Source organism: Medicago sativa, chromosome 6 (assembly GCF_051527215.1).
Source record: "Medicago sativa cultivar Bolivia chromosome 6, Bolivia_mono, whole genome shotgun sequence".
In the NCBI taxonomy this organism is placed as follows: domain Eukaryota; kingdom Viridiplantae; phylum Streptophyta; class Magnoliopsida; order Fabales; family Fabaceae; genus Medicago; species Medicago sativa.
In genome coordinates this window covers 14,026,593-14,097,060 of record NC_140754.1, presented here as the reverse complement: position 1 = coordinate 14,097,060, position 70,468 = coordinate 14,026,593, and the positions used below count along the sequence as shown (strand labels likewise).

Here is a 70,468-nt window from a genome sequence, read left to right as displayed (position 1 = left end):
ACACAATAATTTATCAAAATTGAATTAAAAGAATATAATTCTTAAAAGTATCTTTTGTTTTTACTAAAAAAAAAAATATCTTTTGTTTGTAATTTTATAGACTTATTAGCACAAAAAAAAAAGTAATAAGAAAAAATCTATAGTTTTATAGACTTTTAACTAATAAAAAAACATATTCAAGAATTAGATTGACTATCTAAAAACATATTTGAGGATCAAAATAACTAATAAAATAGCTATTTATAAATGTGATTGCAATTTCAATTTCAATACATTTCGACCATATAGTAACAATGGTTCACACTTTCAAAATCAAAATTGTTTGTTTACATCAAAAAATGTGATTGCCAAACTTTACTTTTTGTTAGCTATTTGCTTTTTCCATTTGTGTGCAAACATGGTAAACACATTTATTTTTTGGGTGCAACCCAAATTAGTCTATTCATGCTCAACAAGAGAATTGGATCGTATCCCTCTATTTTTTTTTTCTCTATCTCTCTTTCTCTTAGTCTCACTCTCCATATCATAAATTCATTTTATAGTGAAGAAAAAGAGTGAGATTAAGAGAGAGGGAGAGAAGTAGAAGATAGATGGAGAGGAAAATGGAAGGAGATGATCCAATTTATTCATCAATCATGCATTTTATAATATTAGTTATTTCATTTTCTGTATCTCTCATATTGCATTAATGCATGCATTTTAGTCTTCTCATATTCGATTCACATATTGTTAGAATTAGAATACATAAGAAAGAGCACATATGTTTTCATATTTAGTATTTAAATAATATTTCATTATAAAAGGCTACCAATAAAATTTTAATCATAATAACCTCAGATCTTATAAAAATGATTTCCATTTCATGTTGTAGAAATTGTACCTTGTTGAAGGTTTTATCCAAAACCTATATGTTCCTGCAAACTTTGTCCTCTCAGTTTTTTTCAACTTAAAAGATTAGATGCTTTGAGAGAGAACATAAAACAATGCAATCTATATGCACCAAAATCAAAGAGTGGCAATGTATTAAACTTCTAAATTAAACATAAAAAAGTCTTTTAATAGTTTGAATCTAATGTGATTGCAAATATAATACATATAATTCTTGCCTTTTTATAAGCGAATTTAATTTTGGGTTACACTCCATGATGAGATATCAGCTTATCACTTGTAATAACTTTGTTTTATCCACTTGACACAATTGCACCTCGATGACTCAAAACCCTTCTTTTTTATTTTCAAGTCCAATAATAACTAATGGGTGGATACAACTTTAGGTCATGGAACACATTTAATGTTATTAAAAATATCGATAAAAATACTGAAATTGGTAAGTCGAGAGTCGTGATTTAAATTTGAATTTGTGAAATTTCATCGATTGTTATTTCATCCATCTACAATAAACAAAATATATACCTCTATGAATCTTTTTACCAATCTAGATAAAAAAATATATCTTTTCTTTTTGCGTTCCGATGGATCAATTGAAAACCTCAAAATTGATAATCATGTGGTTGTCAATCATTTTTAAAATTGAATAGCAATGACAACTAAATTTAAATCGTGTTGATTCAGTATAATCCTTCCGTTTTAAGGTTTTTATATACTACAAAATAAGAAATGTAATGATATGATAGTGTCAAAAATTCATGAACAATTGGTTTTGTAGCATTCTATTAGTTTGTGTGTTGTAATCCATAATCATGATTAACAAACACTTAATAGTTTAGTTTGTTACTTTTGGATAAGCTTGATTTTAGTTACAAGAGACTTACTCTCTTAGTCATTGTATATATATAATTGCTTGTAACTCAATCATAATAATGTGAATACAACTTTTCAATGCTCTCTCTCTCTCTCTCTCTCTCTCTCTCTCTCTCTCTCTCTCTCTCTCTCTCTCTCTCTCTCTCTCTCTCTCTCTCTCTCTCTCTCTCTCTCTCTCTCAAATCATAACAAACTCATCACCACCATAACCAACTTCATCTTCTCCATTGAAACCCTAATTTCAGTTTGCTTGCACATCAAGAAACCAATTGTTGCGCTAATACATGCTTGAGATTTTGATGTCAACAAAAATATCACTTGTACACTCCTACATTGTTGGACTTTTTTGTGCATATGTTTGACCTTTGGTCTATTATTTTTGTGCAATTTTGTACCGTTAAATGAAAGTCGTGATGAAGTATAATTACAAACATGGGGAGAAACCAAAGCTAGAATGATAATCATATTTTATGAATCTTACAAAATTTGTATCAAATGCTTACAGAGAATTATGTATAATATTCAAACAATTCAACAATTGTTATTAGTAGCACTAAAACATTTTTAAGTTATTGGAGTTGCCCAAGGTTAAAAGATCGAGATTCAAATCATGAAGCAAAAGACCTATTATTCAAATTGTAAAATGGTTCTTATTATGAAACTTTTTTTAAGAAGCTAAATTAACATATCTAAATTAGTATCGGAGAGAATCGAATATGAGATATCGAAACTTAATCTAAATGAACGATAAAAAAATATTTATTTTTAAGTAAAAACAATTGATACAAGAAGAACACGCATCATATAAAAACCTCAAAATAATTCAAAATTTAAGTCATAAATCAAAATGACAAAAGAAAAGTGAGTTGCCACACAAAGGTGACAAAAATTAATAGTGATTGGCTACACAAAGTTCTTGGCAAGTTGATATTCATCTTAATTAGCCAGGATTATGATGAGATATGTGTCTAAAATAGATACACATAATGAGTCAAATTAATATACTTTGGTTTTGTTTAAAGTAGAGAAGACTCTCATGTATCGTAAATTATAGGTAACCATAATGCTATCTCACATCACATGCATGCTCTTTGATTCTATCAAATTACAACATTAATAAATGATTCCACAATATATGTATCAAGATTCATATTTATCCAGTTCAACCTTTATCAAATAAAGACACAACTCAAATGTATCACAAAATACCGATAACCATGGAGCTATCACATGCATATTCTTTGATTATATCAAATTACATTGTTAAGAAATGAATCAACAACTATATCACATGAATGCCAACTCTAATTAACACTTAAAAATGTATGGTAATTAAGCCAAACAAGTATATGTAGCATAGAAACTCTTAATAGATAGATGTTTGTTTGACATAATGACACTACCACATGTGATTTAATTCAATTGCTCTTTTTTTATTCTTCTTCAAATTATTATCGGTACCGACATGTTAGTATCATGCCGAATATCATATGACTACTCCTACTTAATAATATTCTTGTGATACACAAGAGGATAACTAAGTAAAAAAATGATTAAACACATATTTTCCAACTTCTAGACGGTTTTCAGCTTTATCCAATCTTTCGTTATACAAGCATTTACAAAGCATAACATATAACACTCATCACAACATTATGAAATAAGATTAAGACCATAATAAACACAAGATTTATAAAAACTTAGGTTCATACATAAACATAAATCACGGTGGTATTTCATTTAATGGATTCTTTGAATTTGTATATAAATGGATACAGATCCAACTATAAGAAGGATTTGTACTAATTCAAAGAATCGATTAAATGAAAAGCTTCTTTGAATTTGTGTCGTATTTTGATTGATTAACTATGAATCATTTAATGAATCTTGTTCAAAGTATCAACTGACAATGGCTAGAGTAAATCCAAATAGCATCAAACGCTGTCAAAAAACAATTTATATAAAAAAAATAATACTTTGTTCAAAGACAGCAAAGTTGCAGATGAAACAGAGGGTTGAAGATGCGGAGAGGCTGAAAATGAATGCGATGAGGGAGCGAGTTTAAGCGACAGTCGTGTTTCCTAATGATTAAATCAATGAGACTTTGATTTCTTAAATTGTCCAAAACTTCTAAGCTATATTTTATACAACAAATTACCGATGAGGCTTTCATAGATTATTTTCCTGCTTATATATATTGAGGGGTGACAATTTGGAAAAATTGAATTCGTGATTGGATATTCTATATTTCTAAAGAGATTTCATTGTTGCCTTCGTGATTGAATGATTTGATTAATAAAATTAAATAGAGATGATTTAAAACCCGCAATCAATCAATAGAAGATGATGAATCACTTCCATGGTCACCGGTACGAACTTGGAAGTATTGGAGAGAAGTGAATGGTCACCGGTACGAACTTGGAAGTATTGGAGAGAAGTGAAGAAATACAATGAAAACTGTTTAGAGGGACTTTATGCCATGAGAAAAAAATGAGAGAACTATTATGGCACAAAGCCCAACTAAAAATTCTCAGCTTTATCTCTTCGCTTTTTATCCAATTATTATTCCTGATCATAACGGTAAACACTGGAGGTCATTGTTTCCTATTAGATGTTGGATTCAGATATTATCTTTTAATTGTTTAGTTTATCGTTCGAAATCATCCTATCATAAAGGTTGTGATAAACCTAAGTCTAGTCATGAATTCAACTCGTCTAAATCTGTGGTCATCCACATAAAGCGTGAAATCATCTACAAACACATGCTCACTCTTCCCATTAAGAATATAAACCTCCATTTAATAAAGTAATTAACAAAAGAAATTGAAGATAGTAAATATATAGAGATTGGAAAAAAGAATTATAGTTTGACGAAGCGAATTAATTGATCAAAGTATTTGAATTTGTGTCGTATTTTGATTGATTAACTATGAATCATTTAATTGAATCTTTGTTCAAAGTATCAAACTGACAATGGCTAGAGTAAACCCAAATAGCATCAAACGTTGTCAAGAAACAATTTATTTGAAAAAGAATACCTTGTTGAAAGACATAGAAGTTGTAGATGAAACAAAGGGTTGGAGACACAGAGAGGTTGAAGATGAATGTGATGAGAGAGCAAATTTAAGCGACAGTCGTGTTTTCTAACGAGTGTGTAAGAGATTAGTTACGCGATAGGTAGGTTTTTTAATCCTATCACATTGCTAACCTATCATATTAGTGCATGAAAAAACATATTTAAGTAAAATAGAATAACTTTATCATATCATGTCTCTTTATTCTACAAAACAAATTGATATCTTAAATTGTCCAAAACTTATAAGCTATATTTTTTATAACAAAGTAACGATGAGGCATTCATAGATGATTTTCCGGATTATGTGGAGGGTTGACAATTTGGAAAAATTGAATTCATGATTGGACATTCTATACTTTTGAAGAGGTTTTATTGTTGCCTTCGTGATTGAATGTTTTGAATAATGAAATTAAATAGAAGATTCAAAACTTAGAGTCAATAGAAGATGATGAGTTACTTCAACGGTTACCATTACGAACTTGGAAGTATTGGAGGAAAGTAGAGAAATAACTCAAACAGACTAGAGGGACTTTATTCCACGAGAGGAATATCATGGCACAAATCCCCACTAGAAAGTCCGCGTTATCTCGTTGCTTTTTAGCCAATTCTTCCACTGATCCTAGCGGTAAGCATTGGATGTCTTTATTTACTATTAGATGCTAGATTTATATATTATTTTTTCGGCTTTTAGTTTATTGTCCCAAATCATTCTATCATAAAGGTTGGGATAAACCTAGTCTAATCATGAATTCAATTCATCCAAATTTGTGGTCATCCACAAAGATGTGAAATCATCTACAAACACCTATTCACTCTTCCTGTTAAGAATATAAACCCCCATTTAATAAAATAATTAAAAAGAAATTGAAGATAGTAAATATATAGAGATTGAAGAAAAGAATTATAGTTTGACAGAAAGAATTAATTGAATCGAAATAAACATTATATACATCCTAATTAATGAACCAATCGAGAAGCGATATCAAGAGAGAATCAGGATTTGGTTTGTTTAGGCGAAGTATGCAGCAATAGAACTTGTTGTTTTAGAACTATTTTGTCTGTTTTACTTAATGACATGTACTATTTGATGCTACAGTAGAAACTCTTTAATTTAATACTCGGTAAATTAATAAACTCTCTAAAATAATAAATTTGTCCGGTCCCGACTTGGGCCAATGTAAAAAATTGAAAAACTCGATAAAATAATAAGATAATAATTTTTCGGGAGATCCCTTTATAATTTTCGGTCCCAAGAAAATCATAAATTAATAATTCATAGAAACTGAAAAAAAATATATTAAGAATACATTGAACACATTTGTTCCTCTTGTTTACATTTACTGTACTTCAAAAGTCATTATTGATTTCCAATGCATATGAACACAGTAGTTACTAATTTACGTTGAGTCACAAGGTTCGCTGCAACGTAATTCTAAGAGGCATAGACTAATTTGCTTTTTTGTTTGGTATATACAGTATAATTACTTAAAAACTCTTTAAATTAATAATTATTAATTTATGGATAAATTAATAACTCTCTAAATTAATAAATTTCTCCGGTCCTGACATTATTAATTTATAGAGTTTTAACTGTATTTTTGTTTGCATTGATAATGAAGTGCAAAAGAAATAGAAAATCTGCTTGGAACCCGGTCTACAATGCAAGAAAACAGTTTTGAAGAATGTAAAATATAAAATAAGAGAAGGTAAGGGGGAACCAGAGAGAGCGTGAGGAGGTCATGGAGGACGACAGTTGGTTCCCTTGATCCGGCTTTGACTGTCGGACGGATCTATGAAGAAGGAGAAAATGAGTTCTCGACAATGGTTAGTTTACACATGTTCATGTGTTATGATAAATTGGTGAATGAAGTTGATGAAAGATATTGATGACACAAAAATAATGGTGTAACTTAATTAAGGAAGATGAGGGATTTTTTTCTCATGAAAATATTGTTTTTAGAGAAGTGAGTTCTCTCCCTGATTATTTTTTCTACATCTTAGTTCTCTTTTTCTTACTATTTTTTCGTTTCAGTCTTTTCTCTGTTCTTCTCTACATTTTTTATTTGCCCTTGTTGTTCCTATTTATACTCAAATTATGTTAAACTATGAGCAACATGATAAATTGTACTGTGTTGGTGGTTAGGAGATCGAAATTGTAGTAGGTGAAAGGATTGTTTTCAAACTTGCCAATGTACAATAGTTGTTGAATCAAAAATGGAAAAGGAAAAAAGTCGATGGTAAAGAGAAATTAGAATGATATCGAAGATGGAAGTGATCTTTAGTTGGGAGATTCCATATTTTTTTTTTATAAAACTAAATTAATGATGGTGCTCCAATTTAAAGCAGGGAAGACCTTCAAACTCAAAGAACATTTACAAAAGTATTACACTCATAAATGTACAAAGAGTGTTCAAACCTTAAACTTTTAGGTGTATGATCTTACTTTTTATCACTGGACCAAACTCCAACTAAAATTACTTAGTGATTAACAACACACTTATATTTTAAAGCTTGTGCCTTCATTTCATGTAATATATATTTTTTAATACAAACAAAGTTTATAATTCCTTGAACAACTCGAGTGTATTTCCTAGCCCTATATTTGTTTTCTACCTCCCACAAGAGAAACAAGTCGTTTTCATAAGTACACACAAATAAAATCATGCGCAATTTTTTGATGAATAAAATCATGCGCAAATTACCATTTAGGTATCTATATGCACCCAAAATCAAAGAGTGGCAATGTATTAAACTTCTAAATTAAACACAGAAAAGTCTTTAATAGTTTTGAACCCAATGTGATTGAAATATAATACACAGAATTCTTGCCTTTTATAAGCATACGTAGAAATCAAATTTACCAAGAGTGAATTTAATTTTGGGTTACACTTCATGAGATATCGGCCCATCACTGGTAATTATTGTCCACTCGACATGGGGGCAAAATATTAGGATACCCTTGCACAATTGCACAAAGGATAGCTCATTGAGGAGACTATTCATGAAAGTTTCATAACAAGATAGTCAAGACCTATAAAACACAGACATCTCTAGGATTAAACGTTTCCTGGTGTCCGACACGCGTCGGTGTTAGGCAAGTGTCTTAAATTGTTTTCTTCTTTACTTCAACACCTCTTGGACCGATGTCTGACATCTATATAACACAGTAGATTTTATCTCTGCTCCACATAGTAGATTCAAGAGTTATAGTTGTAGACAATTTATAGGTAGCAGTGTCGGTGTCCTATTTTTTTTCATTAGCAGTGTCAACGTGTCCATGTCAGATATCCGTATCGGAGTCCCTGCTTTATAGCACAAGACCCCCATATGGCCAATTTGATGATCTTTATGACCTAGTTTTAGTCAAAACTCATTTCTATATCGTCCAATCAAATGCCTAGAAGTGCTTTTGGGTAATTTTAAAGCAACTCCTCTTGTAAACACCAGTAGGTTAGTAATTTTTAGCTTGATACTCATTGATGACACAGACCATACTATTGTTCTTACTTTAGTCGGATCAAAAAAAAAAATTATGAAAAAAGATTCTGACATGAAAGTAACTTGAATATATATAAATAATATGATACAAAACTAACATAATGCTAACATAAATTGTGAACAAGATGGATCATGTGCAAACTTCATAACAGAAATATGATCAGCACACAATTCAGGACCAGCTTCCTTCATCCCCATTCTCCCTTCTCCTTGCGAAGACTAACAACTCATGAGTACCATAAAGAAACCTAAGAACACCAACCTACTGTTGTTTCTTGAGAGACTGGGAAGATTGTTGAGCATCGCTCGTAGACTGCTTTATACTAGCTTTGGCCTCAGCAAGAAATTTAGGATCAGGCTCGTGTTTATCAGCTGGTTCTCTCATTGCCAAATATATGTAAAATGCAATGACCATGTTGACAGATATGACAGCTAGAAACCCGCTTACTAGTGTCATAGAGTAAGGAGACAAATTTGATGTTCCTGTTACAGAAAAGGAAACACGTTAAGGTAGTTTCAAAACTTTCATTGGTTTTTATTAAAAACCTCTGAAGCATGGGTACTCCAAACACGGAGAAGTACCGGTACCGGGTACGCACCCGTACCGGGTACGCGTATGGTACTCGTAACTTAGTGCCGAACCATACCTATTTTTACTTAGTTATTTTGTCGTAATTGGTGCAGCAAAAATGTACGGGCGTTGACAAAATAACCAAAATTATCTTTCTTTTGATGAAAATAGTAGAGGGGATGCATTAAAAAAAAAATAAAACTCAAGCAATATGATGATAGAAGTGTAGTAATTAACATGAAATTTTTTTTTTTTATGTTTTATGCCAACGTACCCGTACCTTCATTTTTTAAAATTTGCCGTATGACGTACCGGTACCAGTACCCGTACCGGGTACCGTACCCGTACCTATGCATCATAGGTTTTTATGATCCGGCATAATCTGAGAATGATGAGATTCGTTATGTCCAGGCAGATAGGGTGAAGCACTCAATAAAGAAAATGAATAGAAACTCAAAATTTGAATATCATTTAGAGGCCAGTCCAGATAGAAAAGAGAATATAGATTATGCAGTGATTTAGCAAAAGACTTATGCAGCATTTTGAAGTACTGACTTAAAGCAGTGATTGCAGAAGCATAGACAAAGTGACAAACTACTATTTTGAACTGTGTGCAATGATTGCCATAAATTTCTTTGGCACCTTAATATTTGAGATTAAACATTTATGCGATATCCGGGTTCATAATCATTTTCATCTGTCATGTGAAAATAACAGCAAACACGTTTATTGAAAGAAAAATCATTTAATCTTTATTGGCATATGACAAAAACAACAACATATTCTTGGTTACAATTGGGTGTGAATGACATGCTTAGTCCAATCAATACCACATGTAAGGATGCATGAAAACAGATCCATCGTTTGATTGATTCTATGCCAATAAATCAAAAAGAAAAAATACGCAAAAGAGAGAGCAACACCATTTAGACACACAACAACCATCTCAAAATAAATAAATAAATAAATAACTGAATGCAAAAAATTAACTCCAATGTGCAAAATTAACTACATATTAGAAATTATTCTTGAGACCACAAGTAGGAGATTTCTGGTTGGTGTAATGTCAGTGTATATTGCAATGATCTTATGATATAAAGTATAAACTTTAGCATGTTTAACTACATCGGAAGCAGTAAATTACATTTACATTCCTTTATAATGGTATATACCATATATCCAGGCCAAATATCCATTTCCTCGAAGGCATGATACATGTATTATGTGTATTCAGACTTAATTTTCAAGATGGTTCGAGAAAACACATTCTAAGTTAGTCAGTGTTGAAACAATAACTTTTATCACCAGTTGTTAAAAGTTCTCATTATCAGTTTTAGACAATTGAAAATAGAAAGATACCATCTCTTCAACAACGAAACAAAACAAAACGAGGAACAAAGTTTGCTTTGATAACAATACAAGACAATGTTACACATATCTTTCCACTTAAAGGTGTTTCACTAGGTCTGCCAATCAAGTTAACAGCGAGAAAATATCAAGTATGCAAATTAGAGTACAAGTCAATACCCATTGCAGAACACACACAAACTCACAAAAAGCATAAGTATTCCAGAATCTTACCAGGAAGCAGATCATGGTTGAAAGCATATAATATTGCAATAGGGATTGCCCACATGAACAGTGATGCAATGAAAAACTTCTGAACAACACTCATCTTTACTTACAAACCCTGAAAATAAATATATAGAAACCAGATTAATAACACAGAAACAGTAAAAAGTAGTTTAGATTTAAAAGTAAAACCAGATTAAATATGAGTATCATTCTTAGTCTACAGCAGTCATATTAAGTATTTGTGCAGATGTTATGTTTGTTACTGTTGTAACAGAATATGCTAGGTCAGCATATTCTGTTGAGTTATTTAGATTACAGTTAGTTTAGCTAGCTTGAGCCTCTTAGGGCTCAACCCCTATATAGCATAAAGTGAGCTTTATTATGTTAATTCAATTGAACATTTTCAAACTTTTCATAGATCAAAGCGCTCTCTCTTTCTGGACTGTTTTCTTTTATTGATTCAATTCTAACATGGTATCTAGAGCCTTTTATTAGGCCCGAAATCCACAGTGATGGTTGAGTACTCCAATGACAAAAAAACATTCTCTAAAAATCCAATTATTCTCAGTGCCACCGCACCATCTTCTCTGGCACCGGTGAACTTCACTCACACAATCTCTGTCAAGCTAGACAACAAAAATTATGATATGGAAACAGCAGGTTGAGGCAGTTATCAAGGCACACAGACAATGTATGGTCTGGAACTCAGACCCTTTTTTGTGTTCTAAAGTTCTGGTATGGTATGGTATGGTCTCCTCTTTGGACTAGGATTCAACTCGGTAGAGTTAGGTTCAGCTCATCAAAGTTGGATTCGTTCATGTTTTTTGGTTAGTGACTTTGTTTATGTCACTAGCTATGAGGTATGTGATTCTGCCCGAGTTGAATTCTAGTTCAAGGAGGCGACCCTCCGAGGATTGTTCATGTTTTTTGGTTAGTGACATTATTTTTGTTACGAGCTACTTCCATTGGCTTATCTAATTTTTCCATCAACCACCAAAACCAACTGCCTACTCACTCTAAAATTTTCTAATAGTTCCATTTATCACTAAAATTCTAGTTAGTTACTAACTCAATTTTCGTGTGGTAATGAAGTTTATTTTGAGTTTCTCCCTACTTCCTGTCTTGTCAAATCTCAGGCATCTAATAAGACCCTTCTCAAAGGTTCCATCGATTCAAATGGTCACCATCATTTCTAGTTTCTCAAGGAGCCTCTATCCAGTTTGCCCTTTGCTAAAATCCCGTCAAGGTGTTAATGTTTCCTATTGTAAATATTTAATCACCTATCCTCGCCTCTCCCTAATAAATCCCTTGACCATCTACTCTGTTAATCCACCTATCTCCATCACCGGTTCTACCTTCATCACAGTCATGCTTCTCCTGACCCTGCCGATTCTACCTCATCAGCTGATTCTATCCTTGTCCTCTATTTCCAAACAATAGCCCTATGTTTACTAAATCCAAAATCGGAAGCCTTAAAACTAAAGCTTTGCTAACTCAAATTGAGTCATTTAATGTAAAACATGACTTGGCTCACCCTTGATGGCTCACTGCAATGCAAGAAGAATACACGGCATTTCTTAAAAAAAACACCTAGGAACCTCGGTCAACCTACCAAGAGTGTCATAGAAAAATAAAGAATCCCTACTCAAACTCCACACACACACTTAACCAATAAAAGTAACAGACTTAAACAAATCAACAAGAAACTCAGGCCCTCCATTTACTTTGTGAACACATTTTCTATTTTCATTATCTAAAATTTGTGTTAATTATACACGCTAACAAGAAGATAATAAACTCTTGAAATGAACAATTAGGTGCATCTCTAACTAGCCTTTCATCTCATCACCATTACAAATCACAACAGTTCACTTCAAGAGTCTCAAATCTTCTTAAGGTCTGTTTGGATTGGCTTATTTGAGCTTATCTACTCACATAAGTTTTCTGAGACTGTTTGGAAGAACTTATGAAAACAGCTTACAGCATTGTTCATAAGCTATTTTCATCTTATTTTTTTAAATCCAAGATAGCTAATATCGTATACAAAAAAAAAAAAAAAAATTAACTTTATCTTTTGTGATAGAAATAACTTATAGATAAGCGTGTCTGCTATAAGCTACAAATAATCTAATATGGCCTTATTAGCAAATTAAAATGAAAATAGAAAATGTTTTTACAAATAAACTGAACCTTAGAATAAACTCACAAATTCAGCAAAAATCAGATCCTAACTTTTGCTATAATTGAAGATAGCCGAAGAAACAGATCCTATTAACAAAATTGTATGTATTTCTACAAATTAAAAGCTACCCTTAACAAAAATAACTACCCTAATAGCTAATTGCGCTAATTTAACAGATGCTAACGATGAATCAATTCAAATACATAATCATAAATAAAAAATTGATAACTAATGTTACTAACACTGTGACACTAGCATGAATTGGAGAAGATTAAGAAGCTTACTAGATCGGTTGGTGTGTGCGTCGTTGCCGGTGGTGGTTTGGGAAACAGCAGTTGAGAGGTTGTTGTTGGCCGGATTTGTGCGGCGGCGTCGGCGGTGCGATTACGGCGATGGTGGTTTGGAAGAAAGTGAGTGAGAGTCGAGAGGGTAGAGAAGAAGGGGACGATATGGCTCCGATTTTGAAAATAAGTTATTTTTCCCAAAAATATTTTCGAATTTGTTTGTGGTGGAACTCGTTAATTAGTTGGACTCAATCTTCTTGATTTAATTGGCATTTAAAAAAATAATTGGTACAAATTAAGATTATTGTCATGACGTGTAACTATCTATCAAAAACAATTTTTTCTATCATTGGTCATATAAATGTTTGTGAAAATAATAAAAATTAATCCGGAAGAGATATATTATAGATGTGTTTGTTTCAAGTTTACCAAATTTATTTCTAAAAATAACATTCTTTGGAATATAAAAATAAGAATTTTATTCCAAGTATTTAAAAAAAAATATGTTTGGTTAACTTTATAATATTTAAAAGGAACCATAAAAATAGAGATAATAATATGTAACTACATATGAATTTATTCTCATCTTCATAGAAACTTTATTCACACCCTTGTATTTGGGAAAAAAATTATATTCCATCATTTTAGTAAACTTGTAACAAACGTAAACATATATATTTATATCATTTGATTCTCCGGAATCAACAAGATTAGCTTGAAACAAACACACCCTATATTATAACGATATAAAGCTATTTTACACATGCATTAACTCAAGTCACACTAAACCACCACTTTTTTTAACTTAATTCATATGTACATAAAGGATGATAGATCACGTTTGTCTTTGAGAGTGAGAATTTGATGAACTTTGACATTTTTCACTTATGTGGTTTTTTTCATAACACAATTAGCAGGGTCATTTCATTACATGTGGAGGTCAGCGTTGAAATATAAATTTATCACTTATTCATCTTAAGAGATGAAACTACTTACCTACAAAATATAGCGTGCTTCCTTTTTACAATAGGAAAATAAGACTGTTTGTTATGATTTTTTCTATTTCTTACAATATTTTAATAAAATTATAATTTAAAAAATATCAGAAATAACTTTAAATATAATATTTTAGATCTTATCTCTTTTCAGACTTCACATACCAATTTATGAGATAATCCATTTTAAAAGCTCTAGAATTAGAATATGTAACTTCATGTTTAACAATTTTTTAGAATAATCGATGAGATGTGGATAATGAAAAGAAAAGAAAAATAATATTGATGGGCCAAATTGACTTGAGGTAGGACGAAAGTTTAGACTCAATCGCTGAAGTTGGCTCGTCCTGATTTTGACAGGTTAATCGCAAGACAGGCCAAAATAGGCGAAGGGGGTGGGGGGAATTTCACCACTCCTAAATGAACCATAAAACAAATTTAAAATTTATAATCTTTGCAATATTTTATAAAAAATAAATAAATAAATTACTACATAAATGAATTTTAGTACAGTAACATTTTAAAAATTGTTAACCATCAAATGTTATTTAAAGGTCTAAATATAATAGTGACATAATAACCAAATAAGATAACAAAAGAGTCGGCCAAAAACTTGATGAGAAAAACACAAAGATAGTTTCATCTATTCATAAAAGATACATGAATCCCCCGATTACTTCCCCAAAAACCACTTTCTTTATGGAAGAGAATTTAATATGACAACAAATTGCTAGACATGTATATAATATGGTTCCTAAAAAAAATGTATATAATATGGTGGTTGGTGAAACATGTATATTTTCAATTCGAAGTATTAATTAAGTAATTAGGAAGCATTATGTTACTAGTTTCAATATGTAACTATATAAATTGTTGCATGCAAGAATGAAGTAATACAAAATGACTTATGTTAGGCTTGCTTCTTTGGTTGTCTTCTTGGTTGCCACATTATGTATGTATTTCAACTATACTTCTCATTAACACATACCATATTTATATTTATTTATGTATAGTTTAGAACTCATGAGAAATTTAATCACAAACTTCTCCCAATTACTACTTACATATAAAATCATTCACCAATTTTCTCACAAAATTTTGCCACAATCAATCAAATTAGTTAGAATTTTTCACTCTCACAAACTTATCACTAATTTTATTATTTCAAGTGATGGTATGTGCATTGTTCCAACCCTAATTGTCTTCACCTTTTACAGTGATGCTTCTGATGAAGATGGTAGGAGCAGATGATTGTTGGGGTCCATGTTCGGTACTTCAGACGCCACCATGTCCCTTTTCAAATTGCTACTGTATCCCTCTTTTTTTAGTTGCAGGTTACTGCTCGCATGCATCGTCCCCAACTACGACGAAGATGGTTGAGGAACATCCTAACTTATGCCAGTCTCATGTTGATTGTGCGAAGAAGGGAAGTGGGAGGTTTTGCGCTCGTTATCCTAATCCGGATATTGAATTTGGATGGTGTTTTGCCTCTAACTATGAAGCACAAGAAGTTTTCTTCAAAATTTTCTCTAACTATGAATTCATAAAAGGATTCACAAAGATGTCAGCCATTGCTTAATATTGATATATATGTGCAAAAAAAGTCACACATATTGCATACTTCATCCGTCCTAAATCATAAATCGCTTTGAAATTTGTTTTGTCATAAATTATAAATCATTTCACAATACCAATAATATATTCTATATATCCAACACGACTACGATAAATGTTCCATGTGATTGTATGTGCTTGTATAATATACGTAGTTACTTTGCAAGCAATGTGATGCTGCATCAAGATCTACTTAATATGATAAAGTTTCTCATATATTCAATATATTTTTGTTGATTTTTATCTTTAGCTAATAAATTAGACGCAGGCTCTAATGGCATAGGTGCAACTAATCGTTCAGGCAATAGAGTCTAATTGATTATAACTTTATAAGGTTATTAATGAACTAATGAATGTTTAGGTTGATTAGATCATCAACAAAATTGTTGAATCGTTAACCAAGTTGTTTGGGGACTAGTGGCAAGGAGCTCCTTCCAAGCACGTATCTGGGGAATACCGGGTTCGATTTCCAGGGGGAACAACGCTTGGTCAGTGCGCATGCATCTACGCATGAGCCGGATTAGTCGTCCACCATTGATGAGTCGGAAACCGGTGCGAAAAAAAAAAAAACAATTGTTAGAATCGTTTCTAAGTAACTTGTGATAGATGAATAGGATGGTTGGTATTATACACTATTATATAGTCAATGTTATAATGTTATTCACACTTGACATGCCAAAAATTTACTCTCATCTATTGTGAGTACATCCATTTATTTGAGATGCTCCCACCCAAACAATTTATTTTCTATCTATATAAACTTATATCGCTATTCAACGAGATACATTGTTTGACCATTGTTAAGGAGACTGTATACACATGATGAAATACTTTGAAACCTCTTAATACATCGACCTTATTCAATTTTACTTCCACCACCCATGTTTTCAGCCTAATAGAAATCTATTGGACATATCTGATTCGCGTTAGATTCGTGATAGTAGTATTCGCTAGAAATAGCATCACTCATATTAGTTAACTACATGTTGACCTTTAACCAACAAAATTTGCACCAAAATTAGATCACATTTTTATGGTTAGGTAATCCAACTTATATAGTAAGCCACCAAGATATTTGGTTAATTATTTGTTACATCCTCCGGTCATTATTATAAGCAAAAATATACATTTTACATTTATTCAATTAATAATGTATATGGTCTTTCTTATAGACCACATACATCATTTAATAAATGAATATAAAATGTTGATATTTGTTTATAATGGTGACCGGAGAGTGTATACTGCATGATAAAGTTGTTGATCATGTCATTACTTGCCAATTTGGTTGATTCATTAGATTTTTGGTGGTATATGGTCAAGGTGGGGTGGGGTGGCCCGGTAGGGCACCATGTAATTAATTTAACTCCTTATGTCTAGGCCAATCATGTTATGTCTCATATGGTTGGCTTCAAGCTTGGCCATAATTGATTATGTCTGGTTTTTAAACCAGTGGACTTGGATTTTATAAAATCAAATTAATTAAAATTTAATTTTTGTTTAAGGATAAGACGGTTTTTAAAGGTATGTTTTTTGAACAACTATTTTACGATAACTTATGAAACAACAAAAAATATATAAAAAAGGTATATGTACTAACGCGAAAACAAAAGCAATAAAGAGAAAGTAAAAACATAATGAAGTTATAAGAGAAATATATTTCAAAATCTGTTAAAATGGTTTTAAAATATCATTTTTTTCATCTTTTTAATTCCTAAGAAAAAGATAGTTTGTTTAATTAGAATTAAAAAACTGCACACCAACAAACGTACCATTATAATATAGACACATTTTACATATTAACATATTGTATTCTATATAATATATTATCAATCAGTCCATGTAAGCTGAACTTAACTGTTAAGGATATTGCATGATATATGTATGAGTCGGGGTTCGAACCCTGAACACCCTACTTATTCACCACAATTAATATGTGTATCATCAATCATGTGTGGCCCATGGCAAGATTCCACATCACATAGACAACAACTACATATTGACATGGTGACTACCCTTAGATATCCATGTTTGAGTATGCTTTTTTTTTTTTTTTAGTTTGGAAGGGAAGAGAGTGAATAAGTTTGTTTTGAAAAAAAAAAGGAATAAGTGGAAGAAATATGTGACATCGAGAGAGGAAGACTTTAGGGTTTTATTTTTCTTCATAATACAAAATCCTCCTAATTTGAAAGAACTCAAAAATTGTATTAGAGGAGTGGTTTGGAGGGTTTACATGAATTTCTCAAATTTAATCTATATAGTTATAATATTCTTAAATTTGAAAATATATTGATCATAAATATTAATTTATCATTCTCTAAAAAAATTCTCTTTCAAAAAATGTGAAAGATTTGACTATTTTCTTCTATATTTCTAACCCTCCAAAGTCTTCCATTCCCCTCCTCTTCAAACTCCCAAACAAAGCCTTAGAGTTTGTTAGTTATAATATTCTTAAATTTGAAAATATATTGATCATAAATATTAATTTATCATTCTCTAAAAAAATTCTCTTTCAAAAAATGTGAAAGATTTGACTATTTTCTTCTATATTTCTAACCCTCCAAAGTCTTCCATTCCCCTCCTCTTCAAACTCCCAAACAAAGCCTTAGAGTTTGTTTGAGTATATATCCATTATGAGTAATGCTAGCAACACTCTCTTTTATCCTCTCTAATACTCACTATCTTGTTGGTTTAAATCATTGTGAAATTATACTTTGGAAATAGAACCCACTCAAAGTGGTGGGACATGCATGAATTCCATCCGATAAAAGAGTGAGTGCTAGAGAGAGTGTTCAAAAGTGAGTATTGCTAGCATTCCTCATCCATTATTTAATCAATCAATTTCATGTCATATTCTTATATTAATTTATTTTAAAAATAAATTTAAATTTTAAATGATTTTTTTATAAGGTATCATACACAATTAAATTTTAAGATATTTAAGAATTTATGACAATTTATATTGACATGACATTGACATTATGTGAGTCTAGATAAAGGCCAACACGCCAAAGGCAAGAATCACAACAAGATCTTGCATAAAACGAAATTATTATTTGATTCAATAAACTAAACAACACCTTCACAATAATGCCTCGTGACTCATGCAATATTTAACAACAAATATTTTATCTAGACCCATAGATTATTTAAGTGAAAGTACCATATTATGGTCAAATTGTACACTTTTTAGTCTTAAGCATCCAGTTCTCCCGAAATTATTAGGGACCTTAGAACCCAAAATTTAACCGAAGATATATAAGATTTGGTTAAAACTGTTTTAGATATCAATATAAATCAGTTTCTTTCAAATTATTCGTGTTTATGCTATTTTTTACAAAATTAGTAAGAATTGGTTAAAACTCTCTCTATACTCTACTTTCAAATACTTACCTATTACTCTATCTATATTCAACGAGGATGAGAAATCGAATCTCATCTCGTTTCTGATGGGTTCGGGTATCTCCGTCACATTCCCATCTCCTCAATGGATAATTTTTTTAATAAAAAAAAGTATTTTTCAACCCAAGGCACAATGTTTTTTTTTTACAACATAGACAATTTTGTAATGCATTATCCAACAAAGGGATAATGACGATCGATGATAATGATGATGGAGAAGAGAGATATCGAGAGTGTGAGGTATGGAAGGAGAAGAGAAAGAACTATGAAAAGTGAGTGTCGTATAAAAGAGGTATGATTGTGAATGAAATGATTTAGGGTTTGGATTTCTATTTATATAAAAGAGGTCATAAATTAATTTTCTATATTCGGGACAGTGGGTATGGGCTTGGGGTGGGTATCTATATCCCTGTTACCCGTCTAGTGCCTGTGTTTTGAAATCGGAAAAAACTCAAACTCATACCCAAACCCAGTCAAAATGGAGAAAACCTGTCAAATTGGGTTTGGTTCTAACAGATACCCACCGATACGGTTTTCGTTGCTATACTAGGCTCAACCAACAAACATTTTGTTACATTTATAAACAACCACATTTACTTTTCGTCTCATAAACTTTATTGAATATTAAGATGTCTTCTCACACCCGTTACCAAACAAAAAAAAACTACAAATTATTTAGACAACATAAACTTAATAACACTTTTGAATTTTACATCCAAACTTAATTATCACCATTTCTTAATTAATTGGTCAAACCAGCAATAACAGCATGAGGCTCACAATCTTTAGCATCTAAACTTGGCTCAACAGGCTTAACAAGAAACTCATGTGGCAAATCCTTAATACCCTTAAGATAAAATGTGTAAAATAGCTTAAATGGAAACACAATTTGATGAAGCTTAACTTGACCATAAACACCTTCAAATATTCCAGTTCCACCAGTCACAACCAAGTAAGTATCCTCATAAGTTAAATAAGAACCTTGCACTGAAATATGACCATAGTCTCCAAAATAAAAACTATATATTGCTTCATATATGTCCCCTTTTTTCTCTGCTTTGTTTTGAATTAAAACACATATTCCACCTGTTATTCCTACCCTCTTTTGTAAACATCCTGAGTACAACTGCAAATTCCACAACCCCAAAATTAAATAAATTCCTTTATCCTAATTTCTATATTTTTTTGGTACAATCCTAATTTCTAATTTTTAGTTGTTTTTTTTTTTAATTTGCATAAATTAGGCCTAGATGTTGTAAATTTTCTAATTTCTAATGGACAATATTACCTTTAAAAAATAAGTGTCATTTTAACCGAATAACCGGTCCACAGGGAAACTGGTTAAGAAAGTAAAAAAAAAAAAATATTTACTTCATATTTTTTTGTTAAGATTAGGTTGGACACCTTATAAAACAAACAATATTTACTTCATATTTTTTAGAGGACTAACAATATTTAACTTTAAAAAATGCTAATATGTACTTTAAAAACACATGTTAAGAAACTCAATGCGAAAATTTTGTTTTGTAAACTATTCCAATTTATTTTTAAAAAAGTTAAAAATTAATTTTTACCAATAAATACTTTCTATTTGTAAAAAACTTAAAAAACAATATTTACTTTTTAGCTTTAAAAATGAAATTTTAGAGCACGCGGTAGCATGATTCTCTACGTTTTAACCCCTAAAAAACAATATTTACTTTTCTTAGACCATCCACAATGGTGGGTGTTTCACCTATTTAACATCATATTAAATAGGCACTCTCGTTGTGGAGTACTCCCTCCGTCCCATAATATAAGCAAAAAAAACTCATTTTCTTTGTCCCAAAATATAAGCAAAATATACAAACTTTTATCCTATTTAATCTTGTTTTTCTAAAAAATCTCTTTTCCAAGAAAAAGTTTTGTTCATTCTCATAAAATTAAATGCAAATTATATTCAATTTTCTCTCTCTTTCATTTTTTCCATAACCAATAGCCAATGAAAATTGTTTTTACATCTTCATATAAAACTTTTTCCAAAGAAAACACAAAAAACTATACTCCAAATTCTTATGTTTTAGTTTTTTTATTAAGTGTGATTTTTTTTTCTTATAATTTGGGACGGAGAGAGTATAATATTTAGGTGCCAATGAAGAATGGTGGTTATGGAAGCACCCTATCTCTCTTCACTTTTTGTGGACCCCAATTAATAAATTATAATGAAATAAATAATTTTTGTTAAAATGTAATGATATAGAATTATTTGTGGGACCTATTTAGTAATTTTTTTGTGGTGCTGAGTTGGAGAAAATTGGTGCTTAGTAAGTACTACTCCCTCCGTCTCACAATTATTGTCACTTTAGCATTTTTTCTTTTTTTCAAAATAATTGTCACTTTACAATACCAATGCATCATTTATTATTTTTTTCCACTATTATACCCTTATTTATTGTATTTCATCCAACTTAACAACTCCACTAACTACAATTAATAAGGGTGTTTTAGTAAATGCTACTAATTTTACCATTGAAATCAACACAATTAATCATTTTTTTAATAATCGTGCCCAAAGCTTAAACGACTAATATTGTGAGACGGAGGGAGTATTATAAAATGAGTGATGTGAACAAAGGGAATCATTTAAGCACTTAAATCGAAGTGCTCTGCTATGGATGATCTTATATCCCTAAAAAAACAATAAATACTTTTTTTATATGGAGTACTTTTTTTAAGGATTATATGGAGTACAATTGACATGTTTTTTCCTTTTTAATTTTTTTCCGTCAAATAAAAACTTTTAAAATTAAACTTTTGGGGTCTAGTTCGTGTCACAATTGTGCAGCAGATTATGTATGAATGAGCCACGAGGACTTCTCAAAAAAATGTATGAGCCACGAGGTATAGTTTATTTTGGATCACCATGAGTCACCATAAGTGCATCTTTGAATTAAGATAGATTTTTTCAAAATCACAAACGTGCAACCATAATTTTTGACAAAAATTACTTTCCGCAATTAACAAAATCATGGTTCCCGCAATTAACAGCATTGTGTCAATGCGATTTATCAGACTCTTTATTTTAGAATATGTACTAGTGCTTTAAAACTTAAAATCAAAGGGTAGATAAGTTTTACCCAAAATTGAAAAAAGAAACTTTAAAGTTTAAACCCAAAATTGCAACTTGTAATAAAAGGTCTGAAAATTATTTATTGCACAATGTGATTATTTAGACCAAAAAAGAAAGACTAAAATAGTGACTCACCTTGTTGCTAAAGGGAACTAGATCACCAAGTGTGTTGACATTTTTTTGAGTCAACCTAAGATAAGCCGGGCTTCCACGATCTTTTTCATTGATCTCATAAACAATAAGTTCTTGTACTTTGACTACAAATCAAGCAACAAAAAAATTAAAATCAAAGGGTCAACATAGATATTATTAACAAGCAAGTTCCATAGTTCCTTAACAAACAAACAAGAAAGATATGAGTGAACCTGAGTTAGATGATTGATAAGCTTGGCTTTTACAAATGAAAGACTTGTTTGATTGGTAAGAGTGTAGTGAGATATTAATGTTTAGGTTGAGTGTTGTTGTAGTTAGTGAAGGGAAGGCTAAGATGGTTGATTTGGATGAGATGCTAAGTTGTGATGATTTTGTTTTGGAAGTTTTGGCATAGAAAGAAGAAGTTGTTCTCAAAGCAAAAGATGAGGAAGACATAATTTTTTGATGATTTTAGTTTGGAATATTGATGAGAAAGTGGAAAAGGGTGGTACTAGCTATAATTAAAAGGGGGATGTCACTAGTAATGGTATGTTATATATAACCGTATAATGGGAGCTAGTATTGCATGTCACAAAACTAAATGCATAAACTAAACATAAATAATAAATATCAATAAAAAAGAAAAATAACTTATTATTATTAGAGAAAGTGTATCTTTTGTGTGGTTGTGTGTGCGCCTAATCCGTATGTTTGACTAGTCCTCTTGAGCTTAACTCAGTTGGTAGGGACAATGCATAATATATATAAAGTGTGAAGTTCAAATCCCGGCCACCACAAAAAATTATGCATATCTTTTTCTTATTCAAGAAAACTAAACATAACTTTTTCAATAACACCAACAATGTAACAACTATAATATCATAAAATATAAATTCTTATCTTTTTGATTGACACCAAAAATACGGTATTCTTATTATGAAATTTGTTCTAGAGTATAATAGGAAAAGAAAAATCCAACTATTTTGCTATTATTATTTGAGCGTTCTTAAACTATTTCTCTTATTCAAATATTTAACAAGTCATTTATATGATGATACAAAATTGTATTCATGTTACACAAAATAAACATCATTGAGTATTTGTAAAAATATTTTAAACATTTATTTATTTATTATTTTAATTCATAGTAAATTCAAAGTTTTGTCATCGTAAGCTTAGTTCAGTTGATAGAGAGAATGCATAAATATATGCAAGGTGCGGGGTTCAAACCCTGGACACTCCACTTATTCACCTTGAAAAAGACTAGCCACTAGGCTACTTGACAACAAAAAAAATAACACGAACACCATCATTTTAATTCAACGACAAGACTACTATCCGTGCCCATTATCATCCATAGGTGGAGCAATAAATCTCAAATTCACACTAAGGCTTATCCCTTATGTCAGGACATATAAATTTTCAATTTTTCAATTTATGTACTCTTGTTTCATTTTTCTTTTTCTGGTTGTGCTGAATTCTAATTAATGTGAATTGAATCGGTGGATTTTTTTAAAGGAAAAAAACGTTTACTTACTCATTGGGAAATTTTAAAGAGTATTCTCTTATAACATTTTTTTTTAAGAAGCCAATACAAAATTATATTAAGAAACCAACCCAATTAAGCACAAGATGTGCCTAAAGGGAAGAAAAACAACGAGTCTAAAATACAACAAATAGCGCCGAATCATAAACCACTATTACAAAGTGGTATATCCTATACAGAGAGACGGTGAAGAGTACTAACAATGAAAATTAAAATAAAAACTTGGTTTATGCGCTTTCAACCATCACCATGAATGCAGTTTAATTAATACTATCAAGAAGGTGATCGTGAGACGAAGCTTTGTTATTAAAAATTCTCGAATTACGTTCTTTCCAAATGATCCAAAGACAAGCCATCCACACAACTTGAAAGCAAGAGCGAACTTCCTTTTTAAAAGCATGTGCACCAAAATATTGTTGCGCATGACAACCCATATCTGATGGAATAACCATAGATATACCCAACCATCGATGAAGAAGACGCCAAATGCTGCCAAAAAATTCACACTCCAAGAATAGATGAACAATGGTTAAAGAATCAAAGATAGAAATACTATATTAAAAAGTGGGGAGCAGTGATGAATTCATCTTTTCAAAATTTAAAAGTTGCAAACTCTAATACAAACCTATTACTTTTTGTTTCTTTTTAGCATGAACTTTATTTATTTTAGCCAGAAGTTAGGTTTAGTTGTTATGTTTTTCCATGTTTTTTTCGGAGGTAAGTTTTTTCATGTTTTTTTTAATATGTTTTTTTTCGTGTTGTTCTTAACTTTAAATATTTTTTTGTGATTGTAAAAAATATGATTTTTATCTTTTTTGACAAAAAGAATAATATGATTTTTATTAGAAAATGCTTATTGTTACAATTCACTAACAAACGAAAGAAAAGAATAGAATCTCAACCGTATATATATATTATTTTCAACCGTCATTTGCATGTATGATTTGTTTGTGTTCCTTGTACAAAGCTAATTCTTGCATTTCTGGTTGATTGTTGATTATTTAACGTCAATCTATATTCAAAGATGATAACCCACCAACGCTTTATCACTTGAGCATTTTATTGAAAATGTTAGTTCTAAATGTAATAGGGACACAATAGCCAAAGGAGATAAGAGAACAATCCTGCAAAAAGCCAGAGAAAAGCACATAGCTGATTTCATCCATGAGGTTTTTCCCACAAAACCATTTCTAGAAGAGAGTTTGATGTGATATACTAATTGCTTAAGACACACTTTGTTTGGTGCAACATGTATACAATGTGGTGTTTGGTGAAAAATGTATATCTTCAATTCAAAGTATATTAAGCAATTCAGGAGCATTATTTTCATGAAGTCTCTATAAATTGTTACATGCAAGAATGAACTAATGCAACACAAAACTAAGCATATAACACAAAGTCATAGTTGGTTCTTTTTATCGATAAAAAATGGCTTATGTTAGGCTCACGCTCACTCCTTTGGTTGTCTTCTTGCTTGCCATATTATGTATGTATTTTAAATATATTTCTCATCAATATATACATATTGGTCATATCTATTTATAATTGCATGTATTCTTCCAACTCTAATTGCCTTTTCTATTTACAGCTATGAAGAAGCCGGTAGAAGCGGCAGACTGTTCAGGTATTTGTTCGCCATTTGAGATGCCACCATGTCGCTCTAGCGATTGTCGTTGCATCCCTATTGCGCTAATTGGAGGTTTCTGCATATATCCAACATCATCTATTATGAAGATGGTTGAGAAACATCCTAATTTATGTCAGTCTCATGTTGATTGTACAAAGAAGAAAAGTGGGAGTTTTTGTGCTCGTTATCCTAATCCTGATATCGAATATGGATGGTGTTTTGCCTCTAACTCCGAAGCACGAGACGTATTTTTCAACATTTCCTCTAACTCTGAACTCACAAAAGACTTCTTGAAGATGCATTCCACAACTTACTATTGATATATGCAAAAATAAAAATCATCCATGCGTGACATGATGAATCAAATACTTAAATAAACATTTGGATTTCTTAGATATCCAACATGATTAAAATAAATGCTCCATGTGCATGGTTTCACGTAGTTATATACTTTGTAATCAATGCAATGATTAAAATAAAAAATGATCTATGATTTGTGTACTAGTACTATCTTATAATGCATACAACTCATAATGCTCACAAATTTACAGTATACGTAGCCAATCTTTTCAAACCTCTTGATGCATTAAGTATATTAGTTAGAGATAACTTATGCTCAAGTTAGAGATACTTGATGCCCATGAATAATTCTTTTATGACAAGTAAAATAGTGTATATTAGTCGGAGATAATTGAGGCTCAAGTTAGAGATACTTATTTATGTCCAAGATATTTGATGTCAATACATAATTTTTTCATGACAAGTAAAATAGTGTATATGTTGAAATGTTGTTTTTTGCGACTGTATATAAATGTTGTTACATATGATTTTATTGAAATATATGTATGAGAAGCATGTTAGTATATGTTACATATTTGTATAACTTAAATTGAATTATCGTTTTGACTATTTTTTATGATAATTTACAAAAGGGAGACCAACAAAGGCCTAAAAACAAAATCACCACTAATCGTTAAAGGAGTTTTTTTTTTTGTTTTTGTTGAAAGGATACTCCAAATCCCTTATTTAATCGTTAAGGGAGACCAACAAAGGCCTAAAAACAAAAGGGAGAGAAAAAACTAAAACTAAAACCATAAAAAGGCATGAAACAAGGAGTTTTTTTTTTGTTGACAAGGGCATGAAACAAGGAGTTGATGCTAATGATAATTTATGCTAAAAATGGCGATGTTGTTGCTGAAAATGAAAATGTTGACAATTTTAATGAAATTCACATGTAGATATATTTGATCCAAGAAATTAAGATTCTCTTGAGTTGTAAAACGATTGAGGTAGTAGCTACAATTTTAGGTTTTTATTTCATTGGAGATCCATTTTTAATAGTAGAGTCGGGTCTCCAATTTGATTGGATCAACCTTGCTATGGTTGCATATATAGGGATTATTTTCTGGTATGAAAGAGCTACAATGGGAAAACCCTTCTTGATGTGGCTGTCATTCTTAGCTTACCAATTACATTTACAATGGGATTATTTTCTACGATATTTTTCATTGATCTCATAAACACTAATAAGTTCTTGCACGTTGACTGCAAATTCAAGCACAAAAGAAAAATCAAAGGGTCAACAATATAAAGAACAGAAAGAAAGGAATTATATAATGTAATTGATAATTACATATAGTGAATAGTAGAGGTAACACTAGCTATAGCAAAACCCACTAACTATTGGTGCGAGTTTATACTAACACACAAGGCTTTTATTTATATGGTCTAGCCTTTGCATATTTCTTCATATTATCCGATGTGGGACATTTTCTCGTAAAATTATTATTGATATCCTCCCGCAAGTTGTATGGGTTTTTGGTTAGAATATCAGCAAGTTGATCATCGGTAGAAACAAAGGATACTCGAAACTTGCCATGTTGAACATTTTCTCGGACAAAATGATAGACTAAGGCTATATGTTTCATCCGAGAGTGAAATACAGGATTGACACTAAGGTGGGTAGCACCGAGGTTGTCACAATAGATGACTGGATTGGCTGTTGGAGTGTGGCCAAGTTCACTAAATAGGGAAAGGACCCATATCAGCTCACTCGCCGTGTCAGACAAGGCTTAATATTCTGCTTCCGTGGAAGATCGAGCAACAGAACGTTGTTTTCGAGAGCTTCAAGAGATGGGCGTGCTGCCAAGATATAACAGATAACCAGTGGTGGAGATATAATCATCCTTGTCGCCTGCCTAGTCCACATCTGAGTAGGCGTGGAGATTTAGTAGGTCAGTTGTCGAGATGAAGACGCCTTTGTCACAGGAACCCGCCAAGTATTTGAGCACTCTTTTGAGTGCATTCCAATGCGCCGTTCTGGGGTTCTACATGAATTGGGTGAGTTTGTTTGTGATGAAGGCAATGCCTAGGTGAGTAAGGCTCAAGTATTGGAGGCTTCCAACGAGCGCTCGATACTCGGTTGGGGACGGTAGGAGATCGCCAGAATCCTTGAGTAACTTATCCATGGCAAACAATGAAGTGGATGATGGTTTCGTATCTGCCATGCCTGATTTATGTAGTAGATCAGTGATATATTTCCTTTGGGAAAGGAATATACCCGTAGTAGAGGGAATCACTTCGACCCCTAAGAAATAATTAAGACATCCAAGGTCTTTCAAAGAAAAGCAAGTGGCGAGTGTGGTGATGAGTGTGTGGAGACCTTTGCAGGAGAACTCCCGGTGACAATGATATCATCAACATATACCAATAAGTATAGTTTAACACCTGGTTTGTGGTGGATGAATAAAGAGGCATCATCAGTTGAGTTGACGAAGCCAAGGGATAATAGGAATATCCGAAGCTCCGTATATCAGGCACGAGGTGCTTGTTTAACCCCTAAAGTACCTTTTTAAGGCGAAAAATATGACCAGGGAAGTTTTGTTGACAAATTCAGGTGGCTGTAACATGAATACTTCCTCCTTGAGTGTACCTTGGAGGAACACATTGTTGACATCAAGCTGCCGAAGGGACCATCCTTGACGAATTGCAAGTGTAAGGACAATTTGAATAGTCATCGGTTTAACAACTGAACTGAATGTTTCTGTGTAGTCACAACCAGGGCGTTGATGAAATCATTTGGCGACTAGTCGTGCCTTGTAACGATCAATGGAGCCATCCGAATTTCGTTTGATACGAAAAACCTATTTACACCCAACCAAATTTTGAGTATAGGACCGACTAACAAGATCCCAGGTGTTAATGTTGTGTAAGACATCACATTCAGCTTGCATAGCCGAGCGCCAATCAGGTCACGGAGGCCTTGAGTGATATTGCTGGGTTCGATGGGAAATAAGAGGCGAACATGAAGGTTAAGATTTTTGATGGGTTTAACAAAGTTGTTTTAAGAACAGGTGATTATCCCACCGACGTTGGATGACTGGATTTTGTGTGGGCGAGCAGTGGGTGGTGGTGGTGGTGGAGGCGTTAGCGATGTAGTGATGTGGGCCAATTCATTGGATGTTGAGGACGTGGGCGAGGACATTTGAATGTTTTGGGCGACCTCATTGGAGTTTAGTGAAGAGGGTGAAGATGGTTGAGTGGGTTGATCGAGCTCACTGGAAGTTTGTGAGGAGGGCGACTGTTGTTGAGTGTTGTGGGCAAGCTCATTGGGCATTGGTGATGAGGGCGCGGACGAGTGAGTGATCTGGGCGAGCTCATTTGGGATTGGAGTTGTTTGAATTTTAAATGATTTTTTTACAATGTATGGATACCCAATCAAATTTTATGATATCGAAGAATTTATAACATACATTGACATTATGGAGTCATAAATAAAATCCAACACCTTGTCAAAAAAAAAAAAAAACTAACACGCTAAAGACAAGAATGACAACAAGATCTTGCATAAAACGAAATTATTATTTGGTGGGTTATGTTAACTTGTGCCCTAAGGGCACATGTTAAAGAATTAAAAAAAAGAAATAATAAAAAAAGTTTATAATGAAAATATAAATTCTTAAACTTTTACATCATTAAATACTCAAGTGCCAAGAAAAAACTTCTATCTTTAGCTTACTAACTTATGTCTTAAGGACACAAGTTAGCATTTCCCTTATTTGATTCAATAAACTAAACAACACCTTCACAGTAATTTAATGCCTCGTGGACCATGCAATATTTAACAACAATTATTTTATGGGAAATGCTAACCGGTGCTCCCGGGACACTGCATAAAGATACCAAAAATGGAATTATATAGTAGTTATTGCATTGAAAATAGTGGGTAGCACTTCGGTGACTTTGGTGACTTTAGTGTATTTTAGATGAGAGAGAATTATAGATGAGTGATTAAAATAAATTATTTTGATGAGATAGAATTATTGGTTAGGAGAGAGATAGAGACAAAGTCACCGAAATGCTATCCGAAAATTGTGCAATTAATTCATAAAAAGTCAAAACAGTTTTGTTTTTGTTTTTTTTTTTTTGTTTTTAAGTAATAACATTCATTTTAGTATCTTTAACCGGTGCTCCGGAGGCATCAGTTAGCATAACCTTTAAGAGGAAGTAACAAAATTTAACGGAAGATATATAAGATTTGGTTAAAACTGTTTTAGATATCAATAGAAAGTAGTTTCTCTCAAGTGATTCGTATTTATGCTATTTTTTACAAAACTAATAAAGTCACATTATGTGATTGTTAAGCTAAATTAGATTTAAAAAAAAAACAATTGATAATAAATGATAAATTAATGCAATAGGATATTTCAAGTTTACCAAATTTATTCCCCGGATTAACATTCCTTGGAATATAAAGATGAGAATTTTATTCCAAGGTATTTAGGAAAAATATGTTTGATTAACTTTATAATATTCCTAGGAACCATAAAAATAGGGATTATAATAGGTAACTATTTATGAATTTATTTCCATCTCCATGAGAACTTTATTCCCACCCTTTTTCTTGGGAAATTTTTTCTATTCCCAAGAACATTTAATTATACCTGGAAATAAAATTTAGTAAATTTCTAACAAACATAGGCATGTATATTTATATCATTTTATTCCAAGGAATCAAATAATATAACTTGAAACAAACACACTCTAAGTATAATGACCATGAGTGGTCGGGGTTTAGCTCAGTTAGCAGAGATATTGCCTATTATATGTAGGGGTCGGGGTTTGAACCTCGGACACCCCATTATACTACTTGAAAAAAAAATACAAATTGTTTCAAAGTATACTTTTACACAACATAAAGTTAATAACATTTTTAAGTTTTAAATCCAAACTTAATTACCACCATTTCTTAATTAGTTGGTGAAACCAGCAATAACAGCCTGAGGCTCACAATCTTTAGCATCTAAACTTGGCTCAACAGCTAGGTTAGGCTCAATAGGCTTAACAAGAAACTCATGGGGCAAATCCTTAATACCCTTAAGATAAAATGTGTAAAATAGCTTAAATGGAGACACAATTTGATGAAGCTTAACTTGACCATAAACACCTTCAAATATTCCAGTTCCACCAGTCACAGCCAAGTAAGTATCTTCATAAGTTAAATAAGAACCTTGCACAGAAATATGACCATAGTCTCCAAAATAAAAACTATATATTGCTTCATATATGTCCCCTTTTTTCTCTGCTTTGTTTTGAATCAAAACACATATTCCAGCTGTTATTCCTACCCTCTTTTGTAAGCATCCTGAGTACAACTGCAAATTCCATAACCACAAAATCAAATAAATTCCTTTACCTTTATCCTAATTCTATATTTTGTTGGTACAATCCTAATTTCTAATTTTTAGTTTTTTTTTAAAAAATTTGCATAAATTAGGCCTACATGATGCAAAGTTTGTAGTTTCTAATGGACAATATTAACTTTAAAAAATAAGGGTCATGCTAATCGGTCCTCAAGAACCGGTTGTGTAAATATTGTGCAGAGATTATGTATGTGCCACGAGACATACTCTCTTTTCGATCTCCATGAGTCACCTTTACATTTTATATAAAAAAATTATTTATATTTTAAAATATTTATATTAAAGTAAATTGAAATAAACAAAAAATCAATTATAAGTACATTAACTCTCTGCAATTAAGAAAATATATACTAGTACTAACTTAAAACTTAAAATCAAAGGGTAGATAAGTTTTACCCAAAATTTCCCTAAAAAAAAGTTTTAACAAAAATTGAAAAAAGAAACTTTAAAGTTTAAACCCAAAATTGCAACTTGTAATAAAAGCTCTTAAAAATATTTATTGCACAATGTGAATATTTAGACAAAAAAGAAAAAATAATGATAACCAATTCACCTTGTTGCTAAATGGAATTAGATCACCAAGTGTGTTGACGTTTTTTTGACTCAACCTAAGATAAGCAGGACTTCCACGATCTTTTTCATTGATCTCATAAACACTAAGTTCTTGTACTTTGACTATTAATCAAGCAACAAAAAAAAAATTAAAATCAATGGGTCAACATAGATATTATTAACAAGCAAGTAATTCCATCATAGTTCCTTAACAAAAAAAAAAACAAGAAAGATATAAGGAGTGAACCTGAGTTAGATGATTGATATTGGCTTTTGCAAATGAAAGACTTGTTTGATTGGTAAGAGTGTAGTGATGAGGTATTAATGTTTAGGTTGAGTGTTGTTGTAGTGAGTGAAGGGAAGGGTAAGATAGTTGATTTGGATGAGATGTTTGGTTGTGATGATTTTATGCTGGAAGGTTTGGCATAGAAAGAAGAAATTGTTCTCAAAGCAAAGGATGAGGAAGACATAATTTTTTATGATGAGAAAGTGGAAGATATAATCAAGCGATGGGAACGTTAATAGTAATGGTGTGATATATATAACCATAAGCAGGAAGCTGGTACTGCATGTCGCAAAACAAAATGCAAAAACTAAATACAAAATAATAAACATCAATAAAAAAGAAAAACAAATTATTGTTGTTGTTGTTGTCTATAATCAAGCGAGGGAGATGTTACTAGTAATGGTGTGATATATATAACCATAATAAGGGGGCTGATATTGCATGTCACAAAACAAAATGCATAAACAAAACACAAAATAATAAACATCAATAAAAAAGAAAAACAAATTATTGTTGTTATTGTTGTTGTTGTTGTCTATAATCAAACGAAAGAGATGTTACTAGTAATGGTGTGATATATATAACCATAAGAAGGGAGTTGGTATTGCATGTCACAAAACAAAATGCATAAACTAACCACAAAATAATAAACATCAATAAAAAAGAAAAACAAGTTGTTGTTGTTGTTGTCTATAATCAAGCGAGGGGATGTTACTAGTAATAGTGTGATAAATATAACCATAAGAAGGGAGGTATTGCATGTCACAAAACAAACTGTATAAACTAAACACAAAATAATAATTATCAATAAAAAATAAAAACAAATTATTGTTGTTGTTGTTGTTGTTAGAGAAAGTGTATTATTTTTGTGTGGGACATTGCTATATGGTGCGAAACTATTTGTGCGAAAAGCGACGAATGTGTGTAATGGATGCACTATACTTGCACTTTTTTTTTTGGTCAAGTAGCCTAGTGGCTAGAGCTCACACAGTTAAATGTGGAGAAGTGGGGTGTCTGGGGTTCGAACCCCAGCCCCTGCATATAACATGCAATATCCCTACCAACTGAGCTATGCTCACGAGGATCTTGCACTTTTTAATTGTAAGCTAATAATAACATAACATTCACTTCACGGAATACACCGATGGTTATAGTCAGAATTAGTTTTTAATTAAAAATAGTACTCCCTCCGTTTCAAAATGAGTGTCGTTTTAGGTGTTTACACACATATTAAGAAATGCAATGATTAAGAGAAAGAGAATGGTTATTTTACCAAATTATCCTTATTAACTATTGGTTAGTTTTAAAAGTAATACTTTGGAAGTAGTGTGCAGAGTATTAATTGGAGGGTACAATTGAAAAGAAAAAGTTATTATTGCATTGGAAACTGAAAGCGACATTCATTTTGAAACAAATTTTTTTGGCTAAAGCGACACTCATTTTGAAACGGAGGGAGTATTATAATAGTTCCATATAAGGAATACATGGGGTGGATGGAAACAAAAATAGTGAATTATCCTTTTGTGTGTGCCTAATCAATATGTTTCCATCCAAGACCAATAACCCTCTTCACTATTGTGTGTGCCTAATCAATATGTTTGACCAAACAAACTAACTCCTCGAAAGGTCTTTCATGGTCCCAAAACTATAAACATAAATTATAAATTTTGGTGTAAGGATCCTTTCTATTTACTTAAAATAAATGGGAAAAACATTTAGATAATGAGTCCTAGTTGATATGTTGGGTGTGATATGATGGAAGGTTGATCGTTGTTAGAGGGAGAGGATTATTGGTCTTGGAAGCTGACGCTGAAGAGGGTTTCTTGGCATGTGGTTACCTCTTAGGTTTGTCTCTCGAGGAAGGGATAGGGTGGGAGAGATTTATTTTATCATATCGTTGGTCCGAAAAGGTTGGACACCATCTAAGGTTCATGTTAGCTCATGGAAGCTCTTCCTAGATAAGTTTCCTACCTGGTGGATCTTTTAAGACACAAGGTTATAGTGAAATTAGATGGAACTTCGGTTTTTTTTTTTTTTTTTTTTTTTTGTGTTTGGTGGGGGTGGGGTTCATATAGAATTGTTAAGTAGCTTGTGGGGAAGTCTGTCTTATCCTATTTTTAGGGTCCTTAATTAGTCATTTTACAATCATTAAAATATAAACATTGTCCAACCTTTATTAGTCATTTTACAATCCTTTATTAGTCACTTGAGTCATTATAAGTTTGTTTTAGTACGGTTTAGCAAGAATCGATGAAATTAGCATTGTCCTTAAAATATAAACATGGATTATGCTAACAAGTGTCTTAAGTTTCGGCCAATACTCTTAAGCTTTGTTTGGGAGCTTGGAGGGGAAGGGAAGAGAAGACTTTGGAGGGTTGGAAATATAGAGGAAAATAGTAAAATCTTTCACATTTTTTTTAAAGAGTAATTTTTTAGAGAATGATAAGTTAAGTTAATGCTTATGATTAATATATTTTTAATTTTAAGAATATTATAACTGGTTAGATTAAGTTTGAGAAATTCATGTAAACCCTGCAAAACCCTCCTCAATATAATATTTTAGTTCCCTCAAATTATGAGGACTTTGTATTATGAAGAAAAATGAAACCACAATGTCTTCCCCTCTCAATGTCATATATTTCTTCCATTTATTCCTTCCTTTTTTTCCAAACCCCTTCATTCCTTTCAAAACTCGCAAGCAAATCCTAAGGGCACTCTTTATCATTTTCCTATAAATATAAGGTAAATAATGTTGGCCAGAGAAAGCTGGGTGTGGCAGAGGACTTCATTTTAGAAATCATAAACTCTTAACTCAAATTGCAAATCTTGAGATACCATCGATTGGAAAATCATCAAATGCAATTCAGAAATTCAATTCATTGCAAGACCATCATCAGGTTTCAAAACAAAAGACCTCTTGAAGATGCATTGTTCCACAACTTACTATTGATATATGCAAAAACAAAAGCCAAGCATGCATGCATGACATGATGAATCTAATACATAAATAAACAATTGGATTTCGTAGATATCCAACATGATTAAAATAAATGTTGCATGTGCATGGGTTCCCGTACGTAGTTACTTTGTAATCAATGCAATAATCTATGCTTCTAGATTGACTCAATATAATAAAGGTTTCTCATATATAATATGCTCTATTTTTGTCGACTTTTTTATTTAGCTGATCGATAAGTCGTAGATACTTGATGCCCATAAATAATTCTTTCATGACAAGTAAAATAGAGTATATATGTTGAACAGTACGTTGTTTTGTGCGACCGTATATAAATGTTGTTACATGTGATTTTATTGAAATATATGTATGAGAAGAATGTTGGTATGTTGCATATTTGTCGAACTTAAATTGAATTATCGTTCTGACTTCTTTTTTTTATGTTCATTAGGAAAAGAAATTTTACAAAAGGAGACCCCCTCAAAAAAAAAAAGGGAGACCAACAAAGGTCTTGAAAACAAAATCACCACTAATCGTTAAAGGATCTAGGAGAGAAAAAACTAAAACCAAAACCATAAAAAGGCATGAAACAAGGAGTTGATGCTACTTAAAATGATAATTTAGATGCTAAAAATGGTGATGTTGTTGCCGAAATTCACATCGGTGTAGATATATTCAATCCAAGAAATTAAGATTCTGTTGAGCCTGTAAAATGATTGAGGTAGTAGCTACAATTTTAGGTTTTTATTTCATTAGAGATCAATTTTTAGTAAAGTCGGGTCTCCAATTTGATTGGATCGACCTGGCTAATGTTGCGTATATATATAGGGATTATTTTCTAGTATGGAAGACCTACAATGGGAAAATCCATTGAATCTGAGTCTGTTCGGGTTTGTTCCAAGTTCTTGACGTGGTTGCTAACTCAATTACATTTCCAATGGAGACGATTATTTTCCACAATCTTTCTCATTGATCTCATAAACACTAAGTTCTTGTACTTCGACTACAAATTCAAGAAAGAAAAAAAAATCAAAGGGTCAACATAGGTATTATTAACAAGCAAGTTCCATAGATATCTTTAACAAACAAGAAAGATATAAGGAGTGAACCTGAGTTAGATGATTGACAAGCTTGACTTTTACAAATGAAAGACTTGTTTGATTGGTAAGAGTTTAGTGATGAGGTATTAATGTTTAGGTTGAGTGTTGTTGTAGTGAGTGAAGGGAATGGTAAGATAGTTAATTTTACAAGGGGAAGAAAATCTATAGAAAAAGTAAAATATAATTTTGCGAATTTTATCTTGACAATTTTTGTTGTTGATAAAGCTCTTTAATTTGTGTAGTTATTGTAGAGACTCAAAATGCCAAAACAAGAAAAATAATTTTATCTATTAAGTGATAATTTTATCTTTTACATTTTTACTAATGGTTTTCACAAGTAAACTTATTTGGGATAATTATATCTACGTAGCTAAACATAAAAATACACTAACTCATTCAAAAAGTAAATAATTTAAAAAAGGGAAAGTCAAGGTCACCCAAAGCAACCATAGCCTTCGCTCATGCATAGAAGAAAAGCTCACAACACAAACGCTTAGATCATTCCCAATGGGGAGAACGAGGGGAGTTTAACTTCTTAAATAGTCTCTCCGTCCCAAATTGTATGTCGCTTTAGGAAAAAATATTTGTCCCAAATTATATGTCGCTTTACAATACTAATGCAACATTAATGTTACTTTTCCTATTACTCCCTCCGTCCCAAATTGTATGTCGCTTTAAAAAAAAAATTTGTCCTAAATTATATGTCGTTTTACAATACCAATGAAACATTAATGTTACTTTTTCTATTATATCCTTATCTATTTATTACTCTCTCTTATTTCAATTCTTTCTTTTATATTTCTCATATCATTTATTAAGGACAATTTTGTAAAACAACTCATAATATCTCTTTTCCACACAATATTAATTATATTTCTTAATATGTGTGAAATGACAATGTGAAATGGCCAAAACGTCATACAATTTGGGACGGAGGGAGTAATTTATTACTTTTTCTTCTTTCAATTCTTTCATTTATCTTTCTCATATTATTTATTAAGGACGATTTTCTAAAACAACTCATAATATCTCTTTTCCACACAATATTAATTGCATTTCTTAATATGTGTGAAATGTCCGAAACGTCATACAATTTGGGACAGAGGGAGTATGATACCTCATAAATACCCCTTTAAAGTAGAAAAAGGGTAATGCTAACCGATGCCCCCAGGGGCATCGGTTAAGCACACCATAAAAGGAAATCATTGCTAAGAAAGGAAATTCTTTAAATTTTAAAGGATTAATTACACAATTTTTACTACATTAATTATCATAAAATGTCCTTTTCTAGTACCCTTAACCAGTGCTCCGAAGGCATCGTTAACATTTCCCTTAAATCAAATACCCTAATAATCTAGACTTCCTAATTTATTTCATGTTAGTTTTTATTTTGCTTTAATAAAGATTTGCTAAGTTAAAAGATTATTCAGTTACATACATCCATCGCTTTGTAACCAAAACAAAAAAAATACATACATCGCTTGTTGGGGTTTTTTTTTATTTTTTTTTTAAGGATCGCTTGTTGGGTTTTTAGAAACATTCATCGCTTGTTTGGTACCGCTTATTGTTCAGGTTAGTGTTTCTTTATTTCTTGATCATATTGATTTAAAAGGAAAAATAAGATTTCATATTATAAATTGGTTAGGTTTAGTTGGTTAGTCAATGCAAAATATTTATTGTAATATTTTAATATGATTTAACTAATTTTTAATTAAAAATTTAAAACCCTATAATATTAGTTTTATTTTTATTTTAATAGGATTTAACTTTTTTTAATTAATAAATGAAATGTATTATTAAAAACAGTAAAATAATAAGTAAACTATGTTTTTTGAAAGTGTTAAATAAAATAGTATAAAAGAAGGGTAAATTTGAAATTAAAGGTATTTCCCTCAAAACTCAAGCCGTAAATTCTTCAAAGCCGTAAATTCTCTCACTTTCTTTCTACCTAAAACCCTAATCGCTATTTCCCTTCAAACTCGAGCCGTAATTTCTTCAAAACCGTAATTTTTAATTAAAGGTAAATTGCGATCGATTAAAATTTGTGCTACTACTAGTAATCGATTATGATATTATGACTAAATTTTTGTGAAATAATTAAATGATTTCTTATTTGTGAAAGAATTAAATCGATTATGATATTATGGCTAGAATAGTTATTTTGGTTGTTTGAATTTAGCATGTGAATGTATCAAAATATATGAAGCACGGATACGTACACGACACAAACAACACTGACACGAACAACACTGATACGCCGAAACCGTTAATAATTTGAGAAAATCACATAATTCAGAGGAATTATATGCGTCAGTGTCGTGTCGGTGTCGGATACGACGACTCGTGTCCGACACAGGGACACGCCTAATCCGAGGCTTCATATATCAAAATTGAAAATACATCAAACATCTCTTTTGCATGTAATTTGATCTGATGGACTAAATTGAGAATAATAAGAAGACACATTTAAGGACCAAAATGATTATATTGATAGCTCATCACACATTCATGTGTCAATATGGCCGTTTATGCTTAAATTTATAAGGTCCTGCTTACTTGTGCCCTAAAGACATACACGTTAAGAAACTAAAAAAGGAAATAAGAAATAAACAGGAAATATGTTTGTCTGGATTTTCTCTAATGTTTCTTGATTATGTTTTTGGTTTCACAGTTAGAAGATGCAAATACCAACAGATTTTCAACCACATTTCTCGTATATCCAACGGAAGAGAGCATTTGATGAATTAAGCAATCGATATCTAATAAAACAAAGAGGGTTCTCCACAAACTGGCGTGATCGTCTTCAAGTGATACACAGCCGCAATTGGATGAGAAATGAAATGCAAGTGATTTTAGTTTCACATTAAAAGTGGTTGCATTTAATTTGAACGTTTACTCTGATTTAGTTGAGACTTTACTAACAAATAGTTTTATTTCCTTTCAGTTCAAAATTGATCCAGTTTGCAGTTAATGCAATTAATAATGAGAAAATTGCAACTGTTCTGGAATGGAAGCTATTTGTGTCTGCTGATTCAAAGGTTTGTTAATAACATTTCAGACATTAATATATTTGGCAGGAAGCTATTGTATGTTGTTAATTAAGCTCAATTGTTTTTCTGCATATTTGGCAGGAAGCATATATGAACCTGGAGACATTGAATAAACGTGTGGCAGCTCGACTGGATGATGCAATCTCTTTTGCCAATGCTTATTATGGCATGCCGGAAGCGGGACTATCTCATGAGCTGCCTCCTTTGCCCGAATCAATCCCCACATTTTCTGATACGGATGTGCTTTATAACGTAACTGTTTCTGGTGGTGGAAGCTATGTTCCTCAACAACATGCACATAATTGTACGTTAAAATTAGATTCTGATTTCTTTTCAAGTTTCAATCATTATTTGTGGAATATTGATTTCGTCTTTGCCACTATATTATGACTTTGTGTTTCCTGTTTTAATTTTGCAGTGGAGATTGATATGACAATGCCAAAACCTGAAGAATTTTCCAACGATTTTCCTGATATCTGGTCTTGTATAGACTTCAATGATTTCTTCAATGAATGTCAATCACAGAAGTTAGATATTCAGGATAATCTTGCTCATGATATCAACAACAAAAGACGGAAAATAGAGTCTGCTTGTGATGTCTCTATTCAACATAAGGATGTTATTATTATTGATGATGATGATGATGATGATGACAAAGGGGCAGATGATCTTGAAAGACATGGCATGACAGACAAAACCAATCATAATCCAATGGAAATTGACATTGGAGCGAATGACTATATTCATGCCGTCATAAGCCAAGTTCCAATTCCTATTGATGTAGAGAAAAAAGAAGACAGAATTGGATTCAACAAGGAGGGGACAGATGCCGATCAAGTAAATGAACTGATAATCAAGAAGATTGATACCGATCAAGTAAATGATGCCGTCATAAGCCAGGTTCCAATTCCTACTGATGTAGAGCAAAAAGAAGACAGAATTGGATTCAACCAGGAGAGGACAGATGCCGATCAAGTGAATGATGCTGTTTCCTTGATTGATATGTTCATACATGATCAAATAACCGAACATATTACAAGTCTGAAAAAGCAATCTGTTCAGGTTAGTACACCACCTTCCTGTGTTTTCAATTACATTGTATAAGCCTAATGAGGATAGACTAGTATGGACACCCGTGCCAAGCACGGGCTAGAATTTCGTCATAATTAAAACATTGGATGAAGATGTATTATTCTCATTTATGTGGTTGCTCTATGTCTAATGAGTAGATTAACACCAGTGCTGGCTCTTTCCATAAAGTCCAATGATGATATTATAGCTTTAACCTGAAGTTGACACTTTTTTTAACACAGAGTACAATTGCGGGCGACAACGACACATGCCAACTATGTGCAAAGAATGAACTTCCCTTTTCACCCGTACCAATCTGTTGTTCACATTGTGGCAAATGCATCAATCGAAATGCTAACTATTTCGGTAAAAAAGGAGAAGAATTTGATCCAGAGTGTTGCTTTTGCTCTGATTGCCATAAGATGTCTAAAGACAAGTGCATCACATTCAACGGGACATCTGTTTCAAAGACACTTCTTGAAAAAATGAAAAATGATGAAATAATTAATGAACCTGTAAGTTTTATTACCCTTTAATATATAATTCAGTTTGATATAGAGAAATTCAAACTAACTCTTTATAACTGTTGTTTCTTCTAGTGGGTTCAATGCAATACTTGCAAAGGATGGCAGCATCAAATATGTGCACTCTATAACAAAGATTTGGACTGCAATTCTGAGTATACATGTCCTTTATGCCGCATAAACGAGATTAAAAATGGAATGCAAATCCCCTTAAAAGATATTTGGACTGCTTTTGGCGCTAAGGACCTGCCGAAAACCGTTCTTAGTGACCATATAGAGAAAAGACTTTTTGAGCGCCTAATGCAAGAGAGAGAAGAAAGGCAGAAAATTCAAGGGAACGAAAATCTTGACGAGGTAAGATTAAGCAAACTATACATTTAAAATGGTTGAATACTGTACGGAAATATATTATTATTTCAGCTTTAGCATCTCAGTAAATCTTTATTTCTTAATACTATTGTCTGATTTGTCACGCATGACTCCAAAACTGTAGGTTAAAGTTGCGGAAAGTCTCACTGTTAGAGAAGTGATATCTGTTGACAAACAACTGACAGTGAAGAAGCAGTTTCGGGACATCATTCCAGAGGAGAATTACCCTGCTGAATTCTCTTATAGATCAAGAGTAAGTCTAAAGTGATTAACGGATTAGCTTTCTCTGTGTCTATTCTATTTCAGATTAAATAACAGAATTTCCTGTGGTTTCAGGTCATTCTTCTATTTCAGAAGATTGAAGGAGCAGATGTATGCATATTTGCAATGTATGTCCAGGAGTATGGCTCGGAATGTAGTGATCCCAATCAACGATGTGTATATATTTCATACCTCGATTCTGTCAATCATTTTACACCTCGAAGACAGACTACAAGCGGAGAAGCTCTTCGCACAGTTGTTTACCATGAGATATTGGTAATTTGATTTTAAGAATTGTTGCTAATTGTTTTCCATGAGATATCGGTCTATGTATTTACGCTTTATTTTTTCTATCATCAGATCGGGTACCTTGACTTCTGTAAGAAACGAGGTTTTGCAACTTGCTACATTCATGCATGTGCTCCTAAGAAAAAAGGGGATGATTACATTCTAAATTGCCATCCGAAAACTCAGAAGACGCCGAAGGATGATAAGCTACGGAAGTGGTCAGTCCCCCTCCTTTTTTCCCTCGCTATGTATCCATTGAATTTTCATGAGCATGTGTATCCATTGAGTATTTATATTATTTGTTTATGCAGGTATCTTTCAATGCTAACAAAGGCCACTAAAGAAAATGTAGTTGTTGGTTTAACCAACATGTATGATCATTTCTTTGTTTCTACTGAAACACGGCACTCCAAGGTAACAACAGCTCGTCTTCCGTACTTTGATGGAGACTGCTGGTCTGCTGCTGCTATGGATCAAGCCGTGATCATTGAAAAAGAGTGTGGAGGCGACTATGGAAATGCATTGAAGAAAGCACTGAAAAGTAGATCTTTAAAGGCCATGGGATACGTCAGTCCTCCCAAAGGAAAAGCAAAAGACATTCTGGTGATGGAAAAGGTATGTCAATCTTCTATATTATAAGTTTGAATTGGTTATTAGTAAATTGGATTCCCTACTGTATTAACGCATTCAGGACATCAGCGACTCTCGATTTTACGGTCCAAAAAAAATTTAACTCTAAAATTTTAAAAACAAAACATAAATCAATTCCCCGAATGAGTGATTTTAAAAAATGCATACTTGACTTGATTGGACCAATGCAGTAGAGCCAAATCTTGCTATTAGAAGCAAAGATTGTTAAACAGTAGAAGCAAAGGTTAAATCAAGTTCATGATTTAAGATGTTAACAATTTTGCATTCATAAGGCTGTGAAGTGTTTAGTTTTTAATTCCAAACTGATATGCTATTTATCCAATGAGATATATATGCTTTTATATTCAAGTGAATATGTTACATTATATGTCCGTGTAATTTGACCTTTCTTCCTTTTCTTTTTCAATCAGCTCGGCCAAAGACTATTGCCTATGAAGAAAAACTACATTGTAGCACACTTGCAGGTCTCTGTCGATGATATCCCCTTCAACACTAAAGAGAATGATATCATCCTTGAGAATGCATTATTTGAAAATAGAAGTAACTTTCTGAGCTTCTGCCAGAAGAATCATTTTCAGTTTGACACACTCCGCCACGCCAAGTATTCCTCAATGATGATCCTCTACCATCTAAAGAATACTATTCTGCCGACAGTTTGAAAAGGATGTGATAATTGTTGTCCAGAATATAAGGAGAGAAATGCTGATTGCCGTCAACACAAGTTGAATCAAGACGAGTTAAATCAGAAATTGGTTAGTTCTCGGGATTTATTGTTTTCATTACTTGTTTGTTACGGATTGTTCAAAATTTCGCTTTAATAAATTTTATATTCCGTCTTTCCTTGTCACAGCATGCTTACTTGCTGACTTATATTCGATTGCAGTAAACACGCAGACGCGGCTAATATTTTTGGGGTTACTGGAATCCCAGAATTGCTGGAGGTTTTGCAGCATGTGTCTCAACGTCGCTTGCCTAAACCTCAAAGATGCTGTTATCCAAACTGTCTTCAAATTAAAAAGACGTTCACTCATGCCAGCCGGTGCACTACTCGAGCTTCTTGGAGCTGTCTTGTACCACGTTGGATGTATGTACTTTTTTAATTCGTGACATAAAGTCAATTTTTGGGCTATACCAAGCATAAATTTTAAGGGTCATGTTAACTTGTGCCCTAAGGGCACAAGTTAATAATCTAAAAAAAGAATTAAAACATGTGTGTTATATTGAAAAAATAAGTTTTTAACTTTCCAAGACATTGAATGCATAATTTTCAAAAATAAGTTTCTACATTTGACTTCTAAACTTGTGCCTTAAGGGCACAAGTTAACATTTCCCAAATTTTAATCATTTCTGTTTATGTCAAATTTTACAGGTATCTGAAGAATCAAGCTGAATTGATAGCAATATATATATCAAGCAAAATTATATCTCAACGTAGAGTTGCAGTAGTGGGAAGCAACATAATTCAATGAATCTTTGTACACATTATTTATATATAGTGGAATTTTTCGCTGGACTAGGTCCCGTGGTTTTTATTCTCTCACATTGAGAGAAGTTTTCCACGTTAAAAATTTTACGTGTCCTGTTTATAGCTTCTTTTATCTTTTATTATTAAGATGAACACAACCACCAATAACTATAAAAATGGTTCTTCTTTTAAATAAATATGGCTCTTAGGAATGTTAAGAATTTACGAAAGCTAGCATTTGTGAGGTTAATATTTTGAATCCATGTCCTAGGTTATATTTTCCTTGATTTAGAGGTAAGCAATCATAGAAAATTGTACATTTAACTGGCTAAGCTTATTAAAACTTGTAAATTTACTTGTAATTTAATCATGTATACAAGACAAAGTAGTATATTTATTAACTTTGATGAAGTATATAAAATTTGTTAAAGTTTATTTAATCACACTAGTACATACTCTTTAATAAAAGTTTCTAAAAATATTTTTCCAAGTCACAAATATTATTTAAAAATATGTTTGATATCTTTCAAAAATGCATTCGTAATATTTTTTTATTGGAAATTCTGAAAATACATCGTTTACCAGACCACTAAGCCTAGTCAACCTCTAAAAATTTGCAGAGAATTTTATTTAAAATTACTCAGTGCAATTGTGCACTCAAAACCATCAGTAAAAAAATTTCGTTTGTCACATTCAAGTCCTATTCTACCATCATTTTTGATAGTAGAAATTTTGATATACTGAACCATAGGTCTATTCGAAGGTTTCCTACGATACGGCTCCATTAGTGAGCATAGACCAATATGAAAATTTACAATTTTACCCTTTTATTTTCGGACCTCGCTGAAAACAAGATTTTTTTGAAAACTAAAGCGATTAAATTAAAAGGGAACTTCTACGGTACACCTCACAAATTGAGGTGTACCGGTACGCTTACTTCATAAATTTATGAATTAACTATCATCTTTATGAAATAAATAGCTATTTGTCAATATTTATATTTTAGAAAATAACATTTCAATGTTTATAAGAATCATATTAAATTATTAACATTTTCTCATAAAAAATAATGAATTATTCTTTGTAATGAGTAGTAAAAATTCAAAAAAAATAAATTTTATTTCGTGGACACTTTTGGTAAATAAGATTTAATTATTATGATTGTCAATAATAAAAATAATTCTTTTTCTTCAAAAAAAACAACTCATGTAATTATTAATTTAACAATTTGGTGTACCGGTACACTCAAATTTTTAGGTGTACCATAAAATTTGCCAAATTAAAATAGATATAACTGTTTATTTTTTTTTTTAACAAAACAGATTAAAAAACTACATTTAAAGCACAAGGTGTGCCTAAAAAGAAGCGAAAGAGTATATAATTACAATCCGGCTAAAAACAAAGCCAGAAAAGAAAAGAAAAGAAAACATTATATGGGAGTATAACCCATACAAACCAGAGGATTAGACCACTATGAATTGAGGTCGTAACAAAAGTTAGGAATGTGCGACTTCAACCACCACCAAGAATAAATCTTAATATGATCTAGTAATTTGTCTAATGATAATTCTTTATTGCTAAAAATACGAGCATTACGCTCCATCCAAATACAGCATATACCCGCCAACCAAATCACTTTAATACAAAACTTGATCTCCTTCCTGAACTCATGAAAATCGTCGAATTGCAAGCCGTGCTCTCCTATATCAAAGGGCTGAAACGTTTGAGATTCCCAACCATCTAAAAACACAATGCCAATACTACCAAAAAAATCACAGCCAAGAAAAAGGTGATTAATAGATTCCTCCTTACCACAACCTCCAGAACATACCAACGATCCTGCAGGCAACACTCCACGACAAACTAAATTATTCTTTGCTGAAATCCTTTTATTAAAAATTCTCCAAGCAAATAATGAAACTTTCAGAGGCACATCTTTGTTCCAGATTATGTCTACATGAATATCATGATGAGGTTGTTGGGTATGTGTAATGATATGATAAGCACCTTTTACAGTATACCCCTCATATGTATTATGATACCAAACCCATGTATCCACTGCATTATCCTGCAAAACAATGTTATCTAGAAGACAAATACAGTACTAGTGCAACTTCTCTTCCTTCCCAAGCAAACAAACAAACTCTTTCTCCACCATGGCCACCCTTGCCCATCAACCCCCCCACCTTGCCATTGCATCTCAGATATAGTAACACTACTATTAACACTTAAATCAAACTACCGCCTAAATCTAGCCCACAAGCACCTATCATCAAACCAAGGATCACACCAAAAGGATGTGATCTCCCCATTGTCAACTAAGCGCTCCACCCTTTCCTTAAACCAACTCTCCTCACCACCTTCCACTTCCTCATTGATAACACACAAATCCTTCCACGAAACTAACATATGTATCCCTCGTCTCCTAACAACACCCTCCTCAACCCCATATTTAGACACGACTTTAAACCACAACCCACCTTGATGAACATACAACCTCCAACACCACATTAAACTCCCTAAGCTTTCTAACCCCCAAGCCACCAAGTTCCTTAGTAGAACAAACTTTATCCAATCAATCTAAGCTATAAGTGTTTAATATATATATATATATCCCCTCATCCCTAAAAAAAATGTAGTGGACATTTTTTTCTCGACAAAAAAATGCATATTCTCACTAAAAAAATATATTATTTTGCTCCAAACAAATTTATTTTCTTAAAAAAAATTCTAAAAGAAATACTTTTCTTCTAAAAAACAATATTTATTTTTTAAAAATATAATATTTGGTTTTACAAAAGGTTGGAAAACTGAGTTGGACCAAAAGTTGGTCCTCAATAGGGCCCATTAATAAAACAAAAAGATTAAAGTTGCGGGCTATCACAAATTTACTTAAGAGGAAACCAAGAAATATGGGACTATTACTTTTCCCACCCTATTACCTTCTCGCGCGCCTTTTTTTTTTTTTTTTTTACAAATTTACCCATGTGATTTCGGATTTTATAAGTGGTTATCCATGTTACAAGGAGGTTAAGAAAAAAGAAAGGAACACACCCAATTTTTTTTTTGAGGTTTTCAGATTATAGAATCCGAATTTTTGAAAAACTCATTTTTCCCACCCCCCATCCCACCCCAAAACAAAGGTAAAACACATTTTGAATTTTAATATCCGAGGGGTATTTTTAGAAAAAAATAGGGCGCGTGAGAAACACATATGTTGGGAAAAGTAATAGTCAAAGTACGGGGCTTTATAGTAGTCTTAATGAAGTGGGATTATCAATTTGAGGTTTTTTTTGACAACTCTAAACCTAACACAAACCCTTCCTCAGATAAAACCCTTATAAATGTGTTGAGATGCGGTCACTTTGACAATTGCAAAAAAGCTTGCGGCGCCGTTTCTCTGAAATTTTATCTCCCTAGGTATACCTGTTATCTTGCATTTATAGAGAATTGGTAATCTGATCTTTCATTAAATGGATTGAATTGAACTTGGTTTTGTGAATCAAATCAAACTTTTTGAAAAATGCTCAAGAACACATAATTTTCCGAAATTCATTTTTCTTAAGGGAAAAGGATAGGGTTAAGGATGTTTAATGTAACCATGATTTATAAAATAGATTTGAATGACATTCATGAGCTTTAACTTGGTTTTGCTTTGAAAAATTGAATTCTTTTGAAAAATGATAAAGTCAGACGAACTTCGGTGAATTTTGGAATTAATTAGAATTGACCTATGATGTGTATATGCATATGCTATTGTGATCATATGTGAGTAGTGTATATGCTTTTTTGAGGTGTTTGAACATGTTTACCTTAATTTGTTGAATTACTTAGAAAATATTGAAAGTTAAGAAAATAGACAAACTTTGTAAAAATGGTGTTTTATAGTTGAATGACTTGTAATTGACTTTGTATTCATGATGATATGATAGAATAAGAATGAAGAAATGGTTATTAGGTGTTTGATATGTTGTTTATCATGATTTGGCTATATGACGCCTTTGATGTGAAATTGTGATTTATGAGACGGTTGTGTTTTACTTATGGTGAATGAATGTTGATGTGGAATATATTTATGACTCTTGTGAATATGACTTGTTGAAATGTATGGATGTAAATATTTGATGATGCAATGGTGGGTTCTTGGTGGGAATATTATGTTGGAACAAAATGTGTTTAACAATAAACCTTTGAGAGTTTTGATGATAACAAGGTATTAAAAATTGACAATTGGACTAGGTAATATTTGTTCAAGTGTACAGGATCATAGTTAAAAATTTACATCACTTAAAGGTTCTGAAGAACAAATGAGAGCTAAGGAATCAAGGACAGGAAGCTTTAAAGCATCTGAAGAGAAGTGCTCCTGAAGACCAAAAGTGCTCCTGAAGAATGATGACGTCATCAGAAGCTGAAATTCATCAGAAGCTGAAAGTCATCAGAAGCTGAAGTTCATCAGAAGCAAGTAGTTCAGAAGCAACTTCATCAGAAGCTGAAGCTCATCAAAAGCTGATAATCACCACAAGCTGAAGATTCAAGAATTAACACTTCAAAAGCTGTCCATTGGATTCGAAAGAAATGCAGAAGACTAGTGGAACGTTACAACGATCATTTTGGTGAAGATTTGAAGGCATTGGAAGCTTATCTTCAAAGAGCGTTGACATTGTACTTTGTACGAACTGTTCAACCGCCTTCTCCACTACTCTGTTTTGTGTCCACGCTACAAGACAAGAAAACAGCTCCAGAATAACAGCTATGCCTGCAAAGATGTTCCTTAACAATGGGAATGGATTTCAAATTGGTTCTTCATAGGACAACAACTAAATCAGGCAAAAGATCATTGGTGATTGATCAAACTTCAACAACGACTCTTTTGATGTGCTGGCAATTTCACAGCGCGTCTCTTTCACACCTCTATATAAAGGAGTGAAGACTTAGAGATTTGGTAATGCTGAACGAAAGACTCTCAATATTCTTACAAGTGCCAAACCTCTACTGAAATTGTTCTGCATTCACTTAGAATTTCTGTTTCTCAAAGTCTTATTATAGAAATTCTTAAGTCTTAGAGTCTTATCTGATTTGTATTGTGAGCACCTCTGATTGTATATCAAGTGTTCAACTTCAAACATTTTTCTTTGTAATCTTGTTTGTTTAGAAGTCTCTTGCAGTTGTGCTTGAGCATAGAAGTCTCTTGATTGTGTTCTTGAGCATAGGAAGACTCTTGCAAAGTGTGCTTGAGCAAAGGAAGTCTCTTGCTGTGTGCTTGAGCAATTGTAATCAGATATTACTTTTTAGTGAACTCTCCTTGGAAGTGCAAGGGGGACAAGACTAATTCCGGTTTGTGGAAGGAACCTGTATAATTGCTTTGTGTCTTTCTTCTTCTCTCTTTATTTTTATCCGTTGCATTTAGATATTGATTATCACTTCAGAAGCTGTCTCACTTAGCTTCTGACCAGTGTGTTCAGTTTAGGAGAAACGAAGAATTTTTCAAAACACAATTCAACCTCCCTTCTTGTGTTTTTCTCACCTTCATATTATACGATGGAGGGGTTATATAATATAATGTTGTAATATATCACATTGTCGGGTCTTTGCTTACATGTCCATGCATTCATTGTCATATCGAGTCTTGGTGGGAACATAACTGGATGAAGTTATGTTAATACGTAGTCGGAGGGGATTGCATAGTGGATTCAATAGTGTAAAATTATCTCCGAAATCCTAATGGTACCATATGCATCTAGAGAAGAGTCTAGAACATTGCATGCATTTGATATTTGGTGAAATTATGTCATACTTAACAATGTGATTTGGTGATTATGTGCATTGGTGAATTATATGAATTGTGATTGGTGAATTATATGAATTTGGTGATTTTTGTGATCGATGAATAATGTGAATTGTGTAGAGATGTGCACATGATGATGTTTGTTATCTTTGGTGATGCTTGTACAATTGGTAATTTTACTTTATGATAGTTGCTTTGGGTGATAGTAATGAAGTATTAATTTGGTGCCTCCTTTGATGATGATGATGAAGTAAATAAAATAGTCATAAGGAAGGGGAGGGTTTGAATTGTTACCTTTTAAAAAAATTAACTTGCAACTAAAATTAGTTCTCAAGTGTTTTACTTGGAAATGTTAAGTTAATGAAACAGCTTCAGAACGTTCTGATGTTCTTGCACAGATTTATGCAGAAACTATTTTGATCAAGTAACTGTGTTATGTGTGTATCGTGTATACTGAAATTAAAAGAGTAAAAGGAAGAGAAAGAACACAAAGAGTTATAGTGGTTCATCCAATGTGGGATAGTCCACTCCTCACAATCTTATGAGAGTTTCCACTATGGTGCTTGAGATAACCTCTCAAATCCTACACCTTACAACCTTGTTCACCTGAACAATCACATCACCTGTATTCTCTAAGCCTCAACATGCTTACACTTTTCTTGCTAAGTTACCCACTTAGAATTTTACACCTTTTTGCTCAAACTAACACTTTATTACCCCTAAAGCTAGATGAGACTACAATTTGTTTATGAGTTTGAATGATTGAACTCATACAAAAGAAGAAACAAGAGAGAAGTTTATCTTTTCGAATAAGAGAGAATTGATTTACACTTTTAAAGACTTCTTGGAATCTTTGTGATGATCAATTTTTGCTAAAGCTTCAAAACACTCTTATGTTGTTTTCATGTATGCTTTCCAAAGTTGCAAGTAATGTTGAAGCTTTGATCTCTATTTATAGAGTTCTTGAGCTCTTGTAGCCGTTGGAGGGTGACCAATGGTCTTTTGCCACGTGTCCTGGGCCCACTAACTTTTACTTGCAAATCTAGGTGAACATTCTGACCATTAGAATGTTGTTGTTTTCTTCATCAGAATGTTGATGTTCATCATGTTCTTCATCTGGATTCATCATTTAAGAGTGTATGATGAATTTATGGGTTTGCTCAATGTGTGCCTTATTGTTTTCTGAGCAATATTCATGTGTTATCTCTTTTGCAGAAACATCAGAATGTTGACTGATAAAGTTATCCAAATCTGCTTTGAACAATGTGCAGGAGAGAGAGAGAGAGTAGTGGATCTGCAGCTTCAGGTCCATGCTTCTAGGAGATTTTCTTGATACTGAACAATACCAACAAGAAACGTGTCCATCTCTGATTGATTAGGACAAGATCCCCTTTTTGCTTTGTTTTTTAACCTTCCACACTCTACACTGTTCATAGTATGAAGCATGTGCAGGAATGAACATTCTGACCATCAGAATGTTCCTTTTGTTCTTACTTAGGATGATTTATAAGACTTGCTTTTGATGTAATCAATCCTAATAGTAAAAACATAACTGAAGTGCAGTGAATGTAGCATCTAGGATAATATCCTCTTTGGAATATTCCTAGTACTTCAAGTGTTCATAGTCTTGAATGAACCTTGAAGATCCTTTTTGACATTAGTCTTGTAAATACTTTTATTGCTTTGATTGATCCATTCAGATGTACTTTATTGGATATTTACTCATGTCACGTATGACTTGCATCTATTAGAAAAGTTTTTGATTTATCTAGGTTTGTTTATGAACAACCTTCTGACCTCTTGTTTGAACATTCTAATCAACTCACTGATCAACTTACTGAGCAACATTCTGAACTAACTTTCTGAACTTAGAGTTAGTTCATGAATTCAATATCCTTTGATTTCTTTTATCTTGGTGTGATTTAAACATTGTTCTTGTCTTAGTGAAACACCCAAGAGCACAAGTAAAATACCAAGAAATTAATCAAAGTCCATTAAGTAGTATTTAAGCCTTTTTCCTAATTTTCTCCTTCATTTCTAATTCATTCCTTCCACTCAAAGAACAGAAAAATACTCCCTCACTCTCTTCTCCCTCACGTGTTCCCTCCACCCACCAATCTTAATCCTTAAATCATCATCCAAACCTTGAGAAAATCAACATGCAAGATTGTCAATGCCTTCCTTATGTGAATTAATCAACACATAAAGATTAAAGTCTTTCCCTCCTCACTTTTCCTCTCAGCCGCAGCCACCAAACCTTGGGAAGTTTAAGCTTCTGGTCTTTAGTAGTGTTTGCATGCAAGATGTATTGATTGATTGTGGTTGAATTGGTGTTTAGAATCACTTATTAAAGAAAAGGGTATGAGCTGAAGCTTGAGTCATCGAACTAAAAGGGTTGGGTGCTTGATATTGGAGACTTTAACTTGTGGTTTTATAAGGTTGAAGATTGTGGCACCGATTGAAAGGTTGTCTAAAGGTGAGCTTTCTTAATGTACTTTCATTTTTAGAAGATATGTGGTTAGAGAATGTTGAATATAGTTTTATGCTCTAAATGAGAAATTGTTGTTGATAATCATTGTTGATGGTCTGTTGTTGATGTAAGTAAGATGAGTTGCTGATCAAAATGGATTGTTATGGTTCAAAGTGATTATGCTTGAACCTTGTGATTTATGAGTAGGAATTTGTATGACAATACATGTAATAAACGAGTGATTATTGTCTCTGTGTTGCCCAGACTGGTGTAATTGTGGGATTGTTGGTATCTACGATTAATTCCTTCAATTCGGATATAAGTTTCATATGATTCGGAATAGAAACGAATTCGGAAATCGTGTTCAAAGTTTGATTACGAATGCTGGAATTTGTTACGGGTTTTGAGACATGGCTTCACTAAAATAATAAGAACTATCTCCATGTAACTCTGAATTAAGTGGTTGTTGTTGCTATGGTTAGCTAACGAAATTTGTGACGTTTTGGTACTGGTTTCATGAATTTTGGTCCAGTATTGAAGGCTGGAGATGAGTTTGAATTTTGGAGCCTCATGTGGGATTTGTGATTAAGCCATGGTTAAGTTCACGAGCTTTTGATGATAAAGAGATGGTTGAGGCAGAAGCACAAGTTGTTAAAGATCGGCAGAGATGTTGGTTAAGCTATCTTTAAGTTGCTGGAAGTGATTTTAAGGTGAGTTCTTTAGATAGTTTTCCGACCTTGGGTTTGTGTGTGTGTCCATGTGAGAATCATGATCATGCTAGTTTATGAATTAGAGATATTAGTACCCCTTTGTGCCATGAGTTGCCAAGAAATGTTGTTAGTGTTTGCAATCTTTTCCTAAACTATGAACCCCGCAATGTCAAGTGCCTAGTGTACATTTTTATTGAAGTTTCTAAAAAGGAAATAAGAAGTAAGCAAACATTAACCATTGATCGGCAACACACGGTACACGAGAGTAATATAGCATGTATTACGTTGGGTTAGCATATGAATTCTAAGTATGGGGAACATGTAGAGCCTCGACTTAGATAGTCGAGAAACATCATGTTAGTACGTAACCTAGACATGTAGGCTATGTATGAATAAGTGTAAGCAAGCGATGACTCACCGTTAAACGAGTAGATTACGAACTCGTGGTGATCATTCATGTAAGTTAAGTAAAAGTTTTCATGTATAAACAAGATTATAAGTAAGATGTAGGTGTCGTGTCTTTCCGTTATCCACGTCAAGGGGGATACGAGAGGTTCTCACCAGGGGAACGGAATACGCTCTGCAAGGTAGGCCCACATGTCATTGAGGTAGTCCGATGTACCTTAACTTAGTTTTCATCGGTCAAGTAAGGGATCGTATTCGAGGTTACTCCACCTGATACACTCCGTAAAATGAACCAAGATAACTATGTTTGTTCAACGCTAACCTCTAACTTAATACGAATAAACCATGCATTAAGATTATGATAAGTTATGTTATGACAAGAATATGTGCAAGCTTATGCAATATAACAAGACTATAAAGAACACTGTCGACGATCTTAGTACCTCTCCGATCGTCCAGTCTAGGATCATGTCATGAATAGCTTATGATTAGGTCTTGATACGTTTATCGTAGACGTAGCGGTCTTAGGTTCCCTTGACCATCATGACATGTAATGACATGTAGAATGCAAGACTTATAGCGTATGACACCAAGAACCTATGACGGATCTAGTATGCACGACCGTCTAGGTAAGTATATTCCACACACGCATAATCAACCGACAGGTTGTATTGTAGACACGTGGTAACCCTAGGTTTCCCCCCGAGGTTACCTATAGCCTAGGATTAGGTAGGACTAACTGAGACATTATGTCTCATCCCAATCCTTATTTGTTTCAGATCAGCGGGTTGGTTTAGCAGGATGTAGCAAGCTTGTGGCTGAATGGATAATCAGCAAGGACTCGTTCGTACCCACTGCAGGATGTTCTTATGGATTCAAGAGTGTTTTAATATGCTTTGGATGAGTAATATTGTAGTAATAGTTGTACGAACGCGTATTGTTGTATATAGTTATTCATTCGCAGATTTATTGTTGTAAATTTTAATGTATCCAGTACTAAAGATAATGCACATGCTAAACTTTCTAGAAACGTTTAGTGTGGCCGTTACACTTAATCATTTAAAGTTAATTATCTTTAAAATTAATTAGGGATTTTGCCTCAACAGATGATGATGATTTCCTTGCGTATACTTTGAAATGATGAATTTTATCTGTTGAGTTAATTAGGCAAGAGTTTATATGATCCATATGATTGATGTAAATTAGATGAATTGCGTGTGTTATGTGAAGTATATGCTTTATGTGAGATGAGTGAAGTTGCATGTATGATTATAATTTCTAAATGACGAAGTTGTGTAGTTTAAATATTAAGCTAAATAATGAATGAGGTGATAAATCCTTGTATTGATTTGATGTTATTAAGTGATCTACTTTGTTGATGAATGGAATATGCTTGATGTGCTATGATAGAAGTATGATAACATGATTTGAATTGAATTTGAAGATAATATTCATGTGGAGTTAGTATTCTAAGACTGTTGAGTATGTATTTGTGCTATGCATGAAATCCTTGAATGCTTATGTTTGATTATACTTTAATTGTTGATTGTAATCTAACCCCGAGTGGTCGTTTGATTGACCGCCTGCCTATTCGTATGGATGGGTAGATGGTGTGCATGAGTAGTTTTGCTTTGCTAGGTGAGTTTCTGGAGGCTAACTTTGGAGCTACCTAGTCTTTTATTTCGGAGTCTTAGTGGGTCGGCTCTGATTAGGGTGTCTGTCTGATTATGTTTTATGACTTGTTGAGATTTTTATCACTCAGTATGTTGAGATGAGATTTTATTTGGTTATGTAGTATGACTATGTGACATGACTACTTTGGAGGATTTTATTATCTGTTGTTGAGATATTGTGATATTATTTTCCGCCGTGATATTTTGAAAAAAATTAATCATGCATGTTTGGACTTATAGAAGAAGTAGCTTCTACATCCTTCGTATTATTGTATTATTTGTGTGATTAATCGCTTTAAGGGTTTAGGGTGTTACATGAACACTCTCTTCAACATTTACTCTTTTATTTGTTGAAATTCATGTGTTTCATATTTTGAAAATGGGTTCCATATAAAGTGGTATGATCCACATTAGTTTCACTCAATTAAAGAATGAGTCGTAAAGAGAGTGTTAGAAATATAGTATTCCCAGTATTTAAGCTATAAGAAATTTTTTTTAAAATATAAAATTTTGTCAATCTAATCTCTAAATTAAAATCTTAATAGTATAGACTAAATTGATAGATTTCATATAATTTAAGAATTATTTATTTTTGGGTCAGATATGCTTTCGCCTCTTATAAATTTTCAAAATTTTGTTTTTAGTCCCTACAAAGAAAGTTTAGAGATTCCCCGTTTGGATTGAGCTTATTTTAAGCTTATGAAAAATAGCTTATGCAAATAAATAAGCTTTTATATTAATTCATAAGTTCTTACTAATAAAATTTGTATCTTCATAAGTTATTTTTTCATAAACTACCTTAACAAGCTTATGGACTACTAAAAAAACAAAAATTAGTGAGGGAAATTTAGTGAGGGAAAACATGAAATCCCTCTCAAATTCCGTCACTAAATTTTGCGACCAAGAAATTTATGAGGGATTTTATTTTTTCCGTCACTAATTTCCCTCTCTAATTTTGCTTTTTCTAGTAGTGATAATAAATAAAAACTTATTTATTTGCATAAGTTGTTTTGCATAAGCTCAATCCAAACAGACCTAAATCTGTACATAGTTTACAAACTAAATTGATTATTTTTTTTAAATAAATTTAAATTATTTTCATATAATTCATAAGTTATTTTCATAAGCCATCTCTAATAACCCGTGAAAAATGAAAATAGCTTATAAACATGCAAGTCTTTTCAAACATTTTATGGATTAAGGGAATGTTTGGGCAAACAACTTATTTAAAGCTCATAACACACGTGTTTATGGAATGAAAATTCAAAGACCTGCCCATATTACATGGTCACTTTAAAAAATTAACCCATGATTAATCGCACTGTGAAGTTCACTTTGGCGTAATGAATAAAATATAATTTTGAATAAAAAAATAATTTTACTTTTATCTTTATATAATTATGAATTTAGGTAAAGCCAAATTTTAACCTAAAACCAAGCCTTCCACTATAAAACCCTTATAAATGTTGACTTTGCAATCAGTTTCACAATTACAAAGGGCCAGCGGCGCCGTTTCTCCAAATTTCATCTCTTCCTTCGTCTCCTCTCTTATTATCTTGCATTTGCAGAGATCTGGTAAAGTGATCTTTTATTTTATCTATCCAATTATCACTAGATATTTAAGATCTGTTCGCACGCACATATGTATACTTATTTTTTTGAACAGCGTACACATATAGTTAATGATTGAATTTATTATGATGATAAATTAGGTAGGGATACATCAATTTTTGATTCATTGTACTCAAACAATATATTCATATATGGCGAAACACAAGTCATATGATTCTATAGATGACTAATTGCATCTTTTATTGTTGGGATTTTTCTCCTATTTAATTTTTTATTGTTTTTCCTCTACTAGATCTACAACCGATGCAACAAAGGTCGACTCATTGGCTATCATATCAAGTATTTTCTTCGACGAGTGTAATTTCTTTGATTAAGTATGAGGAGATTCTGCGCTTGTGCTTCTTTCAATGAAGGTAAAAATAGTGGATGCAGGTATCACCTGTTCCATATTTACTATTATTTTTTAGTTAGCTTAAATCTTTTAATTTAAGGTGTCTGTTTTTTTCTATGAATTTGTAGGATTTATCTTTTTAACAATGTTCAGTGAGTGGGTGGATGATAATAATGGTATAATAGTGTTTGTAAAATATTATTCTTTGTGGTGGCCGAAAGCTAAGCAGGTTACTTTTTTTTGGGTACCCAAATGTGGTGGTCAAACCCCCTAATGTGTTTGGGTATCGGTTAGCACAGTTTTGTTATTTCTCATTAGACTGCTTGTATTTTTAGTAGTCTCTTTGGCATGCCTTGTGTTGAAGGGATTGTTGTGGTTTTGTTAATATAATTCATTTTGGTTTGTTAAAAAAAAAAAATTTCCTCAACATGACAAATCTTTTTAATTATTGTGGATGGAACCATTAATATAATATGATAAGTTGTGGACCGTACATTATGTAATTATGTCTCAAAATGTTTCTTTGTTTTGTTAGATCGCTTGATTCTTTGTTATTGTCTTGTGCTAATTGTCATATATATGAAAGAGAGTTTTTTTTATAATTAATATTGATTAGTGAACTTTTTCTCTTAACATTTGATCAATTAAAATTTGTCTAACTATTTTTCTCAAAAGTAAAAATGAATTTATTTCTTGCCCAATACCAACTCCATGTGGTGCAAAAGGTACCACGCAGGGATGAAATAGAATCAATAGAGATTGTCCATGAAAATGAATGGAAGTAACATGTATGGTGCAAAAGGTACCATTGAGTGGTTTATCAATGAATAAATAAATATACCACCAATTGCTTCTTCTGAACCAAATGTCTCCAATATGTCTGTATTATTCATAAGATTTAATAGAAGTTCTCTTGGTTTCAGGTTATTCTTCTGTTTCAGAAAATTGAAGGAGTAGATGTTTGCATTTTTGGAATGTATGTTCAGGAGTTTGGCTCCGAATGCGGCAGTTCGATGTGTATACATATCATATCTTGATTACGTCAAGTATTTTAGGCCTAAAAGAAGGACAAAGAGTGGAGAAGCCCTACGTACCTTCGTTTACCATGAGATATTGGTATTTTTCTTTTAAAATCTATTTCTATGCCAATAGAACTAATAAAATGAATACTTAATCCTTCCATTCTTTCTGCTTATGGTTTTTTTTTCTTTCTTATTTATCATCAGATTGGATATCTTGACTTTTGTAAGGAAAGGGGTTTCTCAACTTGCTACATATGGGCCTGTGCTCCAAAAAAAGGTGATGATTATATACTATATTGCCATCCCAAAGAACAAAAGACTCCGAAGAATGATAAGCTACGCCACTGGTCAGTCTTACTTTCTCCTTATGTGCTCAAGTCCGTCTTAGATACAAAAAGTTGGGAAGACATCAATTGGAAAGACACCAGGGATGAAGAAAAATTGTTTGGTCGGGATTTAAAAGCAATACGGGACAAGGCAAGGAAACTTTTTAAAAAGGAAAGACAAGATCCGAAAATTAGAGACAATATTGGTAAGCGATGGTCAGATGATGAAAACAATGCGCTCAAGTCCTTCTTAGATGCAAAAAGTTGGAAAGACATCAATTGGAAAGACATAAGGGATGAAGAAAAACTGTTTGGTCGGGATTTGAATGTGATTCAGGACAAGGCCAGGAAAATTTTCAATCTCAGACTCAACACCTTCAGGCACAATAAGGTTTCAACCCTTCCTTAACGAATTCACAACATGATTTAAGATTGATTTAATTAGGTTTACCTTTTGAGAATTCAATCCCTTTACCATTGTTCTTGTATATGTTGTAAATCATAGAACCTATTATGCTTCTGTCAATGCCTGATAAAATGATATCTTCAAGAGCAATATCTTGTTTACTTAAGGGTTTTCCTTCACACTTTTCTTGAAGCTTCTGACAAAGAAACTTGAGTTTGTCTTCATAAGTTTTACAAATGAAGTCAAAACCTCTAAGCCCTTCCTCAGATGCTTTCATATCCAATAAAGTCTTTTCTTGTTGTTTCATTAAATCAACATATTTATCTTTTAAATCTTTCAACTCATTGGTTTTGTGTTCAAAGTGTGTGAGGAGCTCTTTAAGTGATTCAATAAGTTCTTTTCTGGGAATTTTAGAGTATACCTCATTTTCATCTTCAGAGTCTGGTTCAGGTTTAACATCTGAAGCCACTGTAGATACTAACCCCACAACCACATTTGATTCATCCTCAGCATCATCCTTATCAGACCCTGACTCATTCTCTAAATCTTCTGAGGTGGCCATCAGACTCTGCTTGATCTGTCTTATGAACTTGTAAGATTTATTAAAAGAGAGTATAGGAGACTATCAAACGTTGTTAAAACAAGTGTCAAATAGAATAGTAAAGGACTTGGGGCGGGCCAAGTCTTCCAAAGACATTCTGGTGATGCAAAAAGTATGTATATCTTCTCTTTTACTTTGTAGTGTTCTTCTACATCCTTTTTTATAGGCCAATGTAAGTTATTTTCATAATTTTGATTAGGTTGGCCAAAATATATTGCCTACAAGAGAAAACTTCCTCGTAGCTCATTTGCGATCTTCATGCATGCACTGCCGTAAAGTGATTGTGTCTGGGAAGCGATGGTTTTTCACTGAATGCGAGAAATTTCAGGATTGTGAAAGGTATGATAACTTGAATACATATTTGAAATGTTTAGCATTGAATGAAATAAAAAAGGATTTTTTTCATTGACTTCCATTTCACATATTTCAGTTGCCATAGTTCTGACAAACACACTTCAAAGAACGGCGAGGTGCATACACTTTGTCAGGTAACCACCTAAACCTGATTTTTTCATATAATTTTCTCATCATTAGGTAATTTCATGCAAAACATTGAATTATGTGCCATTTTCAGGCTGCTGTTGATGATTTCCCCTCCGACACTAAACATAATGATATCGTCCTTGAGAGTGGATTGTTTGAAAATAGGGACAACTTTTTGATATTCTGCCAGAAGTCTCAGTTTCAGTTTGACACACTCCACTGTGCCAAGTATTCCTCCATGATGAACCTCTACCATCTACTCCTCCGTGCCAGAAGTCTCTGTTTCAGTTTCAAAATGAACACCAATTGACTCAAAAGTGTTCAACACCAGTATGTCAATCTCGGAATTAGGAGTCAAATAAGGAAATGGTATGAATTTAATTTTGTTGATTTATTGTTTTCAGTACTAATTTATTCTAGACTAGATTGTTGATCATACTTACTGACTTACACACAAATGGTGAAACTGATGAACATTTTGAAGCATGCATCTCAATACGCTCATTCAAACTGTTCACAGATCAATAAGTTGTTCTCTCATGCCAGTAAGTGCAAAATTCGAATGAATGGGGGCTGCCAACATTGTAAAAAGATATGGTTTATACTAGCTACGCACTCCAGGAATTGCAGAGACTCGGAATGTAGAATACCGCGTTGTAGGTGTGTTACAATTAGAATTCTACACTGCCTAGAGAATTTTGATATTCTACTTTCTGACTTATTCTTTTACTAAACTATGCATAAATTTACTAATCTATGAATACTTATACTTTTATATTGATGTCGATTTTGCAGTGATTTGAAGAAGCATGTAGAACTGAGATCAATGCATTCTGAATCTTGTCGTAGAGCTGAAGTTTTGGAAAGCGACGGAGCAGTCATTGGTCAATGAATCTTTGTGAATATATAGAGTGCACAATAAGTGATTATAAGCAGTCAACGTGCAGCGATCACTTAACAAATTTTATTAGCTTTGATGAAGTATATTAAATTTCGTTGAAGCTTAAGCGTAAACAGTTCGACATAAGTGTGATTTTCATCTTTCCTTTTGTTTATATAAATTTGATTATGTGACATACATAGGTTAGGAATAGTCTTATTATTCAGCCTCTTAAAATAAGAGATTCAATTTTGTGTTGTTGTGAATATATATTCAATGGTTGAGAGCCTAAGCTCCAACTATTCAATTCAAGTCTCATTTTTAGAGACTTGAAATTAGAAAATCAATTTTGTATTGTTGTGAATGTGTATATCAATTTAAATGTTTGAAGTGCCACATTGATAGCATTTCATTCATGTTTGGAGAAAACACAAAGAACAAATCAATGGTAAAAATTCTATGTGTTGCCATAGTTTCATTATTCTTGTGTTTATTCTTTACATTGTATTCCCTTCGTTCCTTTTTAAGTGTCTTTTTAGGGTAAATTTTTCGTTCCTATTTAACTGTCATTTTGGTATTTTAAAGGTATGATTTGTCAATTATACCCTTTGTCAATTACTCTTATATTTTTCAATAAAACTGATTAATGCTATATATTTTAAGTGTTTATTTTGTTTCAAAACAAAATTTGTTACTTGTTATCTTCAAATTTAAACTAAATTTTATCTATGATAATGGTTCCATGAAGGGTTAAAATTCTATAAATAAGATGATTAGTACTTGTTAAAAAATTTAAGTGCAAAGTAAAAGAACAGATCTGAGAGAAAAAAAAAATAAAAGACTCCATGAATGCTCAAAAGGAAGAAAGAGTTGAAGATTCATTGGAGGAAAGTTAATTTTTTCTTAGCTTTTGATTATTGTGAAGTTGGAATAAATTTGATATAGTCTTAAAATAATTGAAGAGATATGCACAATATTTAGAAAATTGAAAATTGTTTATTATGAGAGAAAGATAAAGCGCGCAAAAAATAGGAATTTGTTGGAGAAAGAGAGTAGTAACTAACAATTGTTTGTTACATATTAAATTTATTGAAAAGATAATGTGTGTGCAAAAAAATAGGAAACTATTAGTGGATTAAAATGAGGGTATAATAGGAAAAAAAATATGCAAAAATACACTTCGCTATTTTTGTGTTAAAATTCTAAAACGACACTTAAAAAGGAACGGAGGGAGTAGCTTTTTTATATCCATTTCTTTATGATCATAATTTTTGTACAAAATTTAATCATTCAGATCTAAAGTGAAAAACATCTTATTAAATGTTGATATGATATGCCTTTTCAGAGAGATTTCAGCGTACCGGTATTGGAATTTGTATTCGTGACGAGTCCGTCATATTTGTTTTAGCTAAAGTGCTGATGTTTTGTCAAATATATCCAGTTGCTATTTGTGAAGCTTTAGGTGTCTATCATGTTATTCAATGGTTGCAAGATATGCGTTTTGACAATATAGACTTCGAGCTTGATTCTAAAATAACGAGAGATGCTTTCCATTCCCGCACGGTGGATGTCATAGAATTTTGAACTATTATTTGGTGCGTGTCAAAATCTATTCTCCTCTTCATTCACAAACTCAAGGGTCGAGTTTTTCCGGAGACAAACGAATGCGGCGGCTCATACCTTAGCAAGAGAAGCCACATCTTTAACTAGTCCCACTATTTATTATGTTATCCCACATTGTATTGAAACTATTATTATTAATGAAATGCTATAAGCATCTTTCCTTAAAAAAAATGCACTTCTATAAAGTATGATCAACAGTTTTGTTTTATTTTTTTTGGTGGTGACAGTTTTGTTTTATTTAAACATGTATTAATGATTTAAAAAAAGTATGTAATCCACTTTTGTTTTAGTTCTTTTGTATTAAAAAAAAAAAAACTTATTGCAACCGCGATAAGTATTGGCAACTCCTCTACAATGAATAATTCATTAGTAAAGCAAAAAAAATTTAACTTTTTATAGCTTTCCGAGGCTCAAACCTCCATAAGAGAATATAAGATTTTCCATTATAATTAATATTACTATGATATTTTTTTTAAAGTAGTGATATTTGTACAATTGTGACAATTTTTTGAACAACTTTTTCCTTCTTCTCTCTTTGTATTGGTCAAAAACAATACATTTGTATGTATGTATGAATGAATGAGAGAGTTGTTCAAAATTTGTTCAAAAAAAGTTTCCCAAAATAATTGTTCAAATATCATATCTCATTCTTTTTTAGCTTCCGTAAGGTTTACTAGGTCCACCAACTTATGCTTAACCCACTAACAACTAATATTTAAAAGTTTGATTTTATTTATTTTTACTTCAATAAACTAATTTATGTATTTTGAGTTTGTTTTTTCATAATAGTTATGTATTTGTAAAAGTTCATAATTTTTGGAAAAACTATAACAAAATGATCTTATGACATTGTTTAATTAAGAAATTAAGAAATTTATTTTTGTATAGAAAATCGTACATTTATTACTTTGACAAGTTAGCCTTTAAGAATACTTTTTATTGGATTTTTTAAACAATACTATTAGGAAAACTGTTAGCTTGAGTTTATGTTTTTAGTCAAAATATGGACTATTTTCTATCCTCCGTCAAATGAAGTTTCTGGTTAAGAAAGTGAGGAGGGGTGGACTCTTTATTTTGTGGATACAGGGAAGGAAGATTGCTCTCCCCCGTGTCTCAGAGCCCTTACAAAACTCAAAAATTCCCCTTATCGGAAGCTATCTTTCAGTCAGTTATTTAATGGAACATAGCTTTAGATAGGGGTTCTTGTGAGCTTATCTCAGTTGATAGGGACAATGCATAATATATGTAAGGTTAGGGTTCACATTCGGCCACCACAAAAAAAGCTTTAGATAAGAGAGAAATGCTAACAAGTGTCCTAATATGAAGTTTAAAATAGAAAGTTTATCTTGTGATTTATGCATTCAACACATTGAAACATCAAAAGACAATTTTTTTCTACATGAAAGTTATTAATTGTTTTCTTATTTTAATCCTTAACAAGTGTCCCAAGAGCACTTGTTAGAAAATCCTTTAGATATGGATCAACATTTTTTCTTGATTGGCTATGAGAAAGTGGATGAAGGATTGTTAACTTTGATTTCAATTTTTGAATCATTAACAAGTGTTCTAAGAGAACTTGTTGCGAAGACCCTTAGATAGGTATCATAATAAAACCTACCCTTTTTTCTTGATTGGCTATGAGAAAATGGATGAAGGATTGTCAACTCTGATTACTTTCACAGTGATTATCAACCAAATTAATAAAGGATTTTAACATATGCAAAGTTCATTTGTATTGTATGAGAAGAAAGTTGCTTTTTTGACATACAAAACTTCCTAAAAATACATGGAAATGAAGAAATTACCCCTAATGGTAGTTAACTGCGGTTGGAAAAACTGACAGCAATTAATCACCGCTGGCCCCAGCGGTATTTAACTATCGCTGCATTCTTTTTTCATCCTTTCACCAACTTTCTGAATGGTGTGAAGTGTAGAACTCCTTCATTATTCAAGGTCATTGATATGCCAATTATCATAAATGCATATTAAATGAACGTTGATAGCCATGAATATATTCAATGAAATATTTTTTGTTTTTCATATCAAATGGACATTGATTGACATGTTTTTATCATTTTTTACTTTGTTTTTGTTGTTTTTAAAAGCAAAATTTGCAACTGTTAAAATGGAAGAAATTTTGATACCTGCTTATGTATAAACATATTTAGGATTATATAATCCAAAACCCCATGAGTATTTTTGTAAAAAAAAAAAAAATAGAGCGCTTAAGAAGGTAATAGGGTGGGAAAAATAATATTCATGCGCAGGGGCGCATGGGGCAGTAGCTCCAGTGCGAATTTTGCAGTTTTTCGCTCCTTTTTCGATCGTTCTTCCTTTTTGAAATGCCTTGGAACTTGGAATGAATTTTCTTCATCTTGTATTGTCTTCTACAATCTTCTAAGAACCATTGGTCTTCAATCTTCATATCTGTTATCCTTCACTTTATGTCTTGTATTGCCGATTTACATTATTTCTCACTAAAAAGACTCAAAACACCTATGAAGTTGCATGAATTAGGATAAAAGTGAATTACAACGACTCGAATGAAAACAATACAATTGGTTGCTCAAACCATCGACAATTCCTCTAAATTACCTCTTATTTGCCTTCAAATGCAAAGAAAACTACTAAAACCATAGGCTAAAATATCATATGATGCTCCATCATCATAAAACTCCTTGGTCTATTTTTATTTTTATTTTGATAAGAAATGAGAGAATTCATGTTATGTTCAATTTTGATTATCATGTTTGGAGGCATAATCCTATTTCTTGCTTAACGATCGTTTTCTAGTTTCTCTATTTTGTTTACTAATGTTGTTATTTGTTATGTGACTCTATTGGTTGGTTTGTTAAGTTTTTCTGATACATCTTGTGTTGAGGGATTTTTCATTAAATGATCTCCCTTTCTCCCATTCTCTCTACCTCTGTATCTATCTAAAAAAAACATGTGTGATGTGACTCTGTTGGTTGGTTTGTTAAGTTTTTCTGATACATCTTGTGGGATTTTTCTTTAAATGAACTCCCTTTCTCTCATTCTCTCTAGCTCCGTATCTATCTAAAAAAAACCTGTGGATTTTTTTTCTCTCAACAAAAAATATTAATTTTCTTAAAAAATAAATATTATTTTGTTTCAAAGAAAATTCTAAAAATAATATTTTTTTTCCAGCAAAACATTATTTATTTTCAAAATAATATTAATTTTTAGAAAAGGTTGAAAATTTGAGTTGGACTTCAATAGAGCCCATCAATAAAACAACAAAAGTGGGTTTGAAGCCTAGTACAAATTCACCCAAAAGAAGACAAAAAAAAAAAATAGGCTATTACTTTTCCCACCCTACCCATTTCTCACGCACCCTATTTTTATTACGAAAATGCTCATGTGATTTTCGGATTTTAGAATCCGAACTAATTTTTTTCCTTAATTATGGGGTGAAAAAATGAGTTGTTCACCAATTCGGATTTTAGAATCCGAACACCTAAAAAATAGGGCGTCTTCCTTCCTTTTTTCGAATTATAGAATCCAAACACCCCCTAAACACCATTTTTCAGGGGAAAAACAGGTCAAATTATATAATTTGAACCATATCAGCAAAAATTATGAGTCTGCTTGTAACATGAATAACCAGTTTAAGGACCATATTAATCTTCCTAACTCTCATCATTCTCCTTAAGGTCATTGTTAGTTGTTCTTAGTCAAAAATCTGAATTTCTGCCTACTTGATCATATTGCTCCGAAGTTTCCCCAAAAATCAGACGAAAAAAAAAAACCAAGGATCAAGACTTCCTTAAAAGAGACTTCTTACGGGATTCCGCCCCTCATAATCCAAAATTCCATCATTAAGACCCATGTTTAATTTTTTTTTAGTTTTTCATTTTCTCAAAATCCGAAAAAAAAATTGCATTAGTTTTATTTGATTTTTAGAATTTTTTTGTGGTATTTTTATATTTTTATGATTTTATTTGACAGGTTTTTATCCTTTTTTTACTTTGTTTTTTGTTTGTTTTTAAAAGCAAATTCAAAATTGCTGAAATGGGAGAGATTCTGATTTCTGATTATACATAAGCATATTTCTGATTAAAAAATCCGAACACAGTTTGGATGTGTTCGGATTTTATAATTCGAAATCCCATAGGCATTTTTGTAAAAATTATAAGGCACGTGAGAAGTAGATCGGGTGGAAAAAGTAAATCCAAAAAAAATATGGGGCTTTATAAGAGGCCTAACGAAGGGGGCTTTTCAATTCAATGGTTTTTTTACAACTCTAAACCTAACACAAACCCTTATAAATGTTGAGTTGCGCTTACTTTGATAATTTCAAAGAGCTTGCGGCGCCGTTTCTCTAAAATTTCATCTCCCTCTGTATCCCTATTATCTCACATTTACAGAGAATTGATAATCTGATATTTCATTATCTATCTTTTTATCACTATTAGATATTAAAGATATATAATCGCGCGCACACACACATATTTTTTTGTTGAACGACAACATATATACGTGAATGATTGAATTTATCATGGTGATATTTTAGGGTGGGTACATCAATTGCAGCTTCATTGTACTTAAACAATATATGCATTGATAGACGTTTGGCAAGTGCACCAAATACTATCGAAGTAGTAAAAATATCGATCCCACGAGGACTGTTTTTAACTTCAATAATTCAATTGCGTTATAGAAATAAGATGTGTAAAGTTTATTTTTAGTTTGCCACTAGGCGGAAGATTTGGTTTGATTTTAATTAAATCAATTAGCAGAAAATAAAGATTTGATTAAGAAAATATGAGAGAAAGATGAGATCAGATCCTTCGAATCCTCTAAGTTCCCCTAATTGGTCTACTGCACCTATTTGTTATGAATCCTCTTCTAATTTACGATGATTAACAAAATAGCCCTAATCAATCCCTTGAGTTAGGACCCTCTTCTTAAACTACAACCCCTAATTCCTTAGGTGGTCTAATAATTCTTGAAGGTTTTACCGAACGTTAACCTATTATCACTAACAAACGATTATCTATTCCTAGACTAACCCTGTTTATTAGAACAGTTCAATTAGGTCTAAGTCGAAAGCCATGGTCAGTGGTCATTTGTTCTCACAAAATCAAGTTATACGTGATCAAGATATAAAAAGCATTAAGAACAATTGAATTGAATAAACTAGAATTGAATTCATAAACAAAATAGAGTTTCACAGCAACATGGTTCAATTAGGGTTACAAAGATTCATCTTGGATCTAATCTCTAAGAGATTTAGCTACTTATAATCGAGTTTACAAATAGCATAATCAATGAAATAATTAAAACATACATGAATTGGTAAAAGGTTGAAGAAATCGCCCTTCTAGCCGTCTCCGATGTCTCAAAATCGCACTTTGCTCTCCAAAATCGTATCCCTTGTTCTTCAGATTGAGTGCAGTATTTATAGAAGTCATGGACCTGACCCGTCAAAATCGCGCCGCGCCTATATATTGGCGTGCCGCGATTTCATTAAAACAGGGAAGATGGATTTTTGCTTCCTAAATCGCAGCACGGCTTGAAATTGGCGTGGCGCGATTTGCTTCAAACAGACTTCAATATTTCAACTTTTTGCACTCCAGAACAGTATAAATTGCATGAGAACTCTATCAAAATGTCACAATAAGTCCTAAAAATTACGTAATGACAGCATGTCATCATGCATATATAGCGAAATATAAGTCATTTATCTGATTTTATCATTGATTAGTTACATCTTTTTTTTGATTAAATTTTCTTTTGTTTTTCGTCTATTAGATCTACAAGCTATGCAACATAAATCGATTCAAAGGCTATCAAGGATTTTCTCCGGCGACTTCGATTTCTTTAATTAAATATGAGAACATCAACAAAGAAAGCTGAATTGTTCTAGTGTTAATTTTAATGAAGGTAAAAAGTAATGTGTTTTTTTTTTTGTGTGTGTCCTTTTTCACATTTACAACTATTATTCATTTTGGTTTAATATTTTAATTTGAGAAATATTGTCTATTTTGTCTATGAATTTGTGGGGTTTATGTGACTGATTATAATGTTTTATATATTTCTTCCAAATTACCCATAATGTTATATTATGAACGGTTTCTAATTTGTTTTGTTAGATCAATTGATTCTATGTTATTGTCTTGTATTGATTAGTCATATTAACAATATGTGTGTGTGAAAGTGAACTCTTCTTTTTTTTCTTTCTAATTTCTACTGCTTGGCAAACTTTTCCTCTTATTAAAATAATAAGAATAAAATGAAATTGATCAATTGGCATTTGTCTAAGTATAATTGAACTAATTTCTTGCTGAATCCCAACTTCATGTCTATAAAGTTAGAGACTAATTTCGTGTTTTACCCAATTTCTGATTATTAATTTAATTTAGAAAAAAATATTAATGTCATGGTTACATTATGCTTGCAGCTTACATCGAATGGTTAAAGGAAGAAACACATACTCCAAAATACAAATTACTAGTAAAATATTCTTTGAAGTACTAGTAATTAGTGTAAAATATTACATAGTTAAGAATCATTTTAAAATATTCATAAAATCAGATATTTATTTGAGAACATCCTACAAAGACATGGACTAACTTTGTGGTTTACTCAGATCTCAGGAAATGAAGAAACAAAGTGAAAGCCTAAACATACAAAGTTCTAAGGCCACCGCTCAAACCACATATAAAATTAGATATGGAGTTTATTTTTTTATTTTTTTGAAAGAAGATATGGAGTTTTTATATGGCACATCTTGAGCAATATCCTCAAAATGCTAATATAGATTTGATCTTGATTAGCTTTTGCTTATAATGCTCTCTAGTCATAAACAACAAACTTAGGTTCCTTAGATTCAAGCTATTGAAGACACTTGGTATCTTCTTTCCATAGATTAGAACCTAAAGATTCGAAGTGATTATGTTGAGTTTGATTTAATAATGACGACAAAGGTCCAATAGTATAGAAACAAGAGAACATAGAATAGAGCACATTCATTACATCAATCTAAGTTCATAATAAGTGTTAAAAACAATAGTTGATGCTCTGTGTAATCTATCTGCCTCTTCAATGAAAAATTCTACCATGACATCATTTGGATTTGTACTTCTTATATAGTCAGTAAGATCCTTCAATCTAAAGTTCTGCAATCCTTGAATACAATCTATGCTGAAAGAAGTAAATTGTATTCAAGGATTGCAGAACTTTAGATTGAAGGATCTAACTGACTATATAAGGAGTACATATCCAAATGATGTCATGGTAGAATTTTTCATTGAAGAGGCAGATAGATTTCACAAAGCATCTACTATTGTTTTTAACACTTATGATGAACTTGAGAGTGATGTAATGAATGTGCTCTATTATATGTTCCCTTCTTTATATGCTATTGGACCTTTACCATCATTAATAAATCAAACTCAACATAATCACTTGGAATCTTTAATCTATGGAAATAAGATATTAAGTGTCTTGAATGGCTTGAATCCAAGGAACCTGAGTGAGTCTGTTGTTTATGACTTGAGAGCATTATAAGCAAAAGCTAATCAAGATCAAATCTACATTAGCATTTTGAGGGCATTACCTAAGATGTGCCTTATAAAAATTCAACGTCTAATTTTATATGTTGTTTGAGTGGTGGCCTTAGAACAAAGTGAAGAGTTCCTGAGCCAAAACGATTCTAGGAGAATAAAGAACACACTATGGGAAGACGAGAGAAACCACAACCAGCTCAGAAGAGGGAGTAGTCGAAGATTTTTTAGTGGAACAAGAGGTGTGTGTCTTTTTTCTTCACAAATTTACCAAAATCAACTAATGAAGAAGGGCTTCGTAAATGTTTGTAACATTATTTCGTAGGGTGGGCAAAGGTTTGGGTTTTTTAAGTTTTGTTATGTGTTGTGTTGGGAGATTATAAAGGTTTGGACGTAAAACTTTTTTGTTTTTGTTTTTGCAAAAGTAAAACAATATTCATTCGTTTAAATTGATCAAATATAATAACATCATCAACATTGTTAAAAACATAAAGGTGAATCTGTGTAGTCACCAGCATAGCTATGCATGGTATTCAAAAATTTGTGTAAATCCTACCTTCTTGCTATTTCCTTAAAAACTGACAAGAAACAATTTAAGTTTCGGGTTGGGATTACATCTCATCTGATGACATTTTAACTATGATTTTCAGCCATTTAATAAGCATTTGAGGTCATTTTAGAAGAGTTTTAGATAAGTTTCTCACAGTTTAATGAACATCTTGTATTGATTTCATTGATCATTGTAAATCTATTTCTTCCCTAAACTGACAACTTTATAGGTGTTTTGAGTCTTTTTATTGATAAATGATGTAATTTGGCAAACCAAAACATCTCATGAAGTTATGGAATCAAGAGAATGGTGTACAATGGAGATTTAGAAGATTTTCAAGACAATACATGTTGGGGAAATTTTGTCCAAAGTCCCAAGAGGCACGTCATGGAAAG

At 32.2% G+C, this 70,468-nt stretch overlaps 6 protein-coding genes across 6 annotated transcripts; 3 read left to right on the top strand and 3 right to left on the bottom strand.

Moving 5' to 3' along the window:
• Positions 1–8,380: 8,380 nt before the first annotated feature.
• LOC146913052 (Vacuolar ATPase assembly integral membrane protein VMA21-like domain-containing protein) lies at positions 8,381–13,190 on the bottom strand. Its single transcript, XM_085716298.1, has 3 exons — positions 12,948–13,190; positions 10,488–10,596; positions 8,381–8,818 (listed from the first exon to the last, which is right to left on the bottom strand). The coding sequence occupies exons 2-3, from the start codon at positions 10,579–10,581 to the stop codon at positions 8,598–8,600; spliced, it is 315 nt and encodes a 104-aa protein (XP_085572424.1). The 5' UTR covers positions 10,582–10,596; positions 12,948–13,190; the 3' UTR covers positions 8,381–8,597.
• Positions 13,191–14,743: 1,553 nt separating this feature from the next.
• Positions 14,744–15,529, top strand: LOC146913051 (albumin-1-like). Its single transcript, XM_085718554.1, has 2 exons — positions 14,744–14,894; positions 15,160–15,529. The coding sequence occupies exons 1-2, from the start codon at positions 14,843–14,845 to the stop codon at positions 15,519–15,521; spliced, it is 414 nt and encodes a 137-aa protein (XP_085574680.1). The 5' UTR covers positions 14,744–14,842; the 3' UTR covers positions 15,522–15,529.
• Positions 15,530–19,505: 3,976 nt separating this feature from the next.
• Positions 19,506–22,717, bottom strand: LOC146913050 (allene oxide cyclase, chloroplastic-like). The gene is made up of 3 exons (XM_085716293.1): positions 22,433–22,717; positions 22,203–22,324; positions 19,506–20,084 (listed from the first exon to the last, which is right to left on the bottom strand). The coding sequence occupies exons 1-3, from the start codon at positions 22,653–22,655 to the stop codon at positions 19,701–19,703; spliced, it is 729 nt and encodes a 242-aa protein (XP_085572419.1). The 5' UTR covers positions 22,656–22,717; the 3' UTR covers positions 19,506–19,700.
• A 2,374-nt stretch (positions 22,718–25,091) lies between these two features.
• LOC146913049 (albumin-1-like) lies at positions 25,092–25,876 on the top strand. The gene is made up of 2 exons (XM_085716297.1): positions 25,092–25,231; positions 25,334–25,876. The coding sequence occupies exons 1-2, from the start codon at positions 25,174–25,176 to the stop codon at positions 25,690–25,692; spliced, it is 417 nt and encodes a 138-aa protein (XP_085572423.1). The 5' UTR covers positions 25,092–25,173; the 3' UTR covers positions 25,693–25,876.
• Positions 25,877–30,451: 4,575 nt separating this feature from the next.
• LOC146913048 (allene oxide cyclase, chloroplastic-like) lies at positions 30,452–32,338 on the bottom strand. The gene is made up of 3 exons (XM_085716296.1): positions 31,874–32,338; positions 31,628–31,749; positions 30,452–31,026 (listed from the first exon to the last, which is right to left on the bottom strand). Exons 1-3 carry the CDS (start codon positions 32,094–32,096, stop codon positions 30,625–30,627), a joined length of 747 nt encoding a protein of 248 aa, XP_085572422.1. The 5' UTR covers positions 32,097–32,338; the 3' UTR covers positions 30,452–30,624.
• A 6,308-nt stretch (positions 32,339–38,646) lies between these two features.
• Positions 38,647–60,637, top strand: LOC146913047 (histone acetyltransferase HAC12-like). Its single transcript, XM_085716295.1, has 14 exons — positions 38,647–38,810; positions 38,913–39,006; positions 39,100–39,322; positions 39,437–40,080; positions 40,332–40,604; positions 40,689–40,967; positions 41,107–41,235; positions 41,319–41,519; positions 41,604–41,749; positions 41,843–42,146; positions 59,208–59,347; positions 59,439–59,496; positions 59,583–60,151; positions 60,287–60,637. The coding sequence occupies exons 1-13, from the start codon at positions 38,647–38,649 to the stop codon at positions 59,799–59,801; spliced, it is 2,874 nt and encodes a 957-aa protein (XP_085572421.1). The 3' UTR covers positions 59,802–60,151; positions 60,287–60,637.
• The last annotated feature ends 9,831 nt before the right edge of the window (positions 60,638–70,468 follow it).

Coding starts and splice junctions, on each gene's coding strand:
- LOC146913052 (XM_085716298.1), bottom strand. CDS start 10,581: ATGAGTGTTGTTCAGAAGTTTTTCATTGCATCACTGTTCATGTGGGCA. Junction 8,819..10,487: donor CAACCATGATCTGCTTCCTG/GTAAGATTCTGG, acceptor TTTCTGTAACAG/GAACATCAAATTTGTCTCCT.
- LOC146913051 (XM_085718554.1), top strand. CDS start 14,843: ATGACTTATGTTAGGCTTGCTTCTTTGGTTGTCTTCTTGGTTGCCACA. Junction 14,895..15,159: donor CTTCTTGGTTGCCACATTAT/GTATGTATTTCA, acceptor CACCTTTTACAG/TGATGCTTCTGATGAAGATG.
- LOC146913050 (XM_085716293.1), bottom strand. CDS start 22,655: ATGTCTTCCTCATCTTTTGCTTTGAGAACAACTTCTTCTTTCTATGCC. Junction 22,325..22,432: donor TTATCAATCATCTAACTCAG/GTTCACTCATAT, acceptor CTTGATTTGTAG/TCAAAGTACAAGAACTTATT. Junction 20,085..22,202: donor TAGTTCCCTTTAGCAACAAG/GTGAGTCACTAT, acceptor TGGAATTTGCAG/TTGTACTCAGGATGTTTACA.
- LOC146913049 (XM_085716297.1), top strand. CDS start 25,174: ATGGCTTATGTTAGGCTCACGCTCACTCCTTTGGTTGTCTTCTTGCTT. Junction 25,232..25,333: donor CTTCTTGCTTGCCATATTAT/GTATGTATTTTA, acceptor TTCTATTTACAG/CTATGAAGAAGCCGGTAGAA.
- LOC146913048 (XM_085716296.1), bottom strand. CDS start 32,096: ATGTCTTCCTCATCCTTTGCTTTGAGAACAATTTCTTCTTTCTATGCC. Junction 31,750..31,873: donor ATATCAATCATCTAACTCAG/GTTCACTCCTTA, acceptor CTTGATTAATAG/TCAAAGTACAAGAACTTAGT. Junction 31,027..31,627: donor TAATTCCATTTAGCAACAAG/GTGAATTGGTTA, acceptor TGGAATTTGCAG/TTGTACTCAGGATGCTTACA.
- LOC146913047 (XM_085716295.1), top strand. CDS start 38,647: ATGCAAATACCAACAGATTTTCAACCACATTTCTCGTATATCCAACGG. Junction 38,811..38,912: donor AATTGGATGAGAAATGAAAT/GCAAGTGATTTT, acceptor ATTTCCTTTCAG/TTCAAAATTGATCCAGTTTG. Junction 42,147..59,207: donor ACATTCTGGTGATGGAAAAG/GTATGTCAATCT, acceptor AATTTTGATTAG/GTTGGCCAAAATATATTGCC.